General features: G+C 47.2%; 4 protein-coding genes across 6 annotated transcripts; 2 read left to right on the top strand and 2 right to left on the bottom strand.

Moving 5' to 3' along the window:
- Nucleotides 1–8,418: 8,418 nt before the first annotated feature.
- On the top strand, nucleotides 8,419–14,039 carry LOC119399147 (uncharacterized). The gene is made up of 5 exons (XM_037665962.2): nucleotides 8,419–8,652; nucleotides 9,865–10,009; nucleotides 10,281–10,906; nucleotides 11,806–11,881; nucleotides 13,503–14,039. The coding sequence occupies exons 1-5, from the start codon at nucleotides 8,510–8,512 to the stop codon at nucleotides 14,037–14,039; spliced, it is 1,527 nt and encodes a 508-aa protein (XP_037521890.2). The 5' UTR covers nucleotides 8,419–8,509.
- Nucleotides 14,040–14,973: 934 nt separating this feature from the next.
- Nucleotides 14,974–21,065, bottom strand: LOC119400245 (uncharacterized). Its single transcript, XM_037667258.2, has 3 exons — nucleotides 20,874–21,065; nucleotides 19,524–19,632; nucleotides 14,974–17,816 (listed from the first exon to the last, which is right to left on the bottom strand). Exons 2-3 carry the CDS (start codon nucleotides 19,613–19,615, stop codon nucleotides 16,472–16,474), a joined length of 1,437 nt encoding a protein of 478 aa, XP_037523186.1. The 5' UTR covers nucleotides 19,616–19,632; nucleotides 20,874–21,065; the 3' UTR covers nucleotides 14,974–16,471.
- A 3,567-nt stretch (nucleotides 21,066–24,632) lies between these two features.
- LOC119400243 (chitotriosidase-1-like) lies at nucleotides 24,633–64,856 on the top strand. Of its 3 annotated transcripts, none has more exons than XM_037667254.2 (5): nucleotides 24,633–24,844; nucleotides 49,514–49,658; nucleotides 59,243–59,503; nucleotides 61,488–61,616; nucleotides 64,325–64,856. In XM_037667254.2, exons 1-5 carry the CDS (start codon nucleotides 24,640–24,642, stop codon nucleotides 64,488–64,490), a joined length of 906 nt encoding a protein of 301 aa, XP_037523182.2. In that variant the 5' UTR covers nucleotides 24,633–24,639; the 3' UTR covers nucleotides 64,491–64,856. The 3 variants fall into 3 exon arrangements, with proteins under 3 accessions (XP_037523182.2, XP_049273959.1, XP_049273960.1); XM_049418002.1 differs by lacking the exon at nucleotides 49,514–49,658 and adding an exon at nucleotides 40,001–40,145; XM_049418003.1 differs by lacking the exons at nucleotides 49,514–49,658; nucleotides 61,488–61,616 and adding an exon at nucleotides 40,001–40,145.
- On the bottom strand, nucleotides 35,613–55,429 carry LOC125759377 (uncharacterized). The gene is made up of 2 exons (XM_049418004.1): nucleotides 54,742–55,429; nucleotides 35,613–35,757 (listed from the first exon to the last, which is right to left on the bottom strand). The coding sequence occupies exons 1-2, from the start codon at nucleotides 55,275–55,277 to the stop codon at nucleotides 35,616–35,618; spliced, it is 678 nt and encodes a 225-aa protein (XP_049273961.1). The 5' UTR covers nucleotides 55,278–55,429; the 3' UTR covers nucleotides 35,613–35,615.
- Nucleotides 64,857–65,157: the final 301 nt, after the last annotated feature.

Below are 65,157 nucleotides of genomic sequence, written 5' to 3'. Positions count from 1 at the left end.
CCGGCGTGGGATGCAATAACTCTTATGGGCGAGAGTACACAGGGGAAGAGAAACAAAAACAGAAATAGAGAAACAGGCAGAAAGGGAAGGAAGACAAAGAAAGAAATATACAGAGAGAGAACGATATAGAAAGGAAAAGACAGAGAGAAGAAAAAGAAAGAGAGCGAAAGAAGTTGAGAGAAATAAATAGAGAGAGAGAGTAAGAGATAGAAGGAAAGAGGACGCGAGAAATAGAGAGCGATAGAGAAAGAAAGGGAAGAAAGAGAAAGAAAGATAGAAAGAGAGAGAAAGAAAAAGAAATAGAGGGGAAGGACAGAAATAGAAATAAACAGAGACAAAAAAGAGATAGAATAAACAAATAGAAAGAGAAGAAGCGAGAGAAAGACAGAAATATAGGGAAAGAAGGCAGGTCGCTCAGCTCCACTCTTCCTTCAGGCTTGGCACCATTAGTGCGAGGCTGGCTTATTTTTTTAGTTTTTTTTTATCGAATTGGTCGGATTCACTGTGAGCTACACGCCGTTTTGTGGGTGGCGCTTGTACTGAGTTGTCAGGTTGTATAATGAAGTTAGCCAATTACTTCTAGGTTATTGTATTTGTTGGGGTTTTACGTCCTAAAACCATGATATGATTATGAGGCATGCCGTGGGGGCGAGCTCCGGTAATTTCGACCACCTGGGGTTTTTTACTTTCACCTAAATGTAAGCACGCTGGCCTCTAGCATTTCGCCTCCGTCCAAATGCGGCCGCCCCGGCCGGGATTCGATTCCGCTACCTTGGTGTCTGCACTCAAGCACCATAACAACTAGACCACCACAGCGCGTAATTACTTGTATAGTCGGTTACAACAAGTACTGCCCCCAGAACTGCGGCGCGCCTGTCATTCATATGAGCAGAGAGTCGTGCTAAGTCGTATCCGTTGTGACCATAAGCACTTTTTGTCCGCTTATGCAAATGCTACGCCATATTATTAACTATAATTTCCTCGTCCCTACTAAAGATATTACGGTTCCCTGAGGACTGATCTCGGAATCTTTGCTGAAATTTGCCACCGTGTGGTCTAGTGGTTACGGTGATCGACTTCGGCCCCGAAGGTCGCGGGATCGAATCCCGGCCGCGGAGGCCGCATTTTCGATGGAGGCGATAGTGCTCGAGGCCCATGTTAAAGATCTCCAGGTGACGGAAATTTCCGGAGGCCTCCACTACGGCGTCCTTTATAATCATGTCGTGGTTTTGGGACGTTAAACCCCCAACAATTATTTATATTGCTGAAATTTGCCTTAATGATCAAGTTTTTCGACCCCCACGGTTGCCACGTTTGGCTACTTCTTTAGGCCAGTGACGGCAGAAAAAAACGTCTTGGCTACTTGGCTACTTTTGGCTACTTTCTTGTTCCCTCGATTTGAACCAAACTATGAATATGTTGCAATGTCGCAGCCGCTGGCTTTCGAGTATGCGGTGTCCAAATATGGCGACTGCGGCTTGTTTCCAGCACCTGAAATCGATTTTGGCGCTTGCACTGCACAAAAGAAGGCTTTTGGGTACGTGGCTGAGACACGGGGGGAGAAAGCTGTTGCACAGGGTAGAGCCCCAAGTCGGTCTTTGGTTAGTTGGCTAGTTTGAAGAAGGAAGGATACGTTCAGTCTTCTTCAACCATAAGGCTATTGCATTTACTCATTTAAATAAAAACGTCGCGGTTGTTTTCACACACGCATGACTACTTTTGGCTACCTCTACTGCACTTGGCTCAAGTTGGCTACTTTTCGGCTAGCTTTACAGCGAAGCTGTATACCTCCACCCGGGAACGGTTTCGTCTCCGTGGGCTAAAAACAAAACGCCCGGCTCCTAAACCACCAACAGACGCTCGCGCTCGCGTGCTGCTCTGCTCGCACAGTGCTGGCTAGCAGATGCGCGCGTTCCTTGCGTTTTCACCTCGGACGTTGAGGAAGGGCATTTGGAGAGGTGGACAGACGAGCCGACGAACGCGTTCGCTGTAGGCTCACACACAACTGCAACGCCACAACTACATTTCGACCTCTGCGTGGTTTAGGGGCCCTTTAACAATTGCAGGCAAACGGCATATCTTTCTTTGCAATTAGGCATACAGCATAAAGCTCAGTATTCGTTTGGATACAGGAAACCACAAAATAAGCATCAAAACGGCATGCTGGATGATAAGGCGCCTGTGAACAATGGGAACACCCTTCCACGTGTTCCCGGTAAAGATAAGATTGCAGCGGCGTTGCACTTCACGCGAGAGCCTCGAATGACGTCAAACGGCCCTTTCCTTTTCCCCGCGTGTGTTTCCCGCTTTCAAATTAAAAGGAAGACCCGTCTAACAACTCATTCAGTTCATTCTAAGACTGACATGGGTAGACCAGAGAAATAGGACACCAGAACAACAGTGTGAATACAATGCTGTACGAAATTAACAAATTCGTCTTGCTGAATATGGTCTCCGAACCAATCACGGTCTACCACGGCGACCACAAAGCGATTATCCCTGCCATTACTCTAAAGTAATAATAAAACATACCCCACCATCAGCATGTGTGGTGTTTGATACGGCTTCGCTGGGCATTCACTTTCGCAGGGCGGGATGGTGGCCAATTTTTTTAAATTTCTCTGCTATTTTTCGTCTTTTCGACCTGGTAACCCTGCCAGAACCAGTGATATGAACACGCGTCTGCATGGGAAAACAACCTACATGAAATACGAGAAAGGTGCTTGACGTCACAGAAATGAGCAAATGCAATTGGATGGAGCATCTATGCAAGTTTTTTCAGGGTGGGACAGCAAGGGGTTGTGGGCGGAGCCTACATTTGTTCCTAGGTTGTAACCGACTAAACGTTACTCCATATACAGGGTGTTTCAGCTAACTTGAGCTTAGTATTACAAAAACAAACATATGCACTACGGGTGTCCAACTGGCCCACTATTGTCCTGAGCCGTATGCAACATGTCGAGATATCTTTCCAATCCGCGAAGCTGGGTAATTATAATGATTGCTTATTTAACATTTTAATTAGTAACTCTAGCGACAAATATTCAACACAAAAGTTGTAGCACTCGTTCTGAAACGTCGGAATATTTCATAGATGCTAAGGTGACTTCCAATCCGCCAAGCTGGGCAATTAACAAAGATTGCTTAATTATTCTTTAAAAGTAGTAACTCTAACGCACAATATTCAATAGAAAAGTTGTAACGCTTGTTGAGAAACGTCGGATTATTTCATCTATTCTAAGGTAACTGCCCTCTCATTTTTTCCGCAGTTTTTCTTTAGAGTGCACGAAATTAAAAATGTGCTCTAATCCAGCGCTAATGTCGTTATTGTGTAGGTCTTGGTGCAGTTCTAAATAACGCGCTAAATCCTGCACAAGCGTCGCTCTTGTGTGGGTCTTGGTCAGGGGCGCAGCCTGAAATTTTTTCGGGGGGAGGGGGTTCAACCATACTTTATGTATGTTCGTGCGTGCGTTTGTACGTGTACGTGTATATATAGGCAAGCAAGATTGAAAAATTTCGGGGGGGTTCGAACCCCCCAACCCCCCCCCCCCCCTGGCTACGCCCCTGGTCTTGGTGTAGTTAAATCCTGCACTTAATGCAGCTCCGCTACGTTGAAACCTGAGAACGCGCGTAGCACGGGCAACCCAGCGATTCTCTTGGCAATCGCGCGCTTGCCGAAGCGGTGGCGCCCTCTCTCGCGCGGCGCGGGTATCAGCCGGATGTTTCAGAAACGTTTTTCGCGATTTCAGGGAAATTATTGCGATTATTTCTCGGTTATTTATGTCGTTTATACTATTTTCGACATTGTTAGTTCATTTTGCGCTGGTTTTAGGCATTGCATTGTTAGCCTTGTTTTAGGCCTGTATTGAGCACTGCGTGACCATGCGACATGTGACAGCGGATGGACGACAAGCCAGGCCCCTAAAGTGGTATGCACCTAACAGTGCTAAAAGTGCTTAAAAGTCCTTAAGTTTTATGCACTTGTGCTTGGCGCAAATGAGCTGAAACATCCTGTATTTATCACCTTGTGCGCGATCTTCAGAAGGGCCAGTTCGAGCGAGCGGCCGAGCATCACCCGAATGCGGAGGGTGCGAGAAAGGCCGAACGCCGGGACGCCACCGCCGAACATACGACGATGATGGAGATGCGTCAGTGCGCCGTTGAAGGCGATGCGACGCAAGCCTCGGCCGCCGGGAAAAGCACCGACTTGTTGCAGCGGATGAAACAGCCTGCGGCTCCCGCTGAGAGCCCGTCGACCCCGACCGCCAAAAGGCGCACACGAGAAGGTAAAGCTTCCTTAAAGGGACAGTCAACTGCTCAAAATACCAACTGAGATAACCCTGCTAATGGAAAGATGGTTTATTTTAATTTTTTGTCTGGAACAAACCCTGTTTTTCTCATTAAAGGCAGATTTATATTGTTACTTCTACACTATATAATGTTGCGGGAAATGACAGTTGGCGCCCCACGCGGCAAAAAAGCGAAGATGCATACGATCCCTTTCAGGAGACCATTTACTGGTCTCGTGATACTGGTTACTTTTACTGGTTAATGGTTTCTATATTACTGTTGAAATGCAGTACACTTTTTTATTATAATATTTTCCAACTTAAAGTGTGAGAATACACCTTCGTTTGTACTGATTAGAACAGTGGCGCCGCCTTCACTAGACGTATGAACCGATGCTCATGAGCGGCAACATGAAAGTTGTTAGCTGAGGGCCTAGCGGCGCCTGCCGACGAATTGGAATAGTGCGAGGAGCGCCTGCTCGCGAGGCGGTAAATGGGCTTCACGTGACAACGAGTGTTCGGAAAACTTAGTGCGCCTGCTTTTTATATTGAAAAACGGTTGAAAATGTCAAAATGAAGGTTGTTAACCAGTTGCACTCACTCCTGTGAAAGCAGAACGTTGAACGTAATGAACAGTTTGCGAGGAGGGTTACGGGCATCGTATCGCTTCTCAGCGTTGCTGGAGGAGGGACTCTAACATCTTTAGTGGCTTCTCAGATCGAAAAATTCTTACAAATTATGCACGCGCTTTTGGAATCAACCGCCCCAGGCCTAGCCACTTTTTCGGCGCAACCACTACGTTGCGCCGTAAAAAACTGGGTCGAGAAAAATCGATTGTCAGTCCCTTTAAAGGGGTCATGATGACCAATTTTTTATCAATATCTGCGTTACGTGGAATCATCCTTGTGCGTTCACAAACAAGCTAGTGAAATTATAACGCATTTGGTCGAGCACTTAATTTATAAATGAATATTTTTGCAAACACGCAAGCGGCCTGAGAGTCGGGCAACACTCGCGCACTCATGAGCCGTGACGTAACAAGTTGCTTGATGAGCGAGCGTCTGCATTCCGTAAAACGATTTTGTTCCGTGGTCAGCCGCGCGTGCAATCGAGCTATTTCTTCAGCTTGGCATTGAAATTGAACGATTTGCAGCAGCTGAAACTCCGGAAGAAGACAACGGCTCCGCTCCATGCAGCACATGACGTCACACACGCCATGGCAAAATGGCGGTCACCGGCGGTGGGCAGGGTTTATAACCGGCATGGTTTAAAACGAATTGAGGCACAGGTCGCCTGTTGTTGTACAAGTCCTTCACGCCTCACAATGCAACACTGAAGCTGCCGGAACATGCATTCGGCCTTCGCAGCAGCAGACGCGGCGACTAGCGCAACGCGGACCACGGACACTGCGGCCTCGGACCACCGCAGCGTGGCCCACGTGACCCCTCGGCCGGTAGCCGGTGGTCAACGGTCCCCTGCTGGGAGACAGGCCAGACCACACGCCACTGGGCGCCGACCATCAGTGCGGGTGAACACGTGAGTCATGACGTCACCACTTGAAACCCTAGATCTTTTGTCATCACTTAATATGTACTGATGGGCTACAGTCGGTTACAACTAGGGCTCAGTGTTTGCGGATAAATCCGAAAAACACTCGCCGGTAAAATTTTTGACAATTCGGATTTATTCAATAAACTCCGATTTTAAAAGTGTATTTTCTACGTTCAAAGGACATTTTCAAAGCTTGGAATCATCAATCGAAATGCTCGCACCACCCTCAGCAGCAGCAACCTCGTAAAGTATGCTTGAATCTATTGCAACAAGGTTTAAGGTTGGAATACGAACGTAGGTGTTTTGTATTCAAGTATCTGTGCTTGTATGTACATGTGTTTGTGCGTTCAAACCCTCCAAACATCTAGAATACACTTAGTGTGGTCGCATGTTTTCATGTCCAGATATCATTTCGTCTAAGATATCGGAGTATTGAAAATAGTAATAATAATAATAATAATAATAATAATAATAATAATAATAATAATAATAATAATAATAATAATAATAATAATAATAATAATAGGTCCCTTATTTTTCATTAAGAAGATGAGGGAGGCTGGGAGAAAAAGCTGACAAGCAGCTTGTCTAGCTTGTACTCCAGCAGCGCACATCAACAGCCTTATTAACAGGGTAACTGAACAGGAGGTGAGAAAAAAATTAAAGGATGGAGAAACAGGATTATCAGCAACAACTGGAAATGAGATTAATAAGGACACATCGCCACATACTTATAAAGCAAAAACAAACGCCGAATTTTCTCCAAATAAATATACTCCGAAAAGCATTTTCCGAATTTCAAGAAAAGTAAACTCCGAAAACACGGAGTCCTATTTACAGCCAAAGAATAAGTACAAGCTCCGCCCCCAGTACTGCGGCGCGCCTGTCAATCATATGAGCAAGAGAGCCGTGCTAGGCTGTTTCCGTTATAACCATAAGTACATTTTCTCTGCTAATGGAAATACTACGCATATTAGTAATTAAAAGTTCGTCGTCCCTACTTAAAATAGCACGTTTCCCCGAGCAGTGATGTCGGAATATTTGCTGAAATTTGCCAGGAAGTTAGAAGTTTCGACCGATAACCAGCGACACGAATATGTGTCTTTACGGGAAAATCATCTACCTGGAATATGCGAGGAGTACTTGACGTCACGGAAATGAGTAAATGCCATTGGATGGGGCACGTATGTAAATTTTTTCTGGCTGGGACAGCGACGGCAGTGGGCGTAGCTTACATTTATGCTTAGATTGTTACCGACTATAGTTGGTGAGTCATGATATTGATGAAGCGGCGCGCAAAAGACAGAATCATGCACACAATAAAAATGACGCAAGCACAAGCGCTGGTCAGCTTTTTGTACTTGGTCACCGGCAACGCTTGTGTTTGCGTCATTTTAATGTTTGCGTGATTACTGCTTCTTGTGCAGTGGCGTAAACCCAGAAAACTCACGAGGGGGACACACATCTTGCAATGGCAGCCATATTGTTTTAGGGGCGAAGCTCCTTATAGCGGCACCCGTTCGTCCCCGTCGTAATAGTGTGTAACCAGTCTTAAAAACGGAGGGGGCGTGCACACATGAAGGCTCCCTAAAGACAATGCGCTGCGACAGTACGTGATATGTATCGCCCTCTCCTCTCCTACGCTTCCCCCTCTCCCCCTCTCCATTCTTCTTCTGGCTTTTCGTGTCGCTGGAATCCGAATTCTTGGTTAGCTTCTTCGAACCGCTTGCCGTGGAATCATCACCGGGCCGATTGGGAGCCATCCGACTAACTCGACTGCTGCTACGAGACGTCTGACGAAGGAGCGTTACCGCGCGCATCGCTGTGCCATCACGTGATTGCTGAGAGAGTATGAGGGGGAAAGGCCACAGCTGTTCCAGGGCACGGACAGACGGACGGACGGACGCAAGCCGCGAGTATGAGCCATTAAAGGCTTTCGCCTTAAAAGTATATACGCACTGACAGCAGCGTGATACCGAATTACCGGAAGTTGGTGGCAGTGACATTTTGATTCTAATTCGTATAACCGCGATGTCTCATTGACAGATTTTTTTCTTTTCCTTGAGTGTATATGCAAAAAGAAAGAAAATTTAAATAGCTAGCGTGTTCACGGTTATACAGGTGCAGGAAATTTACGCCAGCAACGAAGCGAATTTCACTTGCTTACGAGATAACAATCCTGTCTTGGTCTAGTTGAGTTCTTCGCCGCCAGATGACGCCACCATCCAGGCAGCCCACGTATACGGTCCCGGCAACCCGATTCTACCGCAAACGCGAACGATAGTTCGGAAAACCTAAGCATCTCGAGGCCTGAACACACGAACGCGTTGCAGCGTGTCAGCGCGTGACTTTTTGACGCGGCGCCGCGCCCTCTCCCTATGGGGAGAGAGGGCGCGCGGCTACGCGAAGCTGCGCGCCCTCTCTCTCCCCAGGGAGAGGGCGCGGCGTCAAAAAGTCATGCGCTGACACGCTGCAAGGCGTAGGAGGATGAGGAGGAGAGGTTGAGGAAAGGAAAAGGCGCAAGACCGATCTCACCAGCTAGTTTCACTACGCCACCGCTGCCGTGATGCATGCCGGTAGTTGTAGTCATCCGTCCGCGCGCCCGTGTATTCGTTGCTGCGGCGGGCCGCACCGCAGTGAGATTTATTAACTTTCATTTATTTTCCGCGATGGGTGGATTCACATGTTGTGTTCCTGGATGCTTCAACAACAGTTCGAAACGAAAGGGCCTCGGATTTTACGTGTTCCCGAAAGAGACGAAGCTTCGGCAGCTTTGGCTGCAGCGTATCAACAGAGCTGGACAGCGTGGCAAGTAAGTCTGTCTTTTGTTGTTTTTTGCTGCGTTAGGGCATTTAGCTTACTCAGTTCAGATTAGCCGATCGACTTGACTTAAAATAAAGTGTAGCGAGGCACGTATAAAAGTGTATTTTCCACGGTAAGCGCAGATACCTTCATGTCACAGCCGCGATACAGTCTGGCCATGTCGGCCGGCGTCTTCCGAACTTCCTATGCTGAAAAAGGTATTTCATCGCGCGTATATTTATATAAAGAATAATCGTATCAGGTGCTGTACATTTACAAAACAGGAGAGCGCGCGCGGCGTTCGAAACGCTTGTGCGGCGTGTTTATCCGGAACGCGAGACTAATAATATTGATGCGATTATGGTATGCGCGTTTCATTAGGCATCAGTGCTACGGCAGAGGCTGTTTCAGGGTGTTGTATTAATCGCGCATATAACAGAGGAAGCCTGTCAGCATGCCCATATCGCAAATGTTTCGTAATAATTTGTGACGATATTTTTTAAACTTGATTTTAGCCTACACTTGATCATTTACGATCTCTTGCGTGCACTATCACCGGGATCACCTACTCGGCGCAGTGCATGTTGATGACGCTCACGTTAGGCAAATCGCGGAGCGAGTCGCTGGTTAGAAATCCGCTCCACAAACTTCCACCCACCACGCTAGTGGCGCAAATCCAGAAAAATCGTACTTTTTTTTTATGGGGGGGGGGGGGGGGGGGGGGGGGGGGAAGGGGGGCTCGGTGAACAAACGTTTCAGCTTCATTCCCCAGCATGTATACCTGTTAATAGTAGCCTCCCACGATTCACTCCTGGAAACTTTCTTGCATTGTAAAGCGTCATTATGTTTGGGATGACTTATTTATAATTAACATAACCATAGCCTGACAATCAGATTCACAATTTATCATCAGCGGCTTCCGCCAAACTGTCAACATTTACTTACCGTCAACTGTTTACTTACTTTTTAATTTAAAGCCAATCATAATAAACATTTGCAACACATCAGGAGCACCCCGTAACATTTTGGAAAGTTCGTACTCTTCAGTGCTTTTTGAAAGAGAAAGCAGCTTTCACTTTTGTACTTTGTTTCTGCTCTTTGAAAGTGCTTTGGGAGGCACTTGCAAGGCATGCACGAACACAAGGGGTGTCAGAAATCCCCATGATTTATGCCACTGCACCACCTTACCACAAAAGGACAAAAAATACGACATTTTTTGCAGGTTCTCAAAGTTCGTGCCCACAACAGGCCACAGAGTTTGCGGCGAACACTTCGAAGGAGGGAAGAAAACGTATATGGTTCGGGTACCGACAGTCTTTCCACTTAAGCAAAAAATTATAAAGAAGCGTCGACAAATTCAAGTGAAGGTATGAAAGTCCATTTTTTATGGCAAGGCATCACTCAGCATGCACATAATTTAAACGTAGCAGCTGACAGAGTACGTTGTGACAAATAAGTAGATTATTTATTCATTACACCAGTGTGTTGACACGAATTTCTGCTACTTTTTCTATACACCTTGGAGAAGAATGATTTGCTGTGGCAGAGTTTTCCCATTAAAGGAATTTGCCAGTGCTATAGCTGTTTAAATATCTTCTTTATGTAATGAGATTTCTTCTTTACTTTCCACTGATACAGCGCACTCTACCTGCCAACCGTGTTGAAGTGCAACAGCCACACAGCGAGGAAACATCAAATGATGAAAACAGCACCGACTTGTGCAGTGCCACTGAGAACACTGCTTGTGATACATTCGAAGAACACTCATATACATATCATGAGCACAATGAAAATGATCTGCTAAAGAGGCAGCAAGAATCCATTCACCATCTTGAGCAGGAACTAGAAAAAGCTAAAGCAGTAATTACTGCATTGAAGAAGGAGTTAGAGGAGAAAACAAAGGCTAATGCAGATTCAGCAAGGCTGTATAACCGCCTTCAGCAAAAGAACAGATGTTTGGTGCTTGAAATATCACGTTTGAGTGGTTGCCTCAGAAAGGCCTCCAAAACAAAAAGAACAGAGTTTGAATACGATGTCTTGGCTCAGAACGAAAAGAGACTGCGCTACTATACTGGATTCGCATCACGCCTGCATTTGGAGGCATTTTGGTCGCTGTTAGAAGACGACGTGAACAGCCTGCAATTTTGGAATATGAAAGGAACTGCAAATGAAGACAGAAAGTTTCTGCTGCCGCTCAAGACACAGTTAATAATTGTGCTTATGAGACTTCGGCTGGGACTTGACGGAGCCGACCTTGCATTCAGGTGAGCTAACCCTGTTCTTGACTGTCAACCTCTCTGCTGTCATTCAAATATACATGTTCTCTAAATGAAGTGGTATTCCTTAGGTGCAAAGGAAATGCAACATGTTTTCTCATCATTGTAACTTTTGCATTAATTTATAATGCTTACAACATGCACATGTAAACTATCATGCTATAATGCAAGGATAGGACTTAACAAGGAATATTATTGGAGTTTAGTTTTTCGACAAAGTGACTTTTTTCTATAGCTGCTGCCCTGAACGACAAGTGCCTCCCATGGCACTAGTTAAAGGACTCCTAATCCACACAGTGGTTGAAATTTAGTTGTGTTGTTGCAGTTGCACATGAGACTACAACGAACATGTTCCTTTGAGAATGTTTTGAAGTAATGCTGTAATAGTGGAGTTAAGCGTGTTTGATATCTAAATGCGGCCCTCGCTCGTTTCACTCTTTCCTTCGCTACACCCCGTACATTGGCTCATCTCTTCTCTTGGCTGATGGTTCCTACTTGCTGAGCAAGGAGGATAAGCAGGGAGGACACATACTTGCAGGCAGACAAACGGGCTCTTTCTGCTGTTGACGTGACCAGGTTCTCCTGGTGACGTCGCAACCAATGCTGGGAATGGCGAATGACCCAGAGAGGAACACTGCATTGTTTATTTTTATTTTGTGGTGCACCTGCGGCACATGGTACTGCTGTGTTTGATACCGATGATTGTGACATTCCGAATTCGATGCATGCATTTACTTGAAATGTTAAAAAATAAAGGAGATAGTTTAGGGGCTCTTCAATTTTCCTACGAGTGCCCGTCACTTCAACCCTCCATCTTCTAGCTGCTTCTTGCATTGTTTTAATATGATACAAGACAGAACATTGTGGAAGTCTCTCTTCATTTACAGGTTTGATGTGTCGGAGAGCACGGTGTCCCGCCTATGGGTAACCTGGCTTGACTTCCTACACAACAAGCTACGCCAGGTATGCAAAAACACTTTTAAGTTGACAGTCACATAATCATCGTTACTACGTTATTTGTATAAAAAGACGCCTATTTTCACATTGATGTGAGAAAAAGTCTAGTCCATGGTGTGGTACAACCTAACGGAATGTCTGAAGTTATTGATACTCGTAGGCACTTTCAAGATGTGTTGTGAGAATACGATAGATTTCAGCCTGCAATACAATATTGCCAACTAAACAGTGTATGTGTGCTATTTCAGCTACACAATGCATGTACACAGCAATACACTGTTAAAGGGAACACCTGAGCGTATGGCTGCTGGTTGACACCACGGTTAGCCGGTGGCTGCAACGAGTTTTGCGCGGGCACCATGATCACCATGCGTGATGCTCTTCGAATGAAGCTTGGACTTGTTGTGCCTATACAGAATGAGTGAAACTGCCTTGATCTTGGTTGTCAAATTATCCAGAGATTGGACTGGTTTTTTTTTTTCAGAGAAAGAATACGAGAGTTCAAGTTGGAAGGGAAAGGTGTCATGCCTACAGAATCTAGCTCTATGGATAAGCCAGTTGCTAATTCCATAGATCCATATGTCTGATCGCATGAAGAAGGTAGGAAGAATGCCTCGATTTAGATGTATTCTTTTCAGCAGAAAATAATTTGTGTCTCATTTGCATGGCAGTGGACAGAAATATTGAAAATGTGACTTAAGAATAACATGCGTGCCGTTCACAGCGGCTGGTTGGCAATTGTGGGAAGGGCGTTACTTGTGAGCTTTTGCTGTCATATTGGTTCATGTAAGTCATTATTTTTGTGCTGCGATGCAGTAGAGTATTTCTTTCCTCAATGCAAATAAGTTTAATAAATAAAAACGTGACACCGCAAACAAGTTTATGCACAACGTCAACTGAAAATAAGGATGTAATCATGCAAGTGTAATGATGTAGCAGTGTCACAAATGTACAATAATAATAATATCTGGGGTTTTACGTCCCAAAACCACGATATGGTTATGAGAGACCGTAGTAGAGGGTTCCAGAAATTTTGACCATCTGGTGTTCTTTAACATGCACTGACATCACACAGTACACAGGCCTCAACCATTTCGCCTCCACCAAAGTGCGACCGTCGCGGCCGGGATCGAACCCGCGACCTTTGGGTCAGCTGCCGAGCACCATAGCCACTGTACCACCGAGGCGGACCACGAATGTATAAAGAAGGGATGACACCAGTCCTCTCTTAACTGAAGCGTTAAGGAAAATTTTACAAAATTATATACGAAATGGATATGTGCCAATATACTAATTATTTGGGAAACAAAGCTTATTGCAAAAACGCCATAAACAATAAGCATCATTCCGTATATTGTACAAGTGTCGGCACTCGTGTCTTCACTTCTCTGTGCCTATTTGTTGCACTGCTTCAAAATGAAAATGTAGACTGACTTCCCGAGCTCTGTTCACAAGAGCAGCAGTTCGGGAGAGTTGCATGTTGTCGCTTCTCACAAATTCAGTTTTAAGGCATATTTTAAATTGAATATAAGTGAGTACTTTTGATGCTTTATATTTTGCCATGGTGTTATCCACACAAACATGGTTCTGTGGAATGAAGAAGCTTTTTTTTTATCGCATGATGCAGGTGCCCACATGGATGCCACCAGATCTGTGTGACAAGTATCGCCCACAAGCCTTCCTTTCCAAGGGATTCAACACCGTGGACGGTATCCTCGACTGCACAGAGATCTTCATTGAAACACCGTCATCTTTTCGCGTTCAAAGTGAGACGTATTCGTTGTACAAGAAGCACAATACCGCCAAGGGACTGATTGTTTGCAGCCCCAACGGATTTGTGACATTTGTCTCGGACCTAGCACCTGGCCGTTTGTCGGACAAGGCCTTGACCAATCACTGTGGAATCTTAGATAAATTCACTCCTGGGCGCAGCATCATGGCCGATAGGGGATTCACTATTGCAGATGAATGTAAGACACGTTCGTTAGGTCTCAACATTCCTCCTTTTATGGGTGGACGGCCGCAGCTGTCAGAAAAAGACGAAGAGGAAACAAGACGAATCGCAAGCGTGCGAATACATGTTGAGAGAGTCATCAGGAGGGTGAAAACCTTCAGAATACTATCACAGATTTTCCCAAACAGTATGGCTGAACAACTCAACTAAGTGTGGCAGATCTGTGCCCTGTTGTCTAACTTCATTGATTCACCTTTGCTGAAAACTACACCCAGCTGAACACTAGAAAAACTGCTTTTTGAGATGGTCAGGAAAATTTAGACATTGTCAAAAGTTAATGCCAAACTCTTGTTTCAGTGGCTCCATTGTGTGCGTCTCTGCTCCTTGATCTTCCCGTAAAAATTTGTACAGCAAAAGCTTGTTGATTCATATCTCACAGGACCGAAAAAAATATCCGAATTGACTAAATTCTGAATTATCGAAAGTATCAAGAAAAAAAATTAAGTGTGTGTAATGTCAATACACTTCTATTTTCTTGACGAATAAGTAAATCCTGCACTTTTCATAAGAGCAGTTTAAAAGCAGTAATTTTCGCCACTTGTGACCTTGTCTACAATGTAACCGCGGCTCACGACCTTCCTGTCTTCACTAACCCGAAACGTGCTACCTCAAAATTAACTGGAAACATTGTTCCCATACAGTTCACGCTGATGGCAGTAGTGATGCAGATTGCACCACCTCGTTTCGGTTGCCTGCGAACACTGTTGTCGCTCCTTTGCACCACACGATTGTGGTGCTTCGTGTGGGGTGCGCTTTGAGAATCGTCCGAATTAACCGGGTTGCGGCCAATCATGACCGAATTAAGGAGGGTTTGATTCCATTAAACAACACTTATGCTGGCCGGGGCCAGAGAGCGCGCCTGAATTATCTGATTTTACGAATTAATGGCTTTCAAATTAACAAGATTTTACTGTATTTATTAATATGCGAGATTAGCACTCATGTCCTAACCTCACATGTTTTCAGTTAGCTAGCACTTTTTCATTCAGACATCTGAATACTTCTGCATGATCAAACAAGGGCATGCGCTAGAAGGAAAGTGATGTATTTGCTTGTTTTGTGAAAGTGATGGCACAGTGACCAGCACTTTCAAGAGACTGTCAGCAATGATGTTCAGGGACTGTTCGTTGCCTAAGTGATGTCTTGCATTAATGTATCAATATGTCCTTGCACTGTTGATTGCAGGAAAGGTTTACGCACTGCTATGCACGTTACGCACATGTGTGATAACTTCTTTGATATATGTTGAACCAGTGGCTGCCATATGAAAGAATTTCAGCGTACAATTAAATTATCAGTGTTCCCACACATGATCCAACAGTCTCCCTCTGTGCTCATGAGCTGCTTGAACTATGCCAGTACAAGATAACTGTGTTTACTTTGTTTCTGTCCACCTCTTGTAAATTATGCGTTAATGCCCTCTGAATAATAAAGTGAATACTCTCCTATGTACAGTTTCATTGCTTTATCTAAACGTTGCTGCTAGTGTAAGTGTCTCAACATCTTGAAACTTTAACGAAAGACAAAACCATTCTTAGGCGCTCAAAGCGAAGACACGTTCGACCTCCTACAGTTAGGAATAAAGCTTTTTCTACGGTTTTTCTTTCAAACAAAATTACTGTTCACGTGGTTGTGTCGGTGAAGACGCAAACAATCTAACCAGTACAGAATGAGTTGTTTATTGGGGTGTACTTGTGGTGAGAAAATATATTATTCACAGTGCAGGCAAAAAACACTTGCAGTACAGAGATAGTGGCAAGACACATGCTTTGTGCTGAGCAGTGGTAATATGAGCAGGTCACATAAAAATAAATAATCGCATGGGCTGCAGCAGATGGCAAACTTCAGGTAGCACGCAGGAACAGTTCTTCCGTCATGCCACCAAGCATGACATCATAGTCCAGTACACCAATATGTCCACATACATCGCAAGGTCCTAAGTACCATCACAAATGGTTCTCGCTATGTCGTATCAAGGTCCATAATCCAAACCAGTTGGTAGTCCTTGTGGCATCGTTGAACATTGAAGTAATGAGTGTCAATCCTTTGTTGGGTCTTGATATGCAGGAGGGCAAGCAGTCTTGCTTCTTTGGCTCATTTGTAGATAAATTGTGAGATCAAGATTGGCTTTGTTGGTGACATTTGGCCACATTGCACTGAACGTCATTGGGGTATTCCTCGCATAAACCAGCTTGAACGATGCATGTTCGCAGTTTCTTGTGTTACACAATGCATTTTCTATGGAGGTGAAAATGCCTGAGGCCTGTGTACTTAGATTTGGGTGCACGTTGAAGAACCCCAAGTGGCCGAAATTTCCAGAGCGCTCCACTACGGCGTGTCTCATAATCATATCGTGGTTTTGGGACATTAAGCCCCAACACTTATTATTACAGATAGAGAGCTGCTATGTAGCAGCTTTGTGCCACTCCTCGGCCAGATACATGATACATGGGATATATTAGTACCGAGGATAATTTTCTGCACACGTCATTAAAGTGAGATTACGCATAGTACATCATACACCAGCAGAATATAAATCATGCAGAAAGGGATGACAAAGAGGAACAGTAAATTTACACTGATTAAGAAAGCTGCCAATTTCCAGAGAAATAAGGCACCAGGTACTGGTCAGCAAAAAACTTGCAGCACTTCACCAGCTCAGTGAAGAATGCCTCATCAAAAAGTACAGGAACTTGCACACACTTTTCTTCACTGTACACGAAGAGGACACAACTCTTCAGACCGGTAACCCCCATTTGTGTCTGCACCTGGGTAAAATACCTGCTGCTGGCTTTGAGGCATCCACCACGCAGTTCATTCTTGCAAAATGCATCAATTCTCATGGGGCTTTTGATCTCCAAAAGGCGTGGTGCACAACAACTGCATGTAGCGATTCCGTCTGGGCTTGCCCCAAGGAAAGGATGGTTGCGGCATAAAAAAAGACCACACTGCCTCACGTCGATGTCCACGTGCTGTTTATTTTTTTCAAGGAAGGCCTTCCTTGCGCTGTCTTCGCATAAAAGGCCCCGCTTCATGGCATAAGTAGCACGCACTTTCTTACCCATGATAGTGCTTAGCAGAGAGCGCACATCATGGGGCCCCATCTTTCTTTTGCACGTACTATTCACCCATGTGTACACTCTATGCGCCGATGATGCAGTTATAATTCCTTTCCGGTAATGATGCCACATGGGTGATCCACTCTGGAGCCTTGTGGCATTCTCCACAGCATTCACGTCATTAACTGTGTACTGGACTGCACTTCCAGCTTTTACAGCATCAAGCCATCGTTTCGGCATTCCTTTGTCTTCTTCAGCACAATTTGCTGTTTCTGCAATTCTCACGGGCAAGAAGTCGTTTGCCTCGAGAATGTCGGCAAAGCAGTCGAGGCCGCATTTCTTAAGATTGCCATGCAAGTTTATCAGGCTGGGTGTTTTCATCACCTTTCTGTCTGCTTTCAAAGATGAATACTGAATTCGTTTTTGGTGTCGTTCTGGTGCACAGCTGATCCTGTCGCAGGTGTCCTTGGAAAAGACTACATTCTCAAAATCTTCCGTGACCTTCCTGGGGTCTCTGGGGTGGTACCACTGTCTTTCTGTCTCTGTGCACGAGAGAGAGTCTGGCACAGATGCCAGATCATGCTGTGCAATGTACATTAAACCATACAAGACACAGCAGATGTGCTTGCACACTGCACCTTTGCCTGCAACGCAGGTGCAGCTCCCCGAAACTACCTCACCATCACATTTATACAACTTGATGGATGCCTTGTACAGGGTCCTAGTAGTCATGGAAGCTAGCACTTCTGCACGTACAACGGTCTCTGCACCACTGCCTTCCAAAAACTGCAGCTTCTGCAAATGTCCTGAAGTGAAGAGGCGTATCCCAGCATCTCGATGTTTTTGAGCACCTTTGCTTTCTATGTACCTGCATGAAATATTATAATGTCAGCATATGGTGTGCAACTTATTGAGTGCAGATGTACACCTGGAAAGATAAATAAAATGAATAATACCATTTTTATGGAATTGCAACTTATAACTGGAGTTCAAGAACTGTTCTGAAAGATTATAATTGTGTGGTAAATGACCCCTCAAGCTTCATAAAACAGTATCTCTCTCTCTCTCTGCCTTTTGTCACAGTGTACTGTGCTGAACAACTGAGTTAATGAATCAATCCAGCTGGTAAAGCATAAGCGATAACAAGCTACTGACCAAGGACAAGCACCTACCCGCAGCTCAACACTGCAAACACAGTTATATATCTGCAATCATAGGTCGGCAAAAAACATGGAGCTCACTCAGACTCACTCACAATTTATATATTGCGCTTAGGGCTCCCTCAGGCTGAGGCTTGCCAAAATTTTTCCTGAACTGGACTCACTCACACGAAATTTTTTTTCCCAACCGGACTCACTCGTACTCACACTCACGAAAATTTTACTCCCCCGGACTCACTCAAACTCAGACTCATGGCTCGATCTGAGTCTGAGTGAGTTGGACTGAGCTGACTCATGAGTGAGTTTGCCGACCTATGTCTAGAATACACTAAAAGCAAACTGGGAACACAGAAGGCAAACAATTTCTGTCAGAGTGAAAGCTCAATCCTTGAGAATGTCTGAAACGTCAGCATTTGACGCAGCAGCGCTTCAGTAAATGAGAAAAGACCAGTGTGAGGATTTTTTATTATGTCACAGACTTAACTGGCTTACTCCAAACTCGCAGTGTGCTGGCAGGTTTCCACGTGCCTTTATGAACTCTCACATTTTTGAGGAATGCTGAAGGATTAAGTGGAATCATGCGCGTGTGTCAGACACTGTTTGCTGATAGTAGGCCTCCCATAGTTTGCGACACATTCTGGTACTACATGACAGGACATTACCTGGCATGTCCAGCAGATTTGGAGCACTCACTCGTTAAGCAAGCTTATTATTTTGCAGTGTGTAAGTGCAGTTTTATGTTGCACACACTGACTGTTTGCCGGATGCTTTCATGACCTGCCCCTTTTTGTAGGTTTATTATGTAGTTGTTTTTTCTCTTTCTGTGCTTCCAGTTTTGTTTGTGTTCAAATCCTTCCTATTTGTCATCCCTTTTTTTTCATCTTTGTAGTAAAATATTAAATTCTTGCACTGCACTTTTTGTATACAGGTGTTTGTTACTCTGTAACCTCCCTGAAAAAATGTCCTTGTGATGCTACAACAGGTCCAAATAAATAATTAGGTAATGATATGTGCCATGCAGATGTTTATACCACTCTGTGGATGTGCTTGCTGAAAATTCAATGTCATTTAAGTCAAGCTGCTGCGTGCAAGAGCTGAAAGTTAACGAATGCTGTCTGTCTTAAAAGCCCCGTGGCATTCAAAAAGTTGGCACATACTATTTCATATTTTCGTTATTGTTCCGAAAGGCTCAGATTATTTCTACATTCATTGCCATGTCATAATTTTGCTCCTCAACGTGCTTGAAGGAGAAATTTCATAGGTGTTATTTGTCAACAAACATTTTGTGGTGGCATAATCACCCTAAGAAAGGTTACTTATGTGTTCTGGCAAGGGGACGCACTGAAAAACAAGCTTTAACCCATGTCTCGGCTTATTTATAAATTGGTTCCATTTTAACACAATGTTGTACATACCTATAGATGTGTTCTTTTCCAAAGAATGGGTTCAGTGACTTTGTCTGACTGGTCCACTTTTCCTGGTTGTCGGTTATAGGTCTACATGCCATGATCACGATATACAGGCCTGCGACAAAACAATATTTAGCATACTGCAACCTACCATAGTCAAGTGCTAACACACTTTTATGAGCTTGTCATATAATAAAATTTCATAAGCCAAAGGTTTATATGGCGTGATTATTCTTACTGTTTCAACCGTACTCTTAGATGACCACACTACGAGGACCAGCACACATGCAGCTAACTCCCACAGCCATATGCTGCTTAAAGTGCTAACTTGGTCGTCTTCCACAAACAAAGCTCCACTGAAAACGTAGCTGCTTTTGGAAAGTGCTAGCAACAAACTATCCATACACAATAACCATCAATGCAAAAGGAATGATGATGCAGCACGAACGCGGCACGAACTACGGTTCCGTAAAATTTCAAGTGCTTGGGCGAGCACGTTTTTCCGTGAGCGACGAATTTTTCTTAGCCCTTAAAGCACATGCCCATCAGTGGCTAGCTACCCATGATAACCGATGCAGCACGAACGCGGCACGAACTACGGCTCCGTAAAATTTCAAGTGCTTGGGCGAGCACGTTTCTCCGCGAGCGACAAATTTTTCTTAGCACATTCCAGTCAGTGGCTAGCTACCCATGATGACCGATGCAGCAGAGACGGCTGCATGATAGCGAACTAGACAAATCGGCATTTCGCCACCCACTACACAGGCGTTCTCGGCTGCGCGTCACGATAATCTAATATGTAAAGCAGCCTTTCCATTTCCTATATTTCTCCTTGTTGCGTATCGCCTGGGTGGTGGTCAGAGCGACGGTACGTAGGCGCGCGTAATCGGCGGGATCAGCTGACCGCTAAGGGCGCATTACAAGAACGGCAGAATCGAGCGCGCAACACAGCGACAACATATCGGACCTGCACTTCCGTGCGTCTTTACTGCTCGGTTTTTCAGTGCTCGGAAAGCTCCAACTGCACCACACTCGGAATGTGTTTAGCAAATGCCCGTCGCTAATGCAGCGAAATACGATCAGCGCGATGCTTCTCACTTCCGCGAAGCGGCCCATACAGCCTTTGGCAACTACCTTTACATTGCCTTACGTTGACTACACCACTTACATAATCTAAACGTTAACTGACGACCAGCTCAGGGTCACAAACCTCTCTGTTTCAGAATAAATGCACGGAAAGACCACGCCGGCTCGTCGGTTTATGCCGGGCCGATCCGGCCGCTACAGCTGTGCAATATAGCGTGATATTTTATAAACTACGCTGTAAGAAAGAATAAGCTTCGTTGAAACACTTACCTAGAAGGTCTGAGTAGTAATGTCAAGCACATGCGATGTTGATCGAAGTCGATTTTCTTCACACGGCGCAAGTTGATCGGAGAGTCCTGCAAACCGCAGCGGCACAAGCGCTCCGAGAACTACAACTAAGATGGCGGCCGGTCAGTCGTCGTCGAGCTTGCGCATGCGCAGTATGCTCGGTGACATCGGTCTATTCAAGGCGTACGTGTGTTCAGGCGTCTGGCGGATGATGATGATGGTGGTGGTGTGATTGATTGATTGATTGATTATTGGTATGCTCAACGTTGTTTTAGTCGATTGATTGATTGATTGATTGATTGATTGATTGATTGATTGATTGATTGATTGATTGATTGATTGATTGATTGTGTACCCGATGTTGTCGTTGATGGCTGCAGTCGGGCATGTTTGTGATTGATTGATTATTGGTGTGTCCCGATGTTGTCGCAGGTGGCTGCAATGGTGAATTTTTAGTGATTGATTGATTGATTGATTGATTGATCGATTGATTGATTATTGGTTTGGACGATGTTGTCGCAGATTGCTGCAGTGGTCATGTTCGTGATTTATTGATTGATTATTGGTGTGTCGAATGTTGCTGCAGGTGGCTCCAGTGGTTCATGTCTGTGATTGATTGATTGATTGATTGATTGTGATGATTGATTGATTGATTGATTGATGATTGATTGATTGATTGATGATGATTGATTGATTGATTGTTTGATGGATTGATTGATTGATTGATTGATTGATTGATGGATGGATGGATGGATGGATGGATGGATGGATGGATGGATGGATGGATGGATGGTATGCTCGGCGTTGTCGCAGGTGGCTGCAGTTATGCATTTTAGTCGATTGATGATTTACTGGTTGATTTACGTACATGATGCCGTCGCAGGTGTCTCCAGTCGTGCATCTTCGCGCTGAGCGCCGTGCTCGTGATCGTCATACTCCCGGCGCTCGCCGTTCTCAAGCCGTACGTGCGCGGCGCCGGCGAGGCGGCCGCCGAAATGGCCGCGGAAGCGCTGGAGACCGTCGAACCAGTCCTTGCGTACAAGTTGCCCCACGAGCAAGCGTCCAATTGCGTCCGCCGTCGTCATTACGTCATCGGCACGTCACTGACGCTGGCCGGCGGAAACGGCCCTGCCAGCTTGACAAAGGCGAGTGTATGAGTGTTGAATTAAAGACCAGGTATACGCACGAGACGTAGAAATGTTATGCATCAGCGTTATATAATAATTATTGTGGTTTTACGTGCCAAAACCACGATATGATGATGAGGGACACTGTAGTGGAGGGCTTCGAAAGTTTCCACCATCTGGGGTTCTTTAACGTGCAGCTAAATCTAAGTACGCCGGCATCTAGCATTTCGCCTCCTTTCAAAATGCGATCTCAGCGGCCAGGATTCGATCCCGCGACCTTCGGGTCAGCGGTCGAGCACCATAACCGCTAGACCACCATGGCGAGTAATAGCTATAGCACACTATACCTAACCTGTAACTATACATGATGAAGATGAGCAGCGCGAAGCACAGAAGTGTGGAAGTTCACCATGAACGTAAACCAACTCGCTCACATCGCCATTCTTATTCCTGTAACTATAGTACACTGTTGTTACAACCTAATAAGCCCGGAGTTACAACCTAAAAAGCCCCCCCAGACGACCGAAGCGCGGCAGCCGATCGCTTCCGCACCGAAATAGTAGTCCCCCTCATGCAGACAGAAGGAGGGGTCACCGGCCGTCAGGCTCATGGCGTCAGTCTGGAGCGCGCGCCTATTGGTGTAATCTTGTGTGCATCCTTTTTTGAGGAGGGAATGCCGCAAATTTCTTAAGTTGCATCCGACAAGAGAGTGTTCATATAAAGACCGATTGGGACACAGAAATAATATGAGTCACCATTTGGGTCGTCAGTATATGAGAGTGGAATGTTTTGCGGGAACAATATTCACCATTACTGATGTATCATTTTTTTTTACAGCGAAAGCTGTTGTGAGATCACAACAACAGCCGAGTTTGGTGACTTAGTTGCCCGCTGCCGCCGCCGGTCGGCGTTCGTAAGAGCTATCGCGCAGAATGAGAAAAAAAAAATATCCAGGATTGGACGGGATTTGAATTCGGGCTCTCTGCGTGGCAGTCGAGTATTCTACCACAGAGCCATGCCTGTGCTTGTAACTCCTTCGCGAAAGGCCCCTATACAAGCGTCGTGTCGGGCAAGAAATCGCGTTAAGAGATGTAATATAGAGTGGTAGAAGAGTGAAATAGCAACCTGGCGTCACACAATGCGAATTGCAAAACGAGTGGATGATTTAAAGCTTCCCACCCATTACAAAGATCTCAGCCATAATTCTCCATTGTCATCAGCTACAGCATCAACAAAGTGCACATAATGCCTTACAGATGCGTAGTGGGTACCCCGCTTCTCCGCAGAATGGTGAATAATGGCATAGTGGGTACTACCCTACTTCGCAAAATTGTGATTTATGGTGTAGTGGGTACCTTGCAAGTGTACTTGTATTAGTTTCCCCAAGAGACGGGCTCTAGAAAGGCCGCTCTTCCAGCTTTCGCTGTGACATTGCTGCGCTTTCCGCGCAGGCCTGGCGTTTTTTAGGATAAAAATTCTGGTATACCTTCATTTTATTGACCTTCACAAATCATAATCTTGTTTGTTTGCCTGTAATTTACATTTGATATGGTTTATCTTTCTGTCTGAAGGAGATATAACGTCACATAACGTGACGTCACATGACGACGTCACGTTACGTCACGCTATATCTCCTTCAGACAGAAAGATAAACCATGTCAAATGTAAATTACAGGCAAAACAAACAAGATCATGATTTCTAAAGGTCAACGAATATGTGACGTCATAGTGACGTCATCGCGTGACGACGATTTCTTGCGTCACTCGCGTTGACGCTGCCGCCGGTCACCTTTCGCGTTTGATGAGACATCTAGGGCGTTGGCCTTGATTAAGCCACTTGCGTATGCCTTGAAAGCAGCCCGACTTGAAGCTACCGGTCGTCCGCCGCCGGCGCCTGGTGTGCCTGTACAAGGCGGGACCCGACGCTGCCAATGTCTTGGACGACCTCTACCGCATTTGCACGGACGTGGCGTACGGACAGTTCTACGTCGACAAAGCGGGAGTGTTCTCCAAACAGGTAGCACGTTCTCAAGGAGAACTTGTTTATGCCTTAGTTGATATTTCCCATTACATACAATTACCGCTAAATAATAATAATAATAATAATAATAATAATAATAATAATAATATAATAATAATAATAATAATAATAATAATAATAATGAGAAGAAGAAAGCCAGCGCCACGTCGCCTCAATCTAAGTAAACAGCAGAGATGGTGAGCAAGCGCCACCACCTGGCGAACTTTTGTATGAGCCGTTTTCCAATAATTGATGCTCTCTCGATCGTGCGGTGGTCAGCCGTTTCTCACGTTCCGGCGCCGGCGCCGAAACGTGAGTCATTAGGCACGATGCCAACTGCGTCAAAAAAAGAAAGAAAGAAAGAAAGAAAGAAAGAAAGAAAGAAAGAAAGAAAGAAAGAAAGAAAGAAAGAAAGAAAGAAAGAAAGAAAGAAAGAAAGAAAGAAAGAAAGAAAGAAAGAAAGAAAGAAAGAAAGAAAGAAAGAAAGAAAGAAAGAAAGAAAGGTGGTATGTCAGGCGCGCATGCGCCAATCTGCGCTTGCTCCCATTTTCCCGATAGGGGAAGGGCTCATGATTTTTTTTTTAACGTGACACAGCCAACGATGGATCACGGGCTCCCGGACAAGTCGCTGTACCCGCACGTGCCTCGTGTTCTGGGCTGGCTTGGCGGCGACCTGAACGACGCCGGCGACTACTCGAGACTCGCCGACGAGTCCACGAAGTCGCTGCAAGGTTTCGCCGAGAACTTCGCCACGTGGCTGGGACAGTGGTCTTTCGACGGTGCCCACATCGACTGGAGGTACCCCGGTAAGAGCACGGGTTGCTGTTTTGTTTCATGAATCGCGGGTCTTCAACCACGCATCCTCATCAGTCTTAGCTAAAGCTTGTCAATGTAGCTTATCCGGCATCGCTTTCCAGCTTACCTATAGCTTCTACAGCATCAGCTGGCAATCTTCATGTGAAGCGTACAACTCAGTACAAAAATATTAAAGCCAGTTCCATGTGTGTGAAATCTCAATAAACAGCGGCGCTTGCAAGGAATTCAGCGTAACCACCTGGCCAACGCAGATTGAGTTCGTTCTTCATCTTGAGCTTCTTATCTTTCTTCTTTCAGCTTTCTTTATCCCTGTCTACATCATCATCATCCTCTTTCTTTCATATTTCTTTGTTTATCCTTTCCCTCCTTTCCCTCCTCCTAACCTTCACATCATCTCTCCTCCTCACCCCCACTTCTCTTTTCCACCTCTTGCTATCCTCTACTGTATACAGTCGTCAGCAAGCTTCACTCGAACGCTCCGCAGCGTGACCTGGAATGGTTTGACTGATGCCAGCCGCAAAGCGCTGGGCGTTGTTGCCGAGATAATACCTCGGTATGCTTGGATAGTATGTCGGCATGCATTGGTAACATCCTGGCAACGGAACCCAAAGATACGCGGCGCTGGCGTCGATCGAACCTTTTCAGGACACGCTGTGGAGCATTCGGGTTAAGCTTGTTGGCGACTGTATAGTACGGTCGACTGTTAAAAGGAACACTCCAATGAGCACCTTTGAGTGTGAGTTTGAGTTTGAGTTTGAGTTTATTCAACCACGTGACAAGTACACGAAAATACACTGTATACGTGGTTTGGTGCGAAGGGAAAAAAGCTGCATTTCACAGCTTGACTGGCCCCTTCACCCAGAAAAAATCTAAACTACAAATTTACAAAAATTACAAAAATTACAGGCAGCGGAAAGCGACAATACAAAAAGAAACACGCATGTGGCCCATGGCAGCAAATAATAGAATGACAACTCTGAAATACATACAAAAATATTCATAACAAAGCAATGTATGAAAGAATAAAACTGAATAACCATTACAGAAATCACCCAACATTCATTTACAACACTCAGCACATCCGATTTAACATTTCAGTTTTAGACAATATACGCAGATTATCAATTGTTAGTTTCCATTTGTTCATCACACTTGGAAGGCGGTAACGTAGTGTTTCAAATCCATATTTTGTGCGAGGACAAGGTACATGCCAAGTCTCCGTATACCGAGTAACGCGACTGGCAGGATTTGGTTGCAAGGTGGCCAAGGTGCGTAAAAAGATACTTCCTCTGCGTATTTCTGATTTAAAAGCTGACAGAAGCTGGTATTCGTAATAATAGGTAATTCTTAAAATTTTGTATTTTGCAAATATTGAAGCAGTGTGTGCGTTATAGGATACACCTTCAATGCACCGCAAGGCATTTTTTGTAACACGACCAGGTTCTTTAAAGATGCTTTAGAGCCTGTAGACCAGACCAGATGACAATAGTGTAAATGTGAAGAAAAAAGAGCATTGTACACTAATATTTTTTTGTTTCACAGGTAGTATGTTCTGGCATCGACGCAACACACCTAAAACTTTACGAAGTTTGTGACTAATGTGTTCGGCATGGTAATTCTATGCCATGTGTTCGTGAAAATGGACACCGAGAGTTTTAACTGTTTGACAAAGTTTAATTTCAACGTTATTAAGTATTAGTTTGTGAGACGTTTCAAATGACCTGGCTTTCGCACGGAACAGTACAGCCTTGCTTTTAGAGCAATTAATGTGTAGAGAATTTGCCACAGTCCAGGCACATATTTTATTTAGTATTTCATTAGCAGAAACAATGAGGTCATCAGCCGTTTCCCCAGAAAAAAATATACTGGTATCGTCTGCGTAGATTACATATTCTGCAGAGCTGTCAATACGTACAATATCGTTGATAAAAATATTAAATAATAGGGGTCCCAAAATTCTACCTTGAGGTACACCATTCTTAACGTTCATGGATGATGATAGCTCTCGATTGATTGATACACATTGTTTCCTATTAGATAAGTAGCTTCTTATTAAAGCTAAAACGGTACCGCGAACTCCATAACAGTCAAGTTTTTCTAGCATAATATCATGGTTTATTCTATCGAATGCTTTCGAGAAATCTAGAAATATTCCTAGGGTAAGTTTTTTTTGCTTCTATATTTCTTAGAATCAATTCCTTTTGGTATAGTAAGGCACTTTCGGTTGAGAGGCCTGACTGAAAACCGAACTGTGAAGGCATAATAATGTTGTGTTTATTGAAGAAATTAGATAACCGAATGAAAATAAGTTTTTCACACCCCTTAGAGAAAACTGGCAAAATCGAAATTGGTCTGTAGTTTCCTAAATTGCTTTTGTCCTCACCCTTATATATAACCGTTACTTTAGCGTTTTTCATTCTCTGAGGAAACAGCCCAGTGGTGAACACGAGATTATAAATATGTACTAAGCAGGCGCATATGAGATCTAAAATGTATATTATAGGTTCTAATTTTAAGCCATCTATGTCCTCGCTTTTACTCAATTTGAAATGTTGAAAAACGCTGATGACCTCTTGCGCGTCTGTAGGATTAGCAAACACAGAATTATTTAAAGCAGGAGGCAAATAACCTGATGAATCACAATTATGACTACTGTCAACTAGTGAGGTAAAGTACTCGTTAAATTTGTTTGCTAGTACTCCGCCCTTGTATATTTTATTTTTGATCACCAGCTCACTAATATCATTAGTCACTTGTTTGGTAGATATAATAGCATTAAGTTTGTTCCATAATTGCTTAGAATCAATGACACCGTCAAACATCTTGAAGTGATAATCGCGTTTAGCTTGTTTTTTGTAGTTTAGTGAGTTTGTTTCTGTATACCTTAAAAGCTTTAAATTTATCCGGGTCTCGCTTTATCAGAAACTCTTGATACAACCTATTTTTTTTCTTTTATCATATTGAGTATTGCGGAAGAAATCCAAGGTTTGCGCGCCCGTTTTGGTCTCTTTAAAGCTTTGTAAGTAAAATATTTTTATACACAGAGCACAGAGTATCAATAAAACAATCATAAGCAAGATCAGCCGAACGTTGTTCCAATTTAGAGTTCAAATTTCCTCTCTAAAAGAAGATAGCGTTCGCGGATTAATTTGTTGAAAGTGAACGGCAGGAAGGATTTGACTCCTTACACTGGTTATGTTTTCTATGACTAGATATATGGGCAAATGATCACTTATCGGGGCACGCAGGACACCTGCTTGTAACGTACTGTTTGTACTACTTGTGATAAACAAGTCTAATAGAGTAGAAGTGGTATCAGTAATACGTGTTGGAATGGTAATTACGTTTCTTAAGAAAAAGGAAGCAAGAAGGTCTGAAAGTCTCATCTGTTTATGTGTGTCGCTCAACATATCTATGTTAAGATCACCTCCCAGCACTAGTGTGTAATTAAATTGGTTTACAACGGAAAATAGGTTTTCTAAATATTGCTTTCATTTTGCTGGCCCTCTAACACCAAGTGGACAGGGAAACATTGTTCATGCACTGCACGAGTCTGTCAAAAAGAGGCAGAACTGAAAACCACCTGTAGTTTTATGCAAATTTAAGCCACTATGTTTTTGTAAGAAAGCGAAATCCAAAAATGCCCTGCACGCAAGTGTTCCCTTTAACAGTGGACCCGTTTGTAGATGGTTATGCTATGGTTTACCCTCTCACCTCCTCCTTTCCCTCCTCCTCACCCTAACACCAGTCCTCCAGCTTCCATATGCTTCCATGTGCTTAGATTTAGGTGGACGTTAAAGGGGTCATGAAGCACCCCTTGGGCTGATTGAAAAAACACATCCTGCGGAAAGCTGACACGGCTATGAACTGCTCTGCCAAATATTACAGTCGTGCGCGCCGAAAATGGCCACAAGCGGAGCGCGAAGTTGCCGTTTCCCCAGGCACCCTCTTTTCAAACAGAGGCCGGTTCTCACTCTCGTCGGTGGGCGGGGAGTCTGTCCGCTGTACGTCGCAAAGACATAGCATGCTTATTGGCCGATAGCCGACGTAAATCGAGAGCGGCGTTCGGATCAGATGCGCTTCTTGCCGCGGAATGCCGCCACTTGCCGGCGCCGCACTCGCGCAAGCGAATCACAGCGGGAGAGCGATCGCGTTTCATGACGCGCGCTGGCGTAACTTCTTTCCCCCATGCCATCCCTCCCTGTCTAGCTTCCAGTGCGCTCGTCGGCACGAGAAAAGAGAGAAAGCGCTGGGAGCGTGCGCCAAACCCCCGTAACTCCGCTGATTCTTGACGGATTCGAGAAATTTTTGCGGCAATCGATTCAGGAGGCAGTACACTCCGATACTGAGGCCATTAGATCATTACTTGGAAAAGTGGTTCATGACCCCTTTAAGGACCCCCAGGGGATCAAAATTTATCCCGAGTCTCCCACATGCGGTGTTTCAAGTAATCGTATTGCGGGTTTTGCACGTAATGTCCCGGAATATCATTTTTAACCTCGTCATTCTGCGTCACTCATCGGTCCTTGCGAGTATGCGTGGAAGCCTTCGTCTGTCTTCATTACTGTCGTAGAAGAACTTGGTGTTTAGGCACTTCTCCGTGCTCTCTCCCCTCTGCCTCCTTAGTACAATGCTGTCACGGGGTTGTGACGGTGAACAAGGCTGCTGTAACACTGGCAAATACGGAACTCTTCAGTCGGTGAACTTGGGCCTAGAAAATGACAAACTCAGCGTGCGAGCAATACATGCTGTACACTGATGGCGTCGATCACAGTCGTCAGCCATCGGTAGTCCGATCGTCGACGGAACGTGTCACCTGCTATACATGAATGACAGTAAACTCTAGCGTTATCGCCGGGGATCGCGCTATCACCAGAATAAACTCAACTACTCCGGTCGGGCGCGCAATCTTATCAGAATGGTCTAAGACAATCGTGAAGTTTCCTAAACCGTTTAGCGGCTCGGCACAGCGGCTCGGCACAGGCCGCGCCGCTATGATAGCGGCGCGGCCTGTGCCGAGCGGTGGCAAAAGTTTTTGTGGAGGAAACCCAATTACATCAATATAAAAAAATAGGCGTGCGTGGCAATATGAATTTAGCGCCAAAAGCAAGCGTTTATTACACAGCGAAACCTCAAAACTAAGCCCTTTGCGCAGGTGGGCCCTGCGATGTGGCGAATGATTACAAAGCGTTCGTGGCGCTCTTGCAGCTCCTGCGGAAGAAGACCCGCCTTCTTTCTGTGGCCATTGCGTACAAGGATACACTCTAAGAAAAAAGAGAGTCAAAAGAGGGTCATGGAACCGTGACTCTCTTCGGGTGTCCACCTGACTCCTTTTGGAAGGTACAGGCAGAGAAAAAGAGTTCGCATTTGGGAAGGAGTCACTGGACCCTCCTGAAGCGCGTTTCGATTGGCTTTACGCCATACATATCGCGCGCTTGCCCTTTGGCGCCGTTGTGGCGCCTTGCTCGGCGACGCAGACGGGGTTGGCGCCGGGGTGGCGTGCCGCTCTTCTCTCTCAGTTGTCTCAGTCGTCTCAGTCTCCTGGTCTATTGGAATGCGTTGCGTGGTTGCGTTGGTCGCGCGTCTTCGGTGGTGTTAACGCCGGCTCCGTGCACGAAGTGACGCTTGGAGGGCTGAATATTCATGGAGCTGCGGATACCGACAACGGGCGCCAGTTAACGGTGAGTGTACTGCTTTCGTAGGTACTAATTATACAGCTTTAGCTGGGCGTCCGCAGCAGCCTTGCTGAAGTTATCCGCCAGCCATTTCCAACAGCAGCCTGCGTCCGCGGGGCTGTTGCGGATGCCCAACTAAATCTGTCAGTTAACGAGTTACCACCGTTATGCGCGTTGCTGTACAAGCTCCCATAAAGTGAGCGATACAAACAATTATCGAGGGTCATTTCTTGCTGATCGCACGTTGTGTCTGCACTACTGAAGGTGCAAGATGTCGTTTTCAGATGCACTTTAGTCTACTTCATAATAACAGTTCCATCGACCTTGAGTGTGCAGCGGGCTTCCACGCGTGGGGACGTGAAAAAAAAAAAGCCTGTATACATAACGCTCAGACGCACTATATGTAATGGTTTTTGTTGGCTTAAAGACAGTAGTTTGAGGTGCAGATATAGTACAGTGGCTTCCAGAACGAACGCGGTAGTCATTAAAGTCGGACACGCCTCGCCGGTAAAGTGAAAAAGCTCTAGACTTTCGACGGGGCGCGTTGTTGCGGCCGCCGGCGTGCACTCTTTTCCCTCGTTTCTGTTTGCTGTTTTCGTGGTTTGCATACACTGCGATGACATTGGGCGCTATAACAAAATCGAGTGAGTGTACGTGATTGTGGGAGTTATGTGCGCTAATTCTAGCATATGACATGTCTGATCTCGACGTAGACGGCGTACGCACGCGCTGGGTGTCGTTCGGGCCCTAGTACTCGCATCTGTTTATCTGAGTATTTAAGGATGGGTTACGTTTGTAAAACATGCGGTCAATAACCGCTCACGGCATGCTCCTGCCTGCCGGAGGATGTGCTTTGTTGTTTTGTTGTTAGCCTTTATTATGTCTGTGTGAACCACTTATTGTGTAGGTTTTGCAAACCTTTGCTGCAATTTCATTTTCTCATCATAATATTGTTGCGAATATATTTATAACTTATTTACAGTGTAGGATGGTCCAGCAGTCTGCTTTTCTGCTTTTCACGTTCTGCTTTTCAGATACCGTTTTTCATGGTGCTCACGCTGGACAGGAGCGACAACCTAGCAAGCGACAAGTCTGCTGCCTCAAGCCGTCACCAATTTTTTATTCATTCTTAATCATAAGGAATAAATATGGAAACATGATGGCGATTTCTGCTGTATATTTAGCACCATATGACACTGTGCACATCACAGTCACACATTTTAGTTGGCTATACTCATAGAAGCATATAAATTAGGAATACCCAAACTTCTTAATTGGAAATCACAGACCATCTTTTCGCGCTTTCTATATAACATTGCTGGAAAATATGTGTTGTTTTGACGAGTTTTATTAAAATAATGCTAAAACTGAACTATTCTTTTTTTACAGTCGCTGGGCAGAACGGCAAGTATTATTGGACTTGCTTAAAATGAATACTCCACTATACGCGCAAAAGTAGAGCAAGGGTCACATGAGTAGCTTAAAATACTTGTGGAGTCGCTTGACGCTTCGGTGTGGCTCACTTGACCCCCGTAGGAGCGTTACCGGCAAGAGTCGTCTGACTCTCTATAAGTGGTAACGTGATCCTCCGGATGAGAGTCTTTCCACTCTTCCTAGAGGGTCAGGGGACTCTCCTAGAGCGAGCCGACCGAGGAGGTAATTCATAACTGATATTCCTCGTATATGGACCACTCGAGAGATTCTTTCCTTATGACGTCACGTGAGCAGACTTCTGGCGTCAGGAATTGTGCCGAAAAGACGGGAAACGCCAGGCGAGAATAGCGTGCTCGTTCGTTGTATTTCCAGAGGTTGTTGAAGGGCCCTTTAAGATAACCTGCGGATAACCTGGAGCGAAAAGTAACGATGACGTGATACGAGGCTATAAGTCATCCGTTGTGTACCCCTTCTTTACCGTCACCGTGCACCATTTCAGTTGATAGGTGGCGTTTGTGTCATCTGGTTCTCTTCTGTTGCGTCCCTGTCTTCACGTTTTGCCTCACATGGGCTTAGAAGACGGGGGGGGGGGGGTGAACCTCCTCCCATAGAGTTTCCTACAATACTTACTAGAGGGAACTCTGGCGCTAATGTCTATGGGAGCCGCAACGCATGACGCTTCAGCCAGCATGGGCATAGCATGGGAATGATGGGTAGTACACGGATTTGTCTAAACTTCGTTCTTTCGGCTCCGTTTGGCTCCACGTCGCCTGTATCCGCTTTGTCGCAAAACGAAGTTCGGCAAAAGTCAGCAGTTCCACTTCACCCCTTTGACTTTTTTAGGCTCACCAGTTCAAATCTGGTCGCGAAGTTCACAACGATCCGTTCTCTTATCCGAAAGAACACCAAAACACAGCAATAAACAAAGCCACAAGCGCGTTCAAAGCCCGCAAGTACGAAGACTAGGCAAATCCGTGTACTACCCATCATTCCCATGGTGGCTGAACGATCGCAGCGAGTTTTAGGAAACTCTATGCCTCCTCCCCCCGAATTATTTACATTTTATACGGATATATACCAGGAGCTCTAGCTATACTGTCACTAGAGTTTAAGTTTAAAGATAAGCTGACGCACTTTATGACTATGCGACCAAATGTATGTTCTGACTGTTGCATGGAGCAAGTCAAATTAACTATAATTTGTTTTTAAAAGCTAGTTTTGGTTTCTACTGTACCCTGACGTCACAACACGGTGTGGGCTTCTCGTCAAATGCTCGCGCAAAATATCGCGACATTTCCGCTCCGCTACGTGGCTCCGTTGGTGACGCACAAGCGGCCGTTTTGAATGTTTTGGTACCGGACGTCATCACAACTAGCCATACCGGTGCGTGAAGCCACCAGAATTGACGCTGTAGCCTGACGTCATAATAGTGTCGATGCCAATAGGTGCGCCATGCGAAAATCGACTTTAATGTCAAGTTAAAATACCATATCAGCCTTAATGAGCTTCACAATTGCTCGTAACCGTCTCTGTCTACAGGATATTTATGTGGCAGAGTAAAGTCAGTTTCGAAGATTAGTGTCGGTACACCTTTGAAGGAACCCTGACAGCAAAAGTCTTGTGGCAACCCCGTATATATAGGCACTGGATTTTGACCTCCAAGGTAGTGCCTGTGCGAGATTTCTCCTGTGCGTGATTAAACAATAAAAATTCACAGCGTACATGTAACATTAAAGTGAGCTGCAAGTCGCCATGACTCTCATCGACCCTTTAGTATAAACGCGCCCGATCTCACGTCGCTGATGGTGTACTGGGCAGAATTCACGGAAGATATGGCGCGTATCATTGGTGAAAGGCAATCGTTCGATTTACTGCGGCGACGTACGCTAGGGGGACCGTTGTAATGAAGGGACCACGCAAACCAACAGTAAATAAAAGTTTGATGTTTAATATATACACGGTGTTTCTCACGTGTTTACTTGATCATATACTGGGCGAATAACTCGGAGTATTCACGGTTTACCGATGATTCCCTCCGGAGCTTCGCCCCACTCATTATCATTCACCCCGTGGATATGCTGTGGATTTTTTTCTTTTTTTTGCTGTAACTTGTAGCTTTGTGCCTGGCAATCCCGAAATCGAATCGTAAATGCTCTATCGCATCGTGTAATTGTTGACAGCGTCGTTAACTGAGAACAATTTTGCGTCAATTCGAAACGCCCGCCTAAATACCATAACAAACTAGCGCCCCACAGCGGGGGAGCGCCTAACATCACGTGCACTCAAGAAAGCGTAGGTTTCAAGTCGTGGCCCCGCGCGCGGTGAATAATGTAACGATGCAAGTGCTTCGGTATTGTTAAGCGCGTGCCCCCCCTCCCCCCTTACCTTTTTTTAGTGCACTCCTGGCCGAAGCAGCCAGAGCTACGTTGAGAGAAGCTCGACAACAGAGCGAGAGGGGTGACGAACAATAGCCCTCGCCGGGTGCCACAATACTCTCTTTACTCGTGGAACGTCACACGGGGCCTCGGTCCACGTCATACCAGTGTTGATGTCGCGAGATGCTGCCAACTCAGATGAGCACTCACGCTTACTGTAAAACCAAATTAAAATATCTGAAAGCTAACGTCCGGAACTAGCAATCGGTCAGAAGTGCCCCTTATACAGGGCAATCAAACAACACAAACATCTTGAGGTTTCATTGTTGGTGTCAGGGGTCCTTTAAAAAACAGCTTCTACAGTGTTGCGGCTACATTCATTCATTCTTTTCTTTTTTCCCTTCAGAGAACAAACTGTAATGGTATCGCGCGCAGTGTATTCTTCGGCATTACCGTGGGATTGGACGCGCCGAAACCGCATTTTTGTTATCGTCCGCCAAGATAAGAGCCAACCAAGTCTACGCTTGAGCGCAACGAGTGTAAAGCTTAAAATATATATGGCGGCGAGTTCGTCGTGAGGGTGGCTTTTGCAGCATGGAAGAGCCAACGAGGGAGTGAACAACGCCAAATCTTGATTTTCAGTGTACCGAAACCGGCCGCCACGGCTCTGGGACGCTTGGCCAGTCGACGCTCGCGCGATAACCTTCAAATCGCACTCCACTGTAATACACATGCGCACATTCAAACGCACGCACGAACACACATAAGGTAAGGGTGACCCCCCCCCCCCATAAAAAAAAAATTCTCGCCACGCTACTGGATCATTAGGCAGTTCTAAAATAGGGTACGCAAAGCTTTGTGTTATCGTCTGTCACCACTGCGCATGCCTCATACGATATATCCTCTCGGGTACCCACGTTAAGTGACGAAAATAGCATAGGTGCGCAACGAACGACATCTACGCGTACCCTATTCCAAAACTGCCTCTTACGTTCAAAATGCGACCTGGGATGGAACCCGTGGCCGTCAAACTAACCTGCGTAATAATAACGAAAATGGATGCACGAGAAAAATCGAACAATTTATTGGGCGAAATACTACAGCTTGTCGTTGTAGCAGCAACCCCGAGGGAAGAAAAAAAAAGCAGGGACGCCCACCATGAGCGCAAGAACCTGGACAACTTTCACCTGGGAGTGCAGCGAAAGGTCGTGGACAGCCTTTTCGAAGAAAGGAGATCCCCACTGTGCACGGCGAGGCTATGGTCCATAGCGAGGCACTTACTTGCCGAGACGAGAAACGTCGCACTCCCTCAATTGCCACGGGGTGCCCGTAGCCAGTTGGCCTTGAATCCTTGTTAACTGTTCGCGTACCATAGTGAGCGTGTCCCGTAGCGGGCCGCGGTCATCCGGTCCGGCCGAGGTCACAGCCGTCTCGAACTTCTCGCATCCGGCGCTCAAGTTGTCAAGCGCGGAACGAGCGTCCGAAGAGCGAAGAAACACCCCTTGTCTACCAGCGCACGCGAGGTAATGGATCCGCATGTCCTTGTGGGCAAAGGTGCCTCCGCACTTATGGCACGCCGCCATGTACAGGGCGCAGCTATCCCGCAGATGTTCGTCCAAATTTTGCAGAGGTCCAACGAAGTCGCAGCCACTGCCTGCGTACACGCAACGTATGCGCTTGTCGCCAGGGTGACCTGCTTCTATTCGAGAATAGGTTCGTCCAATTTCGCAGCATGTAACCACGTATGCACCCAGGGGATTATACTTGTCTAAGCACAATTTACATAAGATGTGCCGACATGACAGCCGATACATCTCTAAACACACTAAGCCGCACCAACTGCAGGCCTGCCAACACTCGAGCTTGTCCATAAATTCCACCGTCTTCATTTCTACGTGGCTCCCGAATCCATGTACTACGCAGTGCGTGCCCCGCTGCATCCAGCCGGCCATCTTTGTTAAACAGCGAGCCGCTTCGCCGGGATTGGCTCCAAGTAAAATTGCGCCTTGGTTGAAGAAAGTGTTCCAAAGATCCAACACGCGGCAGCCTGCGGGAACTTTGCTGCCGATATCCTTACAGTGTGATCCAACTGGTCCCACCTGCGCTGTGGTGATGTGAGGCTAGTATCGGCAACTCGGACGGTGGCTACACAACCTACAGCGGTGCATGCGTCATTCCGTAGTTTTCGCTTCTACTACTGGGTGCTGGGAAAACGACCACCTTGCACGCCGAAAGGAAGCGAAACTTCGCTCGACCGCCCTCACTGCTGGCAAAGGAGCTGACAAAGGTCACGTATGTTTCGCAGCAAAGAATCGAGGCGCCGGCCGCAGCGAGAGCGATATCCGATAAATCAGCTTTGACGTTCGCAGAGAGGGCGACGTGCCGAGCACAGATATCTTTGTAAACGGAACCCCTTATCGGGCTTTTTGTTCTGATAAAGGTGTCGTTTAAACGCTTGAGGCTGATCGCGACTCCCTTCGAATTACGCGTCGGATGCAGCTTCGAACGACGGCTTGGTGAACGGCGCAGCGGACACCCGGCATGGACAATACGCGCCAAAGATTCATGTACCGTGTGCGTGGCTTCGGTGAGCACACTGAGTGGAAGACTGTCGAGTTTGTCGAGGAACTCGACGACGTGCAACTTTGCAACTGGTGCGGCGTGGCATCGGCAAAAGCAGGTGTACTGTCGTGCTCCCACATGGTCTGCGAGGAGTGCCGTACTATTGCTTACAATGCAGTCCCTCCCGTGTGCTGGATCGACAAATACTATCTTAGTTCTGAAAAAAGCTACATTGCATTGAATAATGGGTTGCAACACAGGAAAGTTCGCTGTGTGAACGTCGACAGCGGCTGCGACTTCACCGGACGCATCGACGAACTTAACGGCCACTTAAGCGGTAGTTGTGCTTTCTACCTCAAGGAGTGTCCTAAGTGTAAAGAGGCTGTAGTCTACAAGGACTTTGTCAGCCACTATAAGGTGTGCACAGGCGTGGCTGTAGTCTTTGTTCGTGCCGTGGACGGTCAGTCTCTACTAGACGACATTGAAAACGTCTGTATAGAGCTTGAACAGGCGTTGGCCCTGACAAGTTCGGAAGTTCGGGACGCGGTCGGCTTGCTCACGGATCAGCTCGAAATGCTTCGAAGTCAACTGACGACGCGTTCAGAAGGTCGAGCAGACAACGTGACATTGGACGACTGCAAACAGTGACGTGGTGTCATGCAAGACAGCTGACAGAACAAACAGACAGCATGTGGTATACACCGTTGCGAAAAGCTTCTTCGTCGGATACCTGCCTGCTTCGAACCGATGTCAGCTGCGTACTTCTGTTTATTTCAAGAGAAGTCAAGAACCTTTACATCTGAATGCAATAGTTTCGAAGAACTTTGTTAACGTTCGTTTTGCTTTCTTTGTTATGTACCTCCATGATTGGGGAAAGATAGATTTCAGCTCTTCCGTCTCTTCTAATTAAAATTCCGTGTTGTCGCGCCGTTCATAACATGTAAGATTCACAAATGAAATAAAGATTGTTGCGAGCCTACCTGCCACGATGGTCTAGTGGTTATGGTGTTTGACTGCTGACCCGAAGGTCCCGGGATCAGGGGCGGGAGTGTTCAAACCCTCCCCGAAATTTTTCAATGTTGCATGTGTATATAGACCCACACATAAAAACGCGCGCACGAACATGCATAAAGTATGGCTGAAACAACCCCCTCCCCCCGCGAAAAAAATTCTGGCTACGTTAGGACATCACTCTTCAACTACAGGCTGTCCAGATGGCCCGGGCCGTCGCCGAGAGTCACCGAATCGCGGTTCCGTCCTAGGTGGAGCCACCGACTTGATGGGGAGCCCTAGGCCTCCCTTCATCAATTTCCTCGGGACTATTAAAGTCCTTGTCACTGTCACGACCCTGCCCGGGATCGAATCCTGACCGCGGCGGCCGCATTTTTAGGCGCACATTAAACAACACGATATGGTCAAAATTTCTGAAGCCCTGCACTACGGCGCCCCTCGTGGTTTGGGACGTAAAATCCCCACAATTATTATAAATATATATTGTTGCGAGCCATTCTACGTTTCCCCAGCAGCATTTTAGCACCGTCCTTATGTGGTCAGGATAGCCAGACGTGCAACAAATGCGCTAAGTGTATACGGGCATGCTCATAGGCGAAAACAGAGGCTGGCCCGCACCACGCATCCTCATCAGTCTTAGCTAAGACTTGTCAATGTAGGTTATCCGGCACTGCTTTCCTGCTTACCTATAACTTCAACAGCATCAGCTTGCAAGCTTTATGCGAAGCGAACAACTCGGTACAAAAATATTAAAGCCAGTTCCACGTGTGTCAAATGTGAATAAACAGCGGTGCTTGCAAGGAATTCAGGGCAACGCAGGTTGAGTTCGTTCTTCAGCTTCTTCTCTTCCTTCTTTCAGCTTTCTTTATCTCTTTGTACATCATCATCGTCTTCTTTCTTTCATCTTTCTTTGTTTATCCCTTTCTGTATTGCCCTCTCTCCTCCTTTCCCCCCTCCTAACCTTCACATCATCCCACTTCTCTTTTCCACCTCTTGCTATCCTTGTATACAGTCATCAGCAAGCTTAACTCGAACGCTCCGCAGGGTGGCCTCGACTGGTTTGGCCGATGCCAGCCGCGAAGCGCTGGGCGCTTTTGCCGAGGTAATACCTCGGTATGCTTGTATAGTATGTCGGCACGCATTGGTAACACCTCGGCAACAGAACCCGAAGCTACGCGGCGCCATGGCGTCAATCGAACCGTTTCAGGACACGCTGCGGTGCGTTCGAGTTAAGCTTCCTGACGCTGTACATGGTTATGCTACGGTTTACCCTTTCACCTCCTTATTTGCCTCCTCCTCACCCTAACACCAGTCCTCCAGCTTCCATATGCTTCCATGTGCTTAGATTTAGGTGGACGTTAAGGACCTCCAGGGGATCAAAATTTATCCTGAGTCTCCGTCATGCGGTGTAATCGCATCGTGGCTTTTGTACGTAACGCCCCAGAATGTATTTTTTAACCCCGTCATTCTGCGTCACTCATCGGTCCTTGCGAGCATGCGTGGAGGCCTTCGTCTGTCTTTATTACTGTCATAGAAGCACTTGGAGTTTATGCGCTTCTCCATGCCCCCCAGCCCCCCCCCCCCCACCCCCTCTGCCTCTTTAGTACAATGTTGTCACGGAGTTGTGACGGTGAACAAGGCTGCTGTAACACTGGCAAATACGGAACTCTTCAGTCGGTGAACTTGTGCCCAGAAAATGACAGCTCAAAGTATCAGTGTATGCAGCAATACATGCTGTATACACTGATAGCGTCGAGCACAGCTAGCCGTCGGTAATCCGAACGTCGGATGAACGCGTCATCTGCTATACATGAATGATAGAAAATTCTAGCGTTATCGCTGGTGTTCGCGTTATTTCCGGAATAAACTCAACTACCCCTGTCGTGTGCGAAATCTTATCAGAAAAGTGTAAAACAATCGTGAACTTTCCTAAACATAGCGGCGCTGCCTCAAGCGGTGGTAAAAGTTTTTTTGCGAGAAACTCGCTTACATCAAAATAAAGAAATAAGGCTTCGTGGAAATATGAATTTCGCGCCAAAGGCAAGCGTTTATTACACAGCGAAACCTCAAAACTAACCCCTTTGCGCAGGTGGGCCCTGCGATGTGGCGAATGATTACAAAGCGTTCGTGGCACTCCTGCAGCTCCTGCGGAAGAAGACCCGCCTTCTTTCCGTGGCCATTGCTTACAAGGATACGATGCTCGCCAAGCGATACGATATCGACAATATTGCCAGGTTCGCAGCCTTATACGTTCTTTAAAGGGCCCCTATGGACTACTCCGACTTCAAAGACGAGAGAGTGGCTTCTATCTCGCCTTCACTACACCCTTCCTACAGGCGCCATCTCCTCCTCGCCACTTATTTCTTCGTAAAATACGTGGACAATGTCCGCACCAAGCTTTGAGCCTATCAGGATTTCGCGCTTTTCGGCGACACGCTGTTATCTCCGCTTGCGCAGTCGAAAACGCACGAGACGAAGTGAAATCATATCGTAAGTGGCGCGAAGCTAGGAACATGAAAAAGGGCCGGAGGAAAGAGACAGAAGAGCGCCAAAGTTGGCGCTCTTCTGTCTCTTTCCTCCGGCCCTTTTTCATGTTCCTAGCTTCGCGCCACTTACGATATGTTCAGCAAACTAAGGCACCAACTCGCCCAAAAACAAGTTCTTTTAGAAGTGAAATCAGTTGATCGCGAATGATAGTAATGCGAGACGAGGCAGAATGGGCGGCCAACTGCATGGCGAAGCAGGGTAAGAGACAATTCACAACCGATATTCCTCATATATGGAACACTCGAGAGATTCTTTCCTCATGACGTCACGTGAGCATGGCGTCAGGAATTGCGCCGAAAAGGCGGGAAACGCCAGGCGAGAATAGCGCGCTCTTTCTTTGTATTTCCAGAGGACGTTGAAGGGCCCTTTAAGATAACCTGAAGATAACCTGGAACAAAAAGTAATCATGACGTGAATATGAGGCTATAAGTCATCTGTTGTGTCCACCTTCTTTACCGTCACCGTACGCCATTTCAGTTGGTAGCTGGCGTTTGTGTCATCTGCTCCTCTTCTGTTGCGTCCCTGTCTTCACGTTTTACCTTCTTACATGGGCTTAGCCAGGAAGGGGGGGGGGGGATGAACCCCCTCCTTCCGAAATATTTGCATTTTATACGGATGTATACAAAGAGCCCCAGCTATACTGTCGCTAGAGTGTAAGTTTAAAGATAAGCTGACGCACTCTATGACTATGCGACCAAATGTATGTTATGAGTGTTGCATGGAGCAAGTCAAAATAACTATAATTTGTTTTTAAAAGCTAGTTTCGGTTCCTACAGTACCCTGACGTCACAACACGGTATGAGCTTCTCGTCAAATGCTCGCGCAAAATATCGCGACGTTTCTGCGGCCGCTCCGCTACGTGGCTCCGTTGGTGACGCACAAGCGGCCGTTTTAAATGTTTTGATACCTGACGTCATCACTACTAGCCATACCGGTGCGTGAAGTCACCAGAATTGACGCTGTACCCTGACGTCATCGTAGCGTCGATGCCAGTAGGTGCGCCATGCGAAAATCTAGTGTCAAAATAAAATACCATATCGGCATTTACTGAGCTTCACACTTGCTCATAACCGTCCCTGTATACAGGAGATTTATGTGGCAGAGTAAATTCAGTTTCGGAAATTAGTGTCCGTACACCTTTAAAGGACCCCTGGCAGCAAAGTTTTGTTTGCGACTTTTTTGCTGTAATTTGTAGCTTTGTGCCTGGCAATCCCGGAATTGAATCGTAAACGCTCTAACGCATCGTATAATTGTTGACAGCGTCGTTAACTGGGGACAACTTTGCGTCAGTTCACAACGCCCGGCTAAATACCATAAGAAAGAAGCGCCCCACAGCGGGGGAGCGCCTAACATCACGAGCACTCAAGAAAGCACAGATGTCAAATCGTGGCCCCGCACGCGGTGAACAATGAAACGATGCGGGTGCTTCGATATTGCTAAGCGCGTCCCCCCCCCCCTTTTTTTTCCCAGAAAAAAAGAAAGAGAATTCCTGGGGTACTATTCTGGACACTGTCAAATTCCACCATGGTGTCAAATTCCGCCATTGATAAACTTTGATTGGCCCAGAGGGCTGCTACGGCCTCTCTGATTGGCTTAAAATGCCGCCATTACAAATTTTGACAATATGGCGGAATTCGACAGTGTCCACAGAAGCCCTACGTTGAGAGAAGCCAGACAACAGAGCGAGAAGGGTGACGAGAAATAGTCCTCGCCGGGTGCCACAATAATCGCTTTACTAGTGGAACGTCACAGTCTACGTCATACCAGTGGAACGGCCTCGGTCTACGTCATACCAGTGGCGATGTCGCGAGGTGCAGCCAACTCAGATGAGCACTCACGCTTACTTTAAAACCAAATTAAAATTTGTTAAAGCTAACCTCCGGCACTAATAATCGGTCAGAAGTGCCCCCGTATACAGGGCAATCAAACAACACAAACATCTTGAGGTTTTAATGTTGGTGTTAGGGGTCCTTTAAAAAACAGCTTCTACAGTGTTGCGGCTACTTAACAAGTAGCCGTGTGAATCTGCACGACAGACCCGCGCGCCAAGCGCTGATGAAGATCACACGGTCTCTTAAGCATCCCCACAATAAGACGACTAGAAGGCGATAGTCATCGTCTTTTTTTTCTTCTCAGTTGTATTGATACCCCCTCGAAAGCTTTCTGCACCCAACGTGATCTTGCATCGCCTCCGGGATCGGAGGCATTGAAAGGTTTCTGCGCCTCACGTTGTTTTGCAGTGCTTCCGGGATCGGCCCTTTATAAAATATGTGAATGATAACAAGAAACCTTTTTTTTTTTTTTACGCGGTGCACTTCGTCCCTTATTCCAAGCCAAAGAAAATGCGAGGCCGTTTTTACTCGACGGGTGATTTCAATTTTTGATGCGACAGAGTTTATTTATAAACAGCGCAGTTCATGCTCAACACACAATACGGCTGCTTTCCCGGTCTTTCTAATGTCGTGCACCTTCTTGGCCGGTCTCGCCAGTAAAGTGGATATTAGACTATTCCCAGGATCGGCCTACATATTAGTCGGTGCGCCAATGCTGCAAGCGGTGCCATAACAAGGTGGTCCTGTCCCTGAAGCAGTGCCGGAGTGCCATCCTGGACGCTGTCAAATTCCACCGTATTGTCAAATTTCGTAATGGCGGCATTTTAAGCCAATCGGAGAGGTCGTAGCAGCCCTCTGGGCAAATCAGAATTGAAAAATGGCGGTATTTGACAATGTCCCGAAGAGCACCCGCTGGGTACAAATGCTGCCAAAGGTGAGGACGCCTGGGAACGACGAGACGCATCGCGTGTTTCAATTTCGATGCTTACCAAAGCAGTGAGACAAGAGGTGTGTATAGCGACGGACTTGAAACATGTACAGCTGCACCGCCTAATGTCAAGCATGCTTCGCGACGACTCACATGCACACCGAACTTGGCTTTTGTCACGATTTTCATTTCGATGTGTTGCGTGCCGAAGTCACGCGAATACTTTAGCACTACGTAGAGGGCCAGTCCAGAATGATTTCCGGACATCTGTGGTTCTCCAATGCACATAAAGTCTAAAACCAGGACGGTTTTCCTGCACTAACCATTACACAAGCGCATCCAGGGGAGGGGGGGGGGGACAACTCTTTCCCCCAGGATTTTTCCCGGTTTTGCATGTGTACAGTCGAGCGCGATTTGAAGGTTATTGCGCGAGCGTTGACCATGAACAACAACAGCGCCACGGCCCAGAATCCTCTATCGAGGAGGGGGAGGTATCAGGTCAGCTTCAGTCACTCTTTTTGCTCTTCCTTAATCTGCGGTCACTCCCTTCCGAGGAAGGCGCTTTCTCATTCTTTTTTTTTTTTTTTGTCGCTTCAGGTAACAGATTGTAATGGTATCGCGTGCAGCGTATTCATTGGCATTGCCAGGTATTGGACGCTCCGAAACTGCATTTTTGTTATCGTCCGCGAAGAGCCAACCAAATCTACGCGTGAGCGCAACGAATGTAAAGCTTAAAATAGAGAGATATGGTGGCGAGCTCGTCGTGAGGGTGACTGTTGCAGCATGGAAGAGCCAACGAGGGAGAGGACAACGCGAAATCTTTATTTTCAGTGCTCCGAAACGGGTCGCCAGGGCTCTGGGACAGTCGCTCACGCGATAACCTTCAAATCGCACTCGACTGTACATACACATGCGCACATACAAACGCACGCACGAACATACATAAAGTAAGGTTGAACCCCACCCCACCCTCAAAAAAATTTGTTTCGCTACGCTACTGGATCATCAGGCAGTCCTCAGGGTACGCACAACTTTGCGTTAGCGTTTGTCGCCACTGCGCATGCCTCATACGATATATCCTCTGGGCAACGCCTCCTCTAAAAGATGCCTGCCGCGTGAGCCAAAAACCTCCTGCCCTTCCCTTTCCCTCCTTCCTCGTTTCTAATGGAGGCGGTAGCTGGCGATCCTTGCGGTGGCCGCTTGCAACACACATTTGCGCATGCGCACATTACCACCCCCGACGTCACACCACGCCAGCCCCATTGAAAACAATAGGGCAGTACGTGGCATCATCGCTCGACAAGCGACCACAATTCAAGGAGGGACGGCTACAATGGTTTAGCCAGCGACGCCGCAGGCATCTTTCTAGAGGAGGCATTGCTCTGGGGTATAGACGTTAAGTGACGAAAATAGCGCAGGTGCGCAACGAACGTTAGCTATGCGTACCCTATTCCAAAACTGCCTCTTACGTTCAAAATGCGGCCGGGGATGGAACCCGTAGCCGCCATACTAACCTGCGTAATAATAACGAAAATGGATGCACGAGAAAAATCGAACAATTTATTGGGCGAAATACTACAGCTTGTTGTTGTAGCAAGCAGGGAAGCCGACCATGAGCGCAAGAAGCTGGACGGCTTTCACCTGGCAGTTCTGCGAAAGGTCGTGGACAGCCTTTTTCGAAGAAAGGAGATCCCCATTGTGCACGGCGAGGCTATGGTCCATAGCGAGGCACTTACTTGCCGAGACGAGAAACGTCGCACTCCCTCAGTTGACACGGGGTGCCCGTAGCCAGTTGTCCTTGAATTCTAGTTAACTGCTCGCGTACCATCGTGAGCATGTCCCGAAGTGTGCCGCGGTCATCCGGTCCGGCCGAGGTCACAGCCGTCTCGAACTTCTCGCATGCGGCGCTCAAGTTGTCAACCGCGGAACGAGCGTCCGAGGAGCGAAGAAACACCCCTTGTCTGCCAGCGCACGCGGGGTAATGGATCCGCATGTCCTTGTGGGCAAAGGTGCCTCCGCACTTATGGCACGCCGCCATGTACAGGGCACAGCTATCCCGCAGATGTTCGTCCACATTTTGCAGAGGTTCAACGAAGTCGCAGCCACTGCCTGCGTACACGCAACGTATGCGCTTGTCGCCAGGGTGACCTGCTTCTATTCGAGAATAGGCTCGTCCAATTTCGCAGCATGTAACCACGTATTTAGCATCCGGGTGCTTATACTTGTCTAAGCACAATTTACATAAGATGTGCCGACATGACAGCCGATACATCTCTAAACACACTAAGCCGCACCAACTGCAGGCCTGCCAACACTCGAGCTTGTCCATAAATTCCACCGTCTTCAATTCTACGTGGCTTCCGAATCCGTGTACTACGCAGTGCGTCCCCCGCTGCATCGAGCCGGCCATCTTTGTTGAACAGCGAGCCGCTTCGCCGGGGTTGACTCCAAGTAAAATTGCGCCTTGGCTGAAGAAACTGTTCCAAAGGTCCAACACGCGGCAGTCTGCAGGAACTATGCTGTCGATATCTTTACAGTGTGATGACTCACAATCCAACTGGTCCGGCCGGCGCTGTGGTTGTATACGGGCAACTAGGACGGCGGCTACACAACCTACAGCGGCGCATGCGCCATTCCGTAGTTTTCGCTTCGACTACTGGGTGCTGGAAAAACGACCACTTTGCGCGCAGAAACTAAGCGAAAAAAAAATGAGTTGACAGCGGTTACGTATGATCCGCAGCAATTATAAAAGAGCTGAGGCGCCGGCTCAGTGAGGGCGATATCAAATAAATCAGCTCTGACGTTCGCAGAGAGGGTGACGTGCCGAGCACAGGTATCTTTGTAAGCGGAACCAGTTATTAGGCTTTTCGTTCTGATAAAGGCGTCGTTGTAACGCTTGAGGCTGATCGCGGCTCCCTTCGAATTGCGGGTCAGATACAGCTTCGAACCACGGCTTGGTGAATGGCGCAGCAGACACCCGGCATGGACAACACGCGCCAAAGATTCATGTACCGTGTGTGTGGTTTCGGTGAGCACACTGAGTGGAAGACTGTCGAGTTTGTCGACGAACTCAACGACGTGCAACTTTGCAACTGGTGCGGCGTGGTATCGGCAAAAGCAGGTGTACTGTCGTGCTCCCACATGGTCTGCCAGGAATGCCGTACTATTGCTTACAATGCAGTCCCTCCCGTGTGCCGGATCGACAAAGAAACTCTTAATTCTGAAAAACGCTTCGACGTTGGATTGAACTATGCGTTGCAACACAGGAAAGTTCACTGTGTGAACGTCGACAACGGCTGCGACTTCACCGGACGCATCGACAAACTTAACGACCACTTGAGCGGTAGCTGTGCTTTCTACCTGAAGGAGTGTCCTAAGTGTAAAGAGGCTGTAGTCTACAAGGACTTTAGCAGCCACTATAAGGTGTGCACAGGCGTGGCTGCAGTCTTTGTTCGTGCCGTGGACGGTCAGTCTCTCCTAGACGACATTGAAAACGTCCGCAGAGAGCTTGAACAGGCGTTGGCCCTGACAACTTCGGAAGTTCGGGACGCGGTCGGCTTGCTCACGGATCAGCTCGAAATGCTTCGAAGTCAACTGACGACGCGTTCAGAAGGTCGAGCAGACAACGTGACATTGGACGACTGCAAGCAGTGACGTGGTGTCATGCAAGACAGCTGACAGAACAAACCGACAGCATGTGGTATACACCGTTGCGAAAAGCTTCTTCGTCGGATACCTGCCTGCTTCGAACCGATGTCAGCTGCGTACTTCTGTTTATTTCAAGAGAAGTCAAGAACCTTTACATCTGAATGCAATAGTTTCGAAGAACTTTGTTAACGTTCGTTTTGCTTTCTTTGTTATGTACCTCCATGAATGGGGAAAGATAGATTTCAGCTATTCCGTCTCTTCTAATTAAAATTCCGTGTTGTCGCGCCGTTCATAACATGTGAGATTCACAAATGAAATAAAGATTGTTGCGAGCCTACCTGCCACGATGGTCTAGTGGTTATGGTGCTTGACTGCTGACCCGAAGGTCCCGGGATCAGGGGCGGGAGTGTTCAAACCCTCCCCGAAATTTTTCAGTGTTGCATGTGTATATAGACCCACACATAAAAACGCGCGCACGAACATGCATAAAGTATGGCTGAAACAACCCCCTCCCCCCGCGAAAAAAATTCTGGCTACGTTAGGACATCACTCTTCAACTACAGGCTGTCCAGATGGCCCGGGCCGTCGCCGAGAGTCACCGAATCGCGGTTCCGTCCTAGGTGGAGCCACCGACTTGATGGGGAGCCCTAGGCCTCCCTTCATCAATTTCTTCGGGACTATTAAAGTCCTTGTCACTGTCACGACCCTGCCCGGGATCGAATCCTGACCGCGGCGGCCGCATTTTTAGGCGCACATTAAACAACACGATATGGTCAAATTTCTGAAGCCCTGCACTACGGCGCCCCTCGTGGTTTGGGACGTAAAATCCCCACAATTATTATAAATATATATTGTTGCGAGCCATTCTACGTTTCCCCAGCAGCATTTTAGCACCGTCCTTATGTGGTCAGGATAGCCAGACGTGCAACAAATGCGCTAAGTGTATACGGGCATGCTCATAGGCGAAAACAGAGGCTGGCCCGCACCACGCATCCTCATCAGTCTTAGCTAAGACTTGTCAATGTAGGTTATCCGGCACTGCTTTCCTGCTTACCTATAACTTCAACAGCATCAGCTTGCAAGCTTTATGCGAAGCGAACAACTCGGTACGAAAATATTAAAGCCAGTTCCACGTGTGTCAAATGTGAATAAACAGCGGTGCTTGCAAGGAATTCAGGGCAACGCAGATTGAGTTCGTTCTTCAGCTTCTTCTCTTCCTTCTTTCAGCTTTCTTCATCTCTTTCTACATCCTCTTCTTCTTTCTTTCATCTTTCTTTGTTTATCCCTTTCTGTATTGCCCTCTCTCCTCCTTTCCCCCCTCCTAACCTTCACATCATCCCACTTCTCTTTTCCACCTCTTGCTATCCTTGTATACAGTCGTCAGCAAGCTTAACTCGAACGCTCCGCAGGGTGGCCTCGACTGGTTTGGCCGATGCCAGCCGCGAAGCGCTGGGCGCTGTTGCCGAGGTAATACCTCGGTATGCTTGTATAGTATGTCGGCACGCATTGGTAACACCTCGGCAACAGAACCCGAAGCTACGCGGCGCCATGGCGTCAATCGAACCGTTTCAGGACACGCTGCGGTGCGTTCGAGTTAAGCTTCCTGACGCTGTACATGGTTATGCTACGGTTTACCCTTTCACCTCCTCATTTGCCTCCTCCTCACCCTAACACCAGTCCTCCAGCTTCCATATGCTTCCATATGCTTCCATGTGCTTAGATTTAGGTGGACGTTAAGGACCTCCAGGGGATCAAAATTTATCCTGAGTCTCCGTCATGCGGTGTAATCGCATCGTGGCAGTGCTAAACTTCTTGAAGGCATCAGACCTGCACCGTCGCTTGTAGACTAACGTCGTTATGATGACCGTGAAATGTGTGTGACTTTTTGTGCGTGCGTGCTCTCCTTCTCTCTCTCTCTATCTTTATATCTCCCCCATCCCTTCCCCCAGTGTAGGGTAGCATACCGGTCCTTCTAGACTGGTTAACATCCCTGCCTTTCCTTTCTCTCCTTCTCCTCCTTAACCCCGTCATTCTGCGTCACTCATCGGTGTTTGCGAGCATGCGTGGAGGCCTTCGTCTGTCTTTATTACTGTCATAGAAGCACTTGGTGTTTATGCGCTTCTCCATGCCCCCCCCCCCCCCCACCCCCTCTGCCTCTTTAGTACAATGTTGTCACGGAGTTGTGACGGTGAACAAGGCTGCTGTAACACTGGCAAATACGGAACTCTTCAGTCGGTGAACTTGTGCCCAGAAAATGACAGCTCAAAGTATCAGTATATACAGCAATACATGCTGTATACACTGATAGCGTCGAGCACAGCTAGCCGTCGGTAATCCGAACGTCGGATGAACGCGTCATCTGCTATACATGAATGATAGAAAATTCTAGCGTTATCGCTGGTGTTCGCGTTATTTCCGGAATAAACTCAACTACCCCTGTCGTGTGCGAAATCTTATCAGAAAAGTGTAAAACAATCGTGAACTTTCCTAAACATAGCGGCGCGGCCTCAAGCGGTGGTAAAAGTTTTTTTGCGAGAAACTCGCTTACATCAAAATAAAGAAATAAGGCTTCGTGGAAATATGAATTTCGCGCCAAAGGCAAGCGTTTATTACACAGCGAAACCTCAAAACTAACCCCTTTGCGCAGGTGGGCCCTGCGATGTGGCGAATGATTACAAAGCGTTCGTGGCACTCCTGCAGCTCCTGCGGAAGAAGACCCGCCTTCTTTCCGTGGCCATTGCTTACAAGGATACGATGCTCGCCAAGCGATACGATATCGACAATATTGCCAGGTTCGCAGCCTTATATGTTCTTTAAAGGGCCCGTATAGACTACTCCGACTTCAAAGACGAGAGAGTGGCTTCTATCTCGCCTTCACTATACCCTTCCTACAGGCGCCATCTCCTCCTCCCCACTTATTTCTTCGTAAAATACGTGGACAATGTCCGCACCAAGCTTTGAGCCTATCAGGATTTCGCGCTTTTCGGCGACACGCTGTTATCTCCGTTTGCGCAGTCGAAAACGCACGAGACGAAGTGAAGTCAGTTGATCGCGAACGATAGTAATGCGAGACGAGGCAGAACGGGCGGCCGACTGCATGGCAAAGCAGGGTAGGAGACAATTCACAACCGATATTCCTCATATATGGAACACTCGAGAGATTCTTTCCTCATGACGTCACGTGAGCATGGCGTCAGGAATTGCGCCGAAAAGGCGGGAAACGCCAGGCGAGAATAGCGCGCTCTTTCTTTGTATTTCCAGAGGTCGTTGAAGGGCCCTTTAAGATAACCTAAAGATAACCTGGAGCAAAAAGTAATCATGACGTGAATATGAGGCTATAAGTCATCTGTTGTGTCCACCTTCTTTACCGTCACCGTACACCATTTCAGTTGGTAGCTGGAGCTTGTGTCATCTGCTTCTCTTCTGTTGCGTCCCTGTCTTCACGTTTTACCTTCTTACATGGACTTAGCCAGGAAGGGGGGGGGGGGGGCATGAACCCCCTCCCCCGAAATATTTGCATTTTATACGGATGTATACAAAAAGCCCCAGCTATACTGTCGCTAGAGTGTAAGTTTAAAGATAAGCTGACGCACTCTATGACTATGCGACCAAATGTATGTTCTGACTGTTGCGTGGAGCAAGTCAAATTAACTATAATTTGTTTTTAAAAGCTAGTTTTGGTTTCTACTGTACCCTGACGTCACAACACGGTATGGGCTTCTCGTCAAATGCTTGCGCAAAATATCGCGACATTTCCGCTCCGCTACGTGGCTCCGTTGGTGACGCACAAGCGGCCGTTTTGAATGTTTTGGTACCGGACGTCATCACAACTAGCCATACCGGTGCGTGAAGCCACCAGAATTGACGCTGTAGCCTGACGTCATAATAGCGTCAATGCCAATAGGTGCGCCATGCGAAAATCGACTTTAATGTCAAGTTAAAATACCATATCAGCCTTTCACAATCGCTCGCAACCGTCTCTGTCTACAGGATATTTATGTGGCAGAGTAAAGTCAGTTTCGAAAATTAGTGTCGGTACACCTTTGAAGGATACCTCACAGCAAAAGTTTTGTGGCAACCCCGTATATATAGGCACTGGATTTTGACCTCCTGTGCTTTCTCCTGTGCGTGATTAAACAATAAAAATTCACAGCGCACATGTAAAATTAAAGTGAGCTGCAAGTCGCCATGACTCTCATCGACCCTTTAGTATAAACGCGCCCGATCTCACGTCGTTGATGGTGTACTGGGCAGAATTGACGAAAGATATGGCGCGTGTCATTGGTGAAAGGCAATCGTTCGATTTAGTGCGGCGACGTACGCTAGGGGGACCGTTGTAATGAAGGGGCCACGTAAACCAACAGTACAATAAAAGTTTGGTGTTTAATATATACACGGTGTTTTTCACGTGTTTACTTGATCATATACTGGGCGAATTACTCGGAGTATTCACGGTTTACCAATGATTCCCTCCGGAGCTTCGCCCCACTCATCATCATTCACCCCGTGGATATGCTGTGGATTTTTTTTTTTTTTTTGCTGTAACTTGTAGCTTTGTGCCTGGCAATCCCGAAATCGAATCGTAAATGCTCTATCGCATCGTGTAATTGTTGACAGCGTCGTTAACTGAGAACAATTTTGCGTCAATTCGAAACGCCCGCCTAAATACCATAATAAACTAGCGCCCCACAGCGGGGGAGCGCCTAACATCACGTGCACTCAAGAAAGCGTAGGTTTCAAGTCGTGGCCCCGCGCGCGGTGAACAATGTAACGATGCAAGTGCTTCGGTATTGTTAAGCGCGTGCCCCCCCTCCCCCCTTACCTTTTTTTAGTGCACTCCTGGCCGAAGCAGCCAGAGCTACGTTGAGAGAAGCTCGACAACAGAGCGAGAGGGGTGACGAACAATAGCCCTCGCCGGGTGCCACAATACTCTCTTTACTCGTGGAACGTCACACGGGGCCTCGGTCCACGTCATACCAGTGTTGATGTCGCGAGATGCTGCCAACTCAGATGAGCACTCACGCTTACTTTAAAAGCAAATTAAAATATCTTAAAGCTAACGTCCGGAACTAGCAATCGGCCAGAAGCGCCAGAAGTGCCCCCGTATACAGGACAATCAAACAACACACACATCTTGAGGTTTCAATGTTGGTGTCAGGGGTCCTTTAAAAAACAGGTTCTACAGTGTTGCGGCTACTTAACAAGTAGCCGTGTGAATCTAGACGACAGACCCGCGCGGCAAGCGATGATGAAGATCACACGGTCTCTTAAGCATCCCCATAATAAGACGACTAGAAGGCGATAGCCATCGTCTTTTTTCTTCTCAGTTGTATTGATACCCCTTCGAAAGCTTTCTGCACCCAACGTGATCTTGCATCGCCTCCGGGATCGGAGGGATTGAAAGGTTCCTGCGCCTCACGTTGTTTTGCAGTGCTGCCGGGATCGGCCCTTTAAAAAATATATAAATGATAACGAGAAACCTTTTTTTTTTTTTAACGCGGAGCACTTCGTCCCTTATGCCAAGCCAAAGAAAATTCGAGGCCGTTTTTACTCGACGGGTGATTTCAATTTTTGATGCGACAGAGTTTATTTATAAACAGCGCAGTTCATGCTCAACACACAATACGGCTGCTTTCCCGGTCTTTCTAATGTCGTGCACCTTCTTGGCCAGTCTCGCCAGTAAAGTGGGTATTAGACTATTCCCAGGATCGGCCTACATATTAGTCGGTGCGCCAATGCTGCAAGCGGTGCCATAACAAGGTGGTCCTGTCCCTGAAGCAGTGCCGGAGTGCTATCCTGGACGCTGTCAAATTCCACCGTATTGTCAAATTTCGTAATGGCGGCATTTTAAGCCAATCGGAGAGGTCGTGGCAGCCCTCTGGGCAAATCAGAATTGAAAAATGGCGGTATTTGACAATGTCCCGAAGAGCACCCGCTGGGTACAAATGCTGCCAAAGGTGAGGACGCCTGGGAACGACGAGACGCATCGCGTGTTTCAATTTCGACGCTTACCAAAGCAGTGAGACAAGAGGTGTGTATAGCGACGGACTTGAAACATGTACAGCTGCGCCGCCTAATCTCAAGCATGCTTCGCGACGACTTACATGCACACCGAACTTGGCTTTTGTCACGATTTTCATTTCGATGTGTTGCGTGCCGAAGCCACGCGAATACTTTAGCACTCCGTAGAGGGCCAGTCCAGAATGATTTCCGGACATCTGTGGTTCTCCAATGCGCATAAAGTCTAAAACCAGGACGGTTTTCCTGCACTAACCATTACACTAGCGCATCCAGGGGAGGGGGGGGGGGGAAACAACTTTTTCCCCCAGGATTTTTCCCGGTTTTGCATGTGAACAGTCGAGCGCGATTTGAAGGTTATTGCGCGAGCGTTGACCATGAACAACAACAGCGCCACGGCCCAGAATCCTCTATCGAGGAGGGGGAGGTATCAGGTCAGCTTCAGTCACTCTTTTTGCTCTCCTTAATCTGCGGTCACTCCCTTCCGAGGAAGGCGCTTTCTCATTCTTTTTTTTTTTTTTTTGTCGCTTCAGGGAACAGATTGTAATGGTATCGCGTGCAGCGTATTCATTGGCATTGCCAGGGATTGGACGCTCCGAAACTGCATTTTTGTTATCTTCCGCGAAGAGCTAACCAAATCTACGCGTGAGCGCAACGAATGTAAAGCTTAAAATAGAGAGATATGGTGGCCAGCTCGTCGTGAAGGTGACAGTTGCAGCATGGAAGAGCCAACGAGGGAGAGGACAACGCGAAATCTTTATTTTCAGTGCTCCGAAACGGGTCGCCAGGGCTCTGGGACAGTCGCTCACGCGATAACCTTCAAATCGCACTCGACTGTACATACACATGCGCACATACAAACGCACGCACGAACATACATAAAGTAAGGTTGAACCCCACCCCACCCTCAAAAAAATTTGTTTCGCTACGCTACTGGATCATCAGGCAGTCCTCAGGGTACGCACAACTTTGCGTTAGCGTTTGTCGCCACTGCGCATGCCTCATACGATATATCCTCTGGGCAACGCCTCCTCTAAAAGATGCCTGCCGCGTGAGCCAAAAACCTCCTGCCCTTCCCTTTCCCTCCTTCCTCGTTTCTAATGGAGGCGGTAGCTGGCGATCCTTGCGGTGGCCGCTTGCAACACACATTTGCGCATGCGCACATTACCACCCCCGACGTCACACCACGCCAGCCCCATTGAAAACAATAGGGCAGTACGTGGCATCATCGCTCGACAAGCGACCACAATTCAAGGAGGGACGGCTACAATGGTTTAGCCAGCGACGCCGCAGGCATCTTTCTAGAGGAGGCATTACTCTGGGGTATAGACGTTAAGTGACGAAAATAGCGCAGGTGCGCAACGAACGTTAGCTATACGTACCCTATTCCAAAACTGCCTCTTACGTTCAAAATGCGGCCGGGGATGGAACCCGTAGCCGCCATACTAACCTGCGTAATAATAATGAAAATGGATGCACGAGAAAAATCGAACAATTTATTGGGCGAAATACTACAGCTTGTTGTAGCAACAACCCCGAGGGGGGAGGTAGAGGGGAGGGGGGGGGGGGGGGGGCAAAAAGCAGGGAAGCCGACCATGAGCGCAAGAAGCTGGACGACTTTCACCTGGCAGTTCTGCGAAAGGTCGTGGACAGCCTTTTTCGAAGACAGGAGATCCCCATTGCGCACGGCGAGGCTATGGTCCATAGCGAGGCACTTACTTGCCGAGACGAGAAACGTCGCACTCCCTCAGTTGACACGGGGTGCCCGTAGCCAGTTGTCCTTGAATTCTGGTTAACTGCTCGCGTACCATCGTGAGCATGTCCCGAAGTGTGCCGCGGTCATCCGGTCCGGCCGAGGTCACAGCCGTCTCGAACTTCTCGCATGCGGCGCTCAAGTTGTCAAGCGCGGAACGAGCGTCCGAGGAGCGAAGAAACACCCCTTGTCTGCCAGCGCACGCGGGGTAATGGATCCGCATGTCCTTGTGGGCAAAGGTGCCTCCGCACTTATGGCACGCCGCCATGTACAGGGCACAGCTATCCCGCAGATGTTCGTCCAAATTTTGCAGAGGTCCAACGAAGTCGCAGCCACTGCCTGCGTACACGCAACGTATGCGCTTGTCGCCAGGGTGACCTGCTTCTATTCGAGAATAGGCTCGTCCAATTTCGCAGCATGTAACCACGTATTTAGCATCCGGGTGCTTATACTTGTCTAAGCACAATTTACATAAGATGTGCCGACATGACAGCCGATACATCTCTAAACACACTAAGCCGCACCAACTGCAGGCCTGCCAACACTCGAGCTTGTCCATAAATTCCACCGTCTTCATTTCTACGTGGCTTCCGAATCCGTGTACTACGCAGTGCGTCCCCCGCTGCATCGAGCCGGCCATCTTTGTTGAACAGCGAGCCGCTTCGCCGGGGTTGGCTCCAAGTAAAATTGCGCCTTGGCTGTCGAAACTGTTCCAAAGGTCCAACACGCGGCAGCCTGCAGGAACTATGCTGTCGATATCTTTACAGTGTGATGACTCACAATCCAACTGGCCCGGCCGGCGCTGTGGTTGTATACGGGCAACTAGGACGGCGGCTACACAACCTACAGCGGCGCATGCGCCATTTCGTAGTTTTCGCTTCGACTACTGGGTGCTGGAAAAACGACCACTTTGCGCGCAGAAACTAAGCGAAAAAAAAAATGAGTTGACAGTGGTTACGTATGTTCCGCAGCAATTATAAAAGAGCTGAGGCGCCGGCTCAGTGAGGGCGATATCAAATAAATCAGCTTTGACGTTCGCAGAGAGGGTGACGTGCCGAGCACAGATATCTTTGTAAGCGGAACCAGTTATTAGGCTTTTCGTTCTGATAAAGGCGTCGTTGTAACGCTTGAGGCTGATCGCGGCTCCCTTCGAATTGCGGGTCAGATACAGCTTCGAACCACGGCTTGGTGAATGGCGCAGCAGACACCCGGCATGGACAACACGCGCCAAAGATTCATGTACCGTGTGTGTGGTTTCGGTGAGCACACTGAGTGGAAGACTGTCGAGTTTGTCGACGAACTCAACGACGTGCAACTTTGCAACTGGTGCGGCGTGGTATCGGCAAAAGCAGGTGTACTGTCGTGCTCCCACATGGTCTGCGAGGAATGCCGTACTATTGCTTACAATGCAGTCCCTCCCGTGTGCCGGATCGACAAAGAAACTCTTAGTTCTGAAAAACGCTTCGACGTTGGATTGAACTATGCGTTGCAACACAGGAAAGTTCACTGTGTGAACGTCGACAGCGGCTGCGACTTCACCGGACGCATCGACAAACTTAACGACCACTTAAGCGGTAGCTGTGCTTTCTACCTGAAGGAGTGTCCTAAGTGTAAAGAGGCTGTAGTCTACAAGGACTTTAGCAGCCACTATAAGGTGTGCACAGGCGTGGCTGCAGTCTTTGTTCGTGCCGTGGACGGTCAGTCTCTCCTAGACGACATTGAAAACGTCTGCAGAGAGCTTGAACAGGCGTTGGCCCTGACAAGTTCGGAAGTTCGGGACGCGGTCGGCTTGCTCACGGATCAGCTCGAAATGCTTCGAAGTCAACTGACGACGCGTTCAGAAGGTCGAGCAGACAACGTGACATTGGACGACTGCAAGCAGTGACGTGGTGTCATGCAAGACAGCTGACAGAACAAACCGACAGCATGTGGTATACACCGTTGCGAAAAGCTTCTTCGTCGGACACTTGCCTGCTTCGAACCGATGTCAGCTGCGTACTTCTGCTTATTTCAAGAGAAGTCAAGAACCTTTACATCTGAATGCAATAGTTTTGAAGAACTATGTTAACGTTCGTTTTGCTTTCTTTGTTATGTACCTCCATGATTGGGGAAAGATAGATTTCAGCTATTCCGTCTCTTCTCATTGAAATTCCGTGTTGTCGCGCCGTTCATAACATGTGGGATTCACAAATGAAATAAAGATTGTTGCGAGCCTACCTGCCACGATGGTCTATAGTGGTTATGGTGCTTGACTGCTGACCCGAAGGTCCCTGGATCAGGGGGGGGGGGGGGGAGTGTTCAAACCCTCCCCGAAATTTTTCAATGTTGCATGTGTATATATAGACCCACACCGCGCCCCAAGCGCGCGCACGAACACGCATAAAGTATGGCTGAAACATCCCCCTCCCCCCGCGAAAAAAATTCTGGCTACGTTCGGACATCACTCTTCAGCTACAGGCTGTTCAGGTGGCCCGGGCCGTCGCCGAGAGTCACCGAATCGCGGTTCCGTCCTGGGTGGAGCCACCGACTTGATGGGGAGCCCTAGGCCTCCCTTCATCATTTTCCTCGGGACTATTAAAGTCCTTGTCACTGTCACGACCCTGCCCGGGATCGAATCCTGACCGCGGCGGCCGCATTTTTAAGTGCACCATTAAACAACACGATATGGTCAAAATTTCTGAAGCCCTGCACTACGGCGTCCCTCGTGGTTTGGGACGTAAAATCCCCACAATTATTATAATTATATATTGTTGCGAGCCATTCAACGTTTCCCCAGCAGCATGTTAGCACCGTCCTTATGTGGTCAGGATATAGCCAGACGTGCAACAAATGCGCTAAGTGTATACGGGTATGCTCATAGGTGAAAACAGAGGCTGGCCCGCACACAATTAAATGTCACTTTGGCTAAATGGATAATTTATGCTATCCAAGCAATCTTTGCAAAGCTAAAGTGCTGGTAAAGGTATACACAGAAAGATGTAAGGACCACAATAGTCTCGAACGTGCTCGGCGGGCGAAAAAAAAAAGGAAAAGAATTATTGACACTCGTCCCTGCTCACATGACCGATCAGCGAAGCTGGTGACCACGGCAAACGATACCGAAAAATGAATTTCGCACCTTGGCGACGTTGGCGCATGCGCTATAGCATTCTCGGGTGACAGATGCCGGGTGATTTTTTTTTATTTATTTAACATTACGACCGACCTTACAAGAAATCATATCAAGGAGGTCATACGTTTAAACACAAGACAAGCCCAATCAAATCATTTATAAAACGCTAAAGTAATCAATACATGAAGATCAATAGTAGCAATGCGCTTAAAGGACCCCTGACAGCGAAATTATTGTTTGACTTTCTTTTTTTGCTGTAATTTGTATCTTTGTGTCTGGTAATCGCGAAATTCAATCGTAAATGCACTAACGTATCGTATAATTAATGCTAGCGTCGTTAATTGCGGCCAATTTCGCGTCACTTCGAAACGCCCGCCTGAAAACACGAGGATCAAGCGCCCCACAGCGGGGAGGCGCCTAATATCACGTGCACTAAAGCTTTGGTGTTGTTGAAAGCGCAATTTTCAAACCGGGGCACCGCGATTGAAACGATGTGGGTGCTTCGGTATGTTAAGGCAGAAAACTGGGCAAGTTGTTACGGATTCATCATTACCGGACAGCGCGCACTCAAGACGCTATATATATATATATATATATATATATATATATATATATATATATATATATATATATATATATATATATATATATATATATATATATATACATATATATATATATATATATATATATATATATATATATAGTGTAATGCATGAAACTGTCTCCAGAATTAAACAAAGCTTTATGAATGTTTTATAAACAAATAGATTATTGCGAGTGTACTTCGGGCATTTATTTAATGTGCCAATCCCATCAAGCAGCTTAAGAAGTGACATTTTGGAAACGATTTTTCGAAAATAGCTCGGAATGTTAAGGGTTAGAGATATGTGAGCTCGAAGCAAATAACTCAAGCTGCAACGCACAACATCAACTTATTCGCAGCATTGAGAACCTCAGGCACGACAACGCTATGTTTTATTTTCACGCCTACTTACATAAAAAGTAGGCAAAATGCGCGCGTCTTTGCTATTACACCAGATTCGTAATGCACAACTGAAGGAATGAAAATTCACTAGTAATCTAAAGATACGAAGGTGAACCTTCACTAATTCACGAGCATCTATAGCTCCACGCTCAGGTGCCTCGTGAAACTGTATATTGTGCCAAGAACCTTAGTCGAGCAGGGCGGTGACCCGTCATTTCCAGTGTCTCGAGGAAACGCATGCAGCAGTAGGACGATTCCTGTTTTGCCCACGCCACATCAACCGAATAATTGCGATTAAATTAGGAAAACTGGAGATACACTTTCCCTGTGCAAGGTACTAATGCCAAAAAAATTAACTCCGGCGCTTGTCGAATCGGTGATGCAGTGCTACAGTTGATTAGCTGAGGGGTGGGGGGGGGGGGGAGCCCCTCCTTAAAATATGGAGGGGGGGGGGGGGCAGGGCGCCCCAGTTCCCCCTTGGATTTAAGCTGTGTGCTTATCGCAGCCTGGCCGACATGCTTATACTGAACACGGACGAGAAGATGGCGGAGGACAACACCGGTCAGCCGAGCTGCGCCGGAGTTTCTATTACGCAGGTTGCCGCTTCCTTGTGGAGGGTTCGGCGCATAGCTGTCAACTCCGAGCTGAAGCAGCGACAGCACGATGGTGACTCTGCCAAGCGTCGTGTACAGCTCTGCCACACCGTGTCGCTAGCTTCCGCCGTCTACTACCGAAGCTTCGCCCAGCCTTCCAACAAGACCACAGGGTATCAATTCAACGTGTTGTTTTAAATAAATTAAATGCTGTTGTGTTCCGTGCCAAATTTCACACGGTCTCTTTTGCATTTGCCAAAGATGACTGGAAGGCGAAAGCCACCTTCTTTTTAAGGCGAAAGCCTTAGATGCATCATCAAACTCGAAAATTTACCGTCGGTGGTGTCAGCGTCCCGCCTCGGAGTCGTCAACAAGAGTGATACAAAATATTATCGCGTTACCATATAACGTCATCATGGCGTCACAGATGGCCAAAAATTGTGGCGTACGTCACATGACATCATCATGACGTCACGTGATGACGTCATCGGATGACATCGTCGCTTTGCACGGCCTCCGTGATTTTCTGTACTTAACGTGGTTTCGCACTGCCTCCAGGATCGACGCACCTTAGAGCAAGGGACGATGCCCTGTGATGACCTCACAGTGACGTCCCGATGACGCCATTACGATGTCACAAATTTCTGTGATATCTGACGCCACGATGACGTCATACTGTGACATCATCACATGCTGGTCATTTTTGCATCAATCGTGATTGCACCGACGATCACATTTCGAGTTTGTTTGTTAGTAATGTTGGGTTTTATGACACAAAAGCAACAATGGCAATGATGCGCCAGACACTAGGGTTTCACGTTTGATGAGGCACCTAGGGCTTTCGCCTTAAAACCAACATACGATCATGAGGCACCGATTTGAACACAATGCCAGCTAACTATGCCATTCGAAAGAAGTTCCTTTCCCATACCTCATGTATGGGTCATTTCCATAGGAGTGCACACGGGGGGAGGGGGGGGGGGGGCAAGTCTGCCGCATACATTGACTTAATAGGGAGGAGGGGCGCTCCGATGAACCTTTGCCCCCCTCCCCCTGATGAGGAACTCTGCGCAGGCCCATGGTAATTTCTGAAGGGGATTTGACATCAGGATTCGAGAAACATACCGACACTGATCTCCAGAGTGACTTAAATCTGGACACCTGTTCTGAAATGTAGTTTTTCTTCCGCAGTTATGTTTCAGCACGTAACGACCGCCAGGGTGGCGCGCCAAAAAAACAAAAAACAAACAATGCTTGAGACCTGTCATGTCTGTGTAGCTCACGAACATACTTGTTAAGAAAATAAAGTAAAATAATCACAGTTTCGCCGAAAGAGCGAAGCAATAAATGCGGCAGCAACAAATTGGAATGTTATACGAAGTAAGGCTAGCAGCTAACTTGGATGCGATCTCGCGTAACTCAACAAAACACTGGTTTTGGAGAATACGACCACTCCAGGGAAAGTGGTTTTCGTGTTGTCTGTTCTCACAGCGCCAAAGTAGCGGTGAGGGCACAGCATGTTTACGAGCCGTCTCCTGATGTCTGTCGAGATAGCGCAAGCTCCAGCGCTCGCGACCGCGCCCTTACGAGCAAAGTTCGCAGTTGCTGCTCGAGCGATGCAGTATCCCCCGTCCCCTGCGCCCTACCACGCTCCTTCGCCCGACGAAATACAGCCGGGGCGTTTCCTCTCTGCTTGAGGAGCCATATCGTTTGCAGGTCTCGCAGGTGGAGCAATGTTACCATGTGTACCCACCGTGCGACGGAGATGGCCGGCTCGTTTCATGTCTGCTTCAGCCATGTTCGTCCCCACAGCAAGCGTGCTTTTGCTCGCGTGTAGAACGTATGATGCGTAGAGCGATGTTATCGATTTGGACCTTATATGGAACATGACGGCGACGGTAAAAACCCGCCTAGAATGCCCCTATATTTGCTATCGCAATAAAAAAATATGGGACGAAGACTGTCATATGTGCGGGCCTCTAGCGAATGGTCCGCGTGCCGCTTGTTTGAGTCCCGTGTTTTTGATGAAGCAGACCTCCTTTCCAGGAAAGTGGAACGCACTTGAAGGTCAGCAGAAGCGCGTAGATCAAAGTGTGCGGACCGGGTAAGATTCGCTGCACCAAACTAAAATTTTCGCAATCGTCAAACACCACGCAGACCGTACGTGTTGAGCTCGGTGATTCCGTACAGCGACCACTGCTTGAAGAAGCCGGGCTATCGCAACCAGCCGCTGCTCAACGAGCCCGGCTGCACGGCGCTCGTGCGGGAGAACATCAACGCCCCCAGGTGAGAACCACTGTCCCTACAGCCAGTTTGTTTCGGCCTCGGCTCTTCACTAGTGGTAATTGTAAAGGTGGTGGTGTGGTTGCGAACACACGGACAATGCGAGGCGCACCCAGTACAGCGAACGAGAGCGCCCCAGCAAGTTATTTGTTGAAGATATCTACGATATCTACGTATTCAGCTACTAGATGCACTAACTAAATCGATCACTAAATAAAAAAAGAAATTGGGACAGTTAAGCCATGGTTACGCACTATAGTGATGCGAAGACTGAACAAACAGCGGAGCATGTGGCCCTCCTTTTTTTCCTCTTCCTCATCCTTCCTTCCCTTTCTCAGCCCTGGTTGTACTATACTACACAATATACTATGCTATGGTTTACCCTCTCCCCTCCTCTTTGTCTTCCCCCTCACCCTCACTTCACTTTCACACCTCCTTGCTATACTATACTATACAATGCTATGTTTGTGCCTTCTTTCTCTTTCTGTTTCTTTCTATTGGACCTTCATCCACGCGCTTGATCTTCTGGCGTGCCTGAATAGCCGAGTGGTTACGACGCTCGCCTTCAGCCCGTGGGTACCCGGTTTCGAAACCCGCCTCGCCAAGAAATCTTATTTTGTTTTATTTATTTCTTCTCCTCTCCTCATCCTTTCCTTCATCCAATGTGTTGCTAGGCGACGCATGGTGACGTCATAGCTCGGCGATGAACGGCGCAGTTTCTGCGAACGCCGCCAGGGGGGACCTAGCTCAAGTTTAATAACACCGCTGTTAGGACGAAAAGTGACGGTGCCTCACTTTTTAGTGGCGCCAGTACGGAGTGACACTCTTTGCTATCTTCCAGACCACCCTGTCAAGCGCCGGTGCGAGCTGTCCGAAAACCGTGATAAACTTTTTTAAATATATAGAAGGGGTGTAATTGGCAAGCTGAGGGTTGTACGTGATGTCGAAAACGTCAAGGTATGTCATAAATTAAGAGAGTAATCTAATTAGTAGGAATTACTATAAACAGCAATTAGTATAAACTCTTCAGCAAATTGGTGAGAAATTGATGGTTGTGGATGAAGTGAAGAGTTATATGTTTACGTGAAAGCCTTAGTTGCCTCATCAAAGGAGAAAAAGGACCGTCGGCGTCAACACGAACGATGCAGAAAGTCACGAGGTCAGACATTACGGCTTGATAACGTCGTGCGACGTCATCGTGACGTCATAGATTTCCTAAATTTGTGACGTCGTTATGACAGCGACGTGTCGTTGCTATGACGTCACGTGGTGCCGTCATCACACCAAACTATCGCATGGTCAAAGGTGTGCCGATCCCGGAGGCAATGCAATACTAGGTGAGGTGCAGAAAGCTTTCGGGGGATGCGGGAGCAATGATCGACCGAGAAGAAGATGGCTCACAGTTCATCACAGGCCTAGCAACACAGTCAATGCGAGTGCCATTCTCAGACCCCTAAGCCTTGCATTAGGATCGCTTTACGTTTTCTAGCGAAGACTGTAAAGCCCGAACCGCACGTACGCTCCCAAACGCGCACGGGGCGCGCGTCAGCGCGCGCAGCCCGGGCGTCTCCGGCGAGTTATGGCGGTTTCCACCCACACACTACGCGCGAAGGCGCACGCGAAGCGCGCGCTTCCTCATACGTGCAAGACATCGTTTCGTACAAAATTACTAATAGTTCATCAGAATACTTACAAAACCTCATTCTGTTACCTTTTTTATTGTTAGATGGATGCGAAAGTAAATAAGAACTAAAATTTTTCACATGATGTGTATCATTATCCGTCGGTCAAGCCGGTGCTGGTAACAGCCATGCCACAGTTGTGTATTTGCAGGGCTCCAAGCGCTTCCGAACGCGCGCCGTTTCAAGTACAGTGTTCTAGAGTTTCAAGGTCGATATCAGTCGCCGCGAACACTCGCGTACTGCGCGCGTTTTGCCGCGCTTGCTTCGTCTGCGCATGCGCGGCCTCCGGAGCGCGTACAGCCAACGTACAGCGCGCGCTCGGCCAGCGTACGTGTGGTTCGGGCTTAATGCTTCACAAACTTGTGTTGTAGGTGTTACCGCAAAAAAAAAAAAAAAAAAAAAAGACGGCGCCCGGGCCGCCAGTGATCTTCCGTATACCACGCCGACGAATTCCCATTACGAGACATGAAAATTCCCCATCTCGGGTATTTTTCCCTGCATACTTGGAAAAAGAAAATCCCAGCATATTTCCCTGCAGAATGGTAGTAATGCGCACGCCTACAAACACACAAATATAATGCATGTGTGCGACGTGCGTGTTTATGACTATTAAAATTGTGACTAGCGCCGGCGCTCCTGCACAACACAAAAGCATGACCTCCGTAACTCATGCTTTGTAAGCACATTGTGCGTACGTGGGCTTCAAGTCTAACACACGGAGTGTACTATAAATCGCTCCACATAATTATCAGAAACAAATGTCAAGGGCTATGCGTTTGCGTGCTGCGTGAGCCAAAACCAGATGCAGAAGTTGATGAAGCAGCGCACAAAAGACACAAGCACACGCACATAGAATAGCGCAAACACACCTAAAGCGCTTGTGTTTGCGTCATTTTTATGCTAGCGAGCTAACAAGCAACCGAGCTAACAAGCAAATAAGCTTCGCTTACCCACATTTTCCCGACAGGAAAATGGCTCCTAATTTATTTTTTTTTAATGATAAACGTATGCACTGTATCGCGATTGCAGGGTGATAGCTGCGGCAGGGCCCGATGACCTTCGGCGTCGACTGGAACAGGCCTACGTAGTTCACGACTTCGGACACGATTGCGTCGCGGCTGCGGAACTACCTTTCGACGATCGTATGGGACAATGCGGACACGGTCGATGGCCGCTACTTCGAGCGCTCTACTGATCGATCGATAATCGCCCCCAATACTCTACTGATCGTCGATGACCACCCCAATGCATCACTCGGTTCTCTCAAGCGTCGAATTTTTGTACCCGACAGCTAGTATCTCATCTTGAATCGTGCCAGCTGATATACGCTCTGTGATACTCCTCTGGAGCATCTGTTGTATATTTACAATATTATAACTGATTGTATAAAACACCTATATCTGTCGAAACCTTGTAACAATAATGTCGTGTACCTTTGCAGCAACGCTGAATTGTGCTACTTTATTTTGTGTTATACGAGAAATAATAACGTTAGTAAATTTTTAAAGGCACCCTGCAACACTTTTTCAAGCAATTGTCTAATGTCTTCATTAAAGGATCTTATTGCCTCACGAATCGACTGCTGCAATTTTTTTTAGAATCCGTCAAGTATACTAGCGGAGATACAGGTATTTGCCGCACACTTCAAGCGCTTTCTCTCTCCTCTCGAACCAGAGATCGCACTGAAAGCTACGCAGGGAGCAGGATGACAAGGGTGCAAGAAGATGAGTCCCTTCGTCAGCGCACGTCATGACCTTGAGCACATTTTTTTTCTTTTCTTTTTTTTTGTCATCAAACGCGTGGCTTAATTTCAGTGTGATCGCGAGCGCGCGCGTGGGCACGTGGCGGCATCCCACGGCGGC

The sequence above is a fragment of the Rhipicephalus sanguineus genome, chromosome 7, assembly GCF_013339695.2.
Source record: "Rhipicephalus sanguineus isolate Rsan-2018 chromosome 7, BIME_Rsan_1.4, whole genome shotgun sequence".
NCBI lineage: Eukaryota > Metazoa > Arthropoda > Arachnida > Ixodida > Ixodidae > Rhipicephalus > Rhipicephalus sanguineus.
This window is presented reverse-complemented; position numbering and strand designations above follow the sequence as displayed.

Bases quoted from the DNA above. Each gene is read 5' to 3' on its own strand.
- LOC125759377 (XM_049418004.1), bottom strand. From the start codon at position 55,277: ATGGCCGGCTCGATGCAGCGGGGGACGCACTGCGTAGTACACGGATTC. The intron at 35,758-54,741 runs CTCGGCCGGACC...GACGGCTGTGAC, and splicing joins AAGTTCGAGACGGCTGTGAC to CTCGGCCGGACCGGATGACC.
- LOC119400243 (XM_037667254.2), top strand. From the start codon at position 24,640: ATGGATCACGGGCTCCCGGACAAGTCGCTGTACCCGCACGTGCCTCGT. The intron at 24,845-49,513 runs GTAAGAGCACGG...CCCTTTGCGCAG, and splicing joins CATCGACTGGAGGTACCCCG to GTGGGCCCTGCGATGTGGCG. The intron at 61,617-64,324 runs GTGAGAACCACT...TCGCGATTGCAG, and splicing joins GAGAACATCAACGCCCCCAG to GGTGATAGCTGCGGCAGGGC.
- LOC119399147 (XM_037665962.2), top strand. From the start codon at position 8,510: ATGGGTGGATTCACATGTTGTGTTCCTGGATGCTTCAACAACAGTTCG. The intron at 10,010-10,280 runs GTATGAAAGTCC...CCACTGATACAG, and splicing joins GTCGACAAATTCAAGTGAAG to CGCACTCTACCTGCCAACCG. The intron at 11,882-13,502 runs GTATGCAAAAAC...CGCATGATGCAG, and splicing joins TACACAACAAGCTACGCCAG to GTGCCCACATGGATGCCACC.
- LOC119400245 (XM_037667258.2), bottom strand. From the start codon at position 19,615: ATGGCATGTAGACCTATAACCGACAACCAGGAAAAGTGGACCAGTCAG. The intron at 17,817-19,523 runs GTATGTACAACA...TATTTCATGCAG, and splicing joins GGAAAAGAACACATCTATAG to GTACATAGAAAGCAAAGGTG.